This window comes from Coregonus lavaretus (assembly GCF_964263955.1).
Source record: "Coregonus lavaretus genome assembly, chromosome: 3".
Classification (NCBI taxonomy): Eukaryota; Metazoa; Chordata; class Actinopteri; order Salmoniformes; family Salmonidae; genus Coregonus; species Coregonus lavaretus.
In genome coordinates this window covers 53,388,090-53,460,178 of record NC_139990.1, presented here as the reverse complement: position 1 = coordinate 53,460,178, position 72,089 = coordinate 53,388,090, and the positions used below count along the sequence as shown (strand labels likewise).

The 72,089-nt window shown below is 41.0% G+C and overlaps 4 protein-coding genes and 1 long non-coding RNA gene across 6 annotated transcripts; 2 read left to right on the top strand and 3 right to left on the bottom strand.

The window, feature by feature from the left end:
* Positions 1–11,593: 11,593 nt before the first annotated feature.
* LOC311122101 (C-X-C chemokine receptor type 3-like) lies at positions 11,594–20,133 on the top strand. The gene is made up of 3 exons (XM_084158032.1): positions 11,594–11,663; positions 18,045–18,449; positions 18,630–20,133. Exons 1-3 carry the CDS (start codon positions 11,661–11,663, stop codon positions 19,350–19,352), a joined length of 1,131 nt encoding a protein of 376 aa, XP_084014158.1. The 5' UTR covers positions 11,594–11,660; the 3' UTR covers positions 19,353–20,133.
* A 3,553-nt stretch (positions 20,134–23,686) lies between these two features.
* Positions 23,687–27,241, bottom strand: LOC311122081 (C-X-C chemokine receptor type 3-like). The gene is made up of 3 exons (XM_084158030.1): positions 27,153–27,241; positions 26,080–26,439; positions 23,687–25,503 (listed from the first exon to the last, which is right to left on the bottom strand). The coding sequence occupies exons 2-3, from the start codon at positions 26,431–26,433 to the stop codon at positions 24,727–24,729; spliced, it is 1,131 nt and encodes a 376-aa protein (XP_084014156.1). The 5' UTR covers positions 26,434–26,439; positions 27,153–27,241; the 3' UTR covers positions 23,687–24,726.
* Positions 27,242–28,216: 975 nt separating this feature from the next.
* Positions 28,217–34,539, top strand: LOC311122024 (uncharacterized protein). Of its 2 annotated transcripts, XM_084158024.1 has the most exons (12): positions 28,217–28,475; positions 28,581–28,702; positions 28,817–29,123; positions 29,211–29,290; positions 29,565–29,617; positions 30,696–30,732; positions 30,811–30,878; positions 31,000–31,089; positions 31,189–31,502; positions 32,057–32,229; positions 33,383–33,598; positions 33,674–34,539. In XM_084158024.1, the coding sequence occupies exons 1-10, from the start codon at positions 28,307–28,309 to the stop codon at positions 32,059–32,061; spliced, it is 1,245 nt and encodes a 414-aa protein (XP_084014150.1). In that variant the 5' UTR covers positions 28,217–28,306; the 3' UTR covers positions 32,062–32,229; positions 33,383–33,598; positions 33,674–34,539. The 2 variants fall into 2 exon arrangements, with proteins under 2 accessions (XP_084014150.1, XP_084014149.1); XM_084158023.1 differs by having other exon boundaries at positions 33,383–34,539.
* On the bottom strand, positions 34,538–36,213 carry LOC311122392. Its single transcript, XR_014612427.1, has 3 exons — positions 35,428–36,213; positions 34,964–35,182; positions 34,538–34,869 (listed from the first exon to the last, which is right to left on the bottom strand). It is a non-coding gene; the product is annotated as an uncharacterized lncRNA (long non-coding RNA).
* Positions 36,214–38,677: 2,464 nt separating this feature from the next.
* Positions 38,678–42,929, bottom strand: LOC311122063 (C-X-C chemokine receptor type 3-2-like). Its single transcript, XM_084158028.1, has 2 exons — positions 42,789–42,929; positions 38,678–41,899 (listed from the first exon to the last, which is right to left on the bottom strand). The coding sequence occupies exons 1-2, from the start codon at positions 42,849–42,851 to the stop codon at positions 40,781–40,783; spliced, it is 1,182 nt and encodes a 393-aa protein (XP_084014154.1). The 5' UTR covers positions 42,852–42,929; the 3' UTR covers positions 38,678–40,780.
* Positions 42,930–72,089: the final 29,160 nt, after the last annotated feature.

Below are 72,089 nucleotides of genomic sequence, written 5' to 3'. Positions count from 1 at the left end.
AGATAGGGGGGAGTGAGGCCTAAGAGGGTTTTATAAATAAGGATCAACCAGTGGGTCTTGCGAGGGGTATACAGAGATGACCAGTTTACAGACGAGTATAGAGTGCAGTGATGTGTCCTATAAGGAGCATTGGTGGCAAATCTGATGGCCGAATGGTAAAGAACATCTAGCCACTCGAGAGCACCCTTACCTGCCGATCTATAAATTACGTCTCCGTAATCTAGCATGGGTAGGATGGTCATCTGAATCAGGGTTAGTTTGGCATCTGGGGTGAAAGAGGAGCGATTACGATAGAGGAAACTAAGTCTAGATTTAACCTTAGCCTGCAGCTTTGATATGTGCTGAAAGAAGGACAGTGTACCGTCTAGCCATACTCCCAAGTACTTGTATGAGGTGACTACCTCAAGCGCTAAACCCTCAGAGGTAGTAGTCACACCTGTGGGGAGAGGGGCATTCTTCTTACCAAACCACATGACCTTTGTTTGGGAGGTGTTCAGAACAAGGTTAAGGGCAGAGAAAGCTTGTTGGACACTAAGAAAGCTTTGTTGTAGCGCTTTTAACACAAAATCCGGGGAGGGGCCAGCTGTGTATAAGACTGTATCATCTGCATATAAATGGATGAGAGCGCTTCCTACTGCCTGAGATATGTTGTAAATTGAGAAGAGCGTGGGGCCTAGGATCGAGCCTTGGAGTACTCCCTTGGTGACAGGCAGTGGCTGAGACAGCAGATGTTCTGACTTTATACATTGCACTCTTTGAGAGAGGTAGTTAGCAAACCAGGCCAAAGACCCCTCAGAGACACCAATACTCCTTAGCCGGCCCACAAGAATGGAATGGTCTACCGTATCAAAAGCTTTGGCAAAGTCAATAAAAATAGCAGCACAATATTGCTTAGAATCAAGGGAAATGGTGACATAATTTAGGACCTTTAAGGTTGCAGTGACACATCCATAACCTGAGCGGAAACCAGATTGCATAGCAGAGAGAATACTATAGACATCAAGAAAGTCAGTCAGTTTTTCCAACACTTTTGATAAACAGAGCAAAATAGAAATGGACCTAATAACAGTTTGGATCAGCTTGATCTCCCCCTTTAAATAAAGGACGCAACGTGGCTGCCTTCCAAGCAATGGGAACCTCCCCAGAGAGGAGAGACAGGTTAAAAAGGTCAGAGATAGGCTTGGCGATGATAGGGACTGCAACCTTAAAGAAGAAAGGGTCTAAACCATCTGACCCAGATGTTTTTTTGGGGTCAAGTTTAAGGAGCTCCTTTAGCACCTCGGACTCAGTGACCACCTGCCGGGAGAAACTTTGTAGCGGGGGAAAAAGAGGGAGGAGCATCAATGCTAGTCACATTAGAAGGGGTGGGAGATGAGGAAATGTTGGACGGGCAAGGAGGCATGGCTGAGTCAAATAGGAATCCTGACTTAATGAAGTGGTGATTAAAGAGCTCAGCCATGTGCTCCTTGTCAGTAACAACCACATCATCAACATTAAGGTACATGGGCAGCTGTGAGGAGGAGGGTTTATTCTCCAGGTCTTTAACCGTTTTCCAGAACTTCTTGGGGTTAGACCCACAGAGAGAGAACTGCTCCTTAAAGTAACTAACTTTGGCCTTCCGGATAGCCAGAGTGCACTTATTTCTCATTTGCCTGAATGAGAGCCAGTCAGCCTGAGTATACGTGGGCTGAGCCTTTCGCCAAATGGAATTCTTGAGGTGGAGAAACTCTGCCAGATCACAGTCGAACCAGGGGCTGAACCTGTTTTTAATTCTCATTTTCTTTATGGGGGCGTTTGTTAACAATACCGCTGAAAATATTTTAAAAATTAGGTCCAAGCGTCTTCGACAGAGGGGATCAAGCTGATTCTATACCAATTTACAGAGGCCAGGTCATGAAGGAAGGCTTGCTCATTCAAGTTTTTTAGCAAGCGTCAATGACAAATCAGGACAGGTCGTTTCACTGAGCAGCCATTAGAGATAGACGACAGGCAGGCAGGCGGCAGAGGAAAGAAAGGGTGAGGAAGTGGGCAAGTTTAGGGTTTTAAGTGGCACAGTGGTTCAGAGAGAGAGAGGTTCCCTTATGACTCATCTTTGACATTAATATTATTAATAATAATAATAATAATAATAATAATAATAATAATAACAGTACATTTTATTTCAATTGCTTTTCACAACACTCAGTCACATTACATACACAAGAAAATCAGCAGGATAAAAAGCAATACAATCACACATTAAAATAAGTAAGTATATAAAAGTACACTAAACATGAGGACAGACTAACCATGGAGAACACTAAACATGAGGACAGACTAACCATGGAGAACACTAAACATGAGGACAGACTAACCATGGAGAACACTAAACATGAGGACAGACTAACCATGGAGAACACTAAACATGAGGACAGACTAACCATGGAGAACACTAAACATGAGGACAGACTAACCATGGAGAACACTTCCCTAGTTTGTCTGATTAGTGTTCTCCATGGTTAGTATGTCCTCATGTTTAGTGAACTACAGAGGGTAAAAGCTAAGCCTGTATGAAGAGGTGTGTCTTCACACTCAGAACAAAAAAGGTACTATCTAGAACCTAAAAGGGTTATTCGGCTGAGCCAATAGTAGAACCCTTTTTGGTTCAGGTGTGGTGCCTAGTTGGAAAAAAAGCCTACAATACCTGTGGCACTCCAGGAACAGGGTTGCCTACCCCTGCCCTAGACCCTTTGACTGAAAATAGATTTGAGTGTGTCAGAGTACTCATCTCAACATGACAATCGACGGCTGCACCATCCACTCCAACTCCACAGTCAGGAACCTTGGTATTACACAAATTAACTTTTAAGAAGGCACACCTGTTAATTGAAATGCATTCCAGGTGACTACCTCATGAAGCTGGTTGAGAGAATGCCAAGAGTGTGCAAACATGTCATCAAGGCAAAGGCTGGCTATTTGAAGAATCTCAAATATAAAATATGTTTTGATTTGTTTAACACTTTTTTGGTTACTACATGATTCCATATGTGTTATTTCATAGATTTGATAGATTCACTATTATTCTACAATGTAGAAAATAGTAAAAATAAAGAAAAACCCTTGAATGAGTAGGTGTTCTAAAACGTTTTACCGGTAGTGTATATAGACAAAATTAATTACTTTTTAACAATTCAGATTTTTCAGGGGGTGCTGCAGCACCCTCAGCTCCCTTACTTCCCGTGGCTATGAGTGTAGGGGTGCAGGAGGTCAGTAAGGTATGTGGGCGCCAGTCCATTGAGTGCTTTGTAGGTGAGCATGAACAATTTGAAGATGATCCTGTTTTGAACTGGGAGCCAGTGGAGTTTAATAAGGGTGGGGATGATGTGGTCCCCAAGGTCTGGTGTATGTGAGGACTCGTGCAGCTGAGTTTTGAATATGTTGAAATCTGTCCAGTGTTTTGGTGGGGAGTCTGTAGAGAATGGCGTTGCAGTAGTCCAGGCGTGATAAAACAAAGGCGTGAATGAGGGTTTCAGCAGTGGGGTCAATGAGAGAGGGTCTGAGTCGTGAGATGTTTTTGAGGTGGAAGAAGTTGACTTGGTGATGTTCCGGGTGTGGGGTTCAAATGAAAGACTTGGGTCAAATGTAACACCAAGGTTCCTGACTGTGGAGTTGGAGTGGATGGTGCAGCCGTCGATTGTGATGTTGAGATGAGTACTCTGACACACTCAAATCTCTTTTCAGTCAAAGGGTCTAGGGCAGGGGTAGGCAACCCTGTTCCTGGAGTGCCATAGGTATTGCAGGCTTTTGTTCCAACTAGGCACCACACCTGACCAACTGAGCTAATTGATCAGTTCAGTGATTGCCTGAATTCAACACACCTGGTTTTCCAGGTTGGTTAAATCAAAAACATGAAGTGCCTGCGGCACTCTGGGACCAGGGTTACCTACCCCTGGTCTAGGGTCACAGCTATCTATCGCTCATCCTCTTACACTCACTGAGACACAGGAAGTCAGATCCTAGTGAACCAAGTTTTGTTCAAGTCTTTTGTTAGAGTCCTGGGTGGCCTTGTTTGTTGTAACAATAAAAGACAGAGATTCTGAACAATAGTGTTGAGTGAGCCGCACAAGAAATGTGAGGTTTTGGTACCGCTTAGTTTTTCACTGTCTGCATGTAGGTGTTTTGTCTGGAGTCTGTATCATGTATTCTACTTTAGGTGGTCTCCTGTTTGTCATGTCCTTGAAACTGTCTCTTATAGCTAGTGTTAGGGGCCTACGATAATGTCCTGCCATTGCAATGCTTTATCTCTTGATAATATATTGTTGGATGATACAGTATCTTAATGAATGCGGGATACAGTGGGGGAAAAAAGTATTTAGTCAGCCACCAATTGTGCAAGTTCTCCCACTTAAAAAGATGAGAGAGGCCTGTAATTTTCATCATAGGTACACGTCAACTATGACAGACAAATTGAGAAGAAAAAAATCCAGAAAATCACATTGTAGGATTTGTAATGAATTTATTTGCAAATTATGGTGGAAAATAAGTATTTGGTCACCTACAAACAAGCAAGATTTCTGGCTCTCACAGACCTGTAACTTCTTCTTTAAGAGGCTCCTCTGTTCTCCACTCGTTACCTGTATTAATGGCACCTGTTTGAACTTGTTATCAGTATAAAAGACACCTGTCCACAACCTCAAACAGTCACACTCCAAACTCCACTATGGCCAAGACCAAAGAGCTGTCAAAGGACACCAGAAACAAAATTGTAGACCTGCACCAGGCTGGGAAGACTGAATCTGCAATAGGTAAGCAGCTTGGTTTGAAGAAATCAACTGTGGGAGCAATTATTAGGAAATGGAAGACATATAAGACCACTGATAATCTCCCTCGATCTGGGGCTCCACGCAAGATCTCACCCTGTGGGGTCAAAATGATCACAAGAACGGTGAGCAAAAATCCCAGAACCACACGGGGGGACCTAGTGAATGACCTGCAGAGAGCTGGGACCAAAGTAACAAAGCCTACCATCAGTAACACACTACGCCGCCAGGGACTCAAATCCTGCAGTGCCAGACGTGTCCCCCTGCTTAAGCCAGTACATGTCCAGGCCCGTCTGAAGTTTGCTAGAGTGCATTTGGATGATCCAGAAGAGGATTGGGAGAATGTCATATGGTCAGATGAAACCAAATTAGAACTTTTTGGTAAAAACTCAACTCGTCGTGTTTGGAGGACAAAGAATGCTGAGTTGCATCCAAAGAACACCATACCTACTGTGAAGCATGGGGGTGGAAACATCATGCTTTGGGGCTGTTTTTCTGCAAAGGGACCAGGACGACTGATCCGTGTAAAGGAAAGAATGAATGGGGCCATGTATCGTGAGATTTTGAGTGAAAACCTCCTTCCATCAGCAAGGGCATTGAAGATGAAACGTGGCTGGGTCTTTCAGCATGACAATGATCCCAAACACACCGCCCGGGCAACGAAGGAAGCATTTCAAGGTCCTGGAGTGGCCTAGCCAGTCTCCAGATCTCAACCCCATAGAAAATCTTTGGAGGGAGTTGAAAGTCCGTGTTGCCCAGCGACAGCCCCAAAACATCACTGCTCTAGAGGAGATCTGCATGGAGGAATGGGCCAAAATACCAGCAACAGTGTGTGAAAACCTTGTGAAGACTTACAGAAAACGTCTGACCTGTGTCATTGCCAACAAAGGGTATATAACAAAGTATTGAGAAACTTTTGTTATTGACCAAATACTTATTTTCCACCATAATTTGCAAATAAATTCATTAAAAATCCTACAATGTGATGTTCTGGATTTTTTTTCCTCATTTTGTCTGTCATAGTTGACGTGTACCTATGATGAAAATTACAGGCCTCTCATCTTTTTAAGTGGGAGAACTTGCACAATTGGTGGCTGACTAAATACTTTTTCTCCCCACTGTATGTCGATGTTCTGAAGGTCTTGTAAAATATCCCGTAAATATTTAAATATTGACTGTCTTCCTCTTTTCCTCTTCATCCCTCTCAGATGTATCTCTTCTGGTGGATCACCCACATCTTTCTATCCCTCCCTTCTCTCCCCTCTCTGGTCCAATCCCTCACGTGCAACAAGGAGACACAGTATGCTTGGTCACTGTTAGTAAGCTAATGGTGCTGCAGCAAATGTCCACCAGGTAAGCCATTCGAATAAGACTTTTGTGTGTGTGTGTGTGTGTGTGTGTGAAATGTACTGTGTTGTCCTATGTTGTTCTAGTCTCCCCGGTTACGACCTGTTTTGCCTGTCTTGACCCTGATCCTGCCTGCCGTCTACGTCTGCCAACTATTACCAGGATTACGAACCCCTGCCTGTCCTCGACCTGCCTTTTGCCTGCCCCTGTATATTCAATACATCTCTGAGACTTGAACCATCTGCCTCACGTGTCTGCATCTGGGTCTCATCCTGAGTCATGATAGAATGATAGAAAACTGTAGCAGACACGTATGCAAATAATACATTTGTAGGTATTGCTATAGTTTCATATCTAGATAGAGCTTGTCATCCCCTTTGATTCCAACTGTGTCTGACTGTGTCAGGTTAGCGGCTAGCTATGTAGTGTGCTGTGGTGACCCCCCCAGATTTCTTCCACCAAAGAGCAAAATCGAGAGGTGAGGGAGGAAAGAGTGGTTTTACAAGATACCTATCTTCAGTGCAAATGGTCAAACTCAGGTAGTAAAAAAAAATTAAGCAAAATACAACATTTTGTGATAATAATAAGTTACCCACTGGGCACAGACGTCAGTTCAACGTGTAGTTTTGATTTACATTTGGTTGAGCTGTCAACTAACGTGAAATCAACCAAAAATGTCACCCTGTCATTGGATTTAGGTTCAAAGTTCGGTGAAAAAAACAACAGAATTCCCTTATGGTGATGTCTTTTTGTAACTCCAATCAGTTTTCCACGTTGATTCAACATCATACAATTTAGTCATTTAGCAGACGCTCTTATCCAGAGCGACTTACAGTTAGTGAGTGCATACATTTTTTTGTATTTTTTTTGTATTTTTTATACTGGCCCCCCATGGGAAACGATCCCACAACCTTGGCGTTGCAAATGCCATGCTCTACCAACTGAGCCAAATCCCTGCCGGCCATTCCCTCCCCTACCCTGGGCCAATTGTGCGCCGCCCCATGGGTCTCCCGGTCGCGGCCGGCTACGACAGAGCCTGGATTCGAACCAGGATCTCTAGTGGCACAGCTAGCACTGCGATGCAGTGCCTTAGACCACTGCGCCACAGAATTTGTTGTTTGAAATTATGTGGAAACAACGTTGATTCAACCAGTTTTTGCCCAGTGGGTAGTGTGTACACCAATTAGAAAACACTAAGAATATATTAAATAACCTTTTCAACTCTGTCAAAATCAGTCCTAATATTTGTGTGGTCGTAGATGCGGTTTGTTTGCCGCACAAGCTTAGCGTCACCATAGTGAACTAAAATCACAGACCATGTTGTTGTTCCAGGAACTGGTCCCACAAAACACAGCTGTAAAAGAGTTCCCTTTTTACTATTAGCACATTTCAGTTCCCATACCACATGGAAGTAGTGCTCTCAGTCAAACTTCCCAGCTAGCACAGTGGATCTGGGTCGATTCTGGCTGAGAGTCGGGGCACTCGGCTGAGAGTCAGACTCGGCCGACGTTATGTGAAAAGCCATATCTCAGACTGGCCAATAAAAAGAAAAGATTAAGATGGGCAGTCTGAGATATGGCTTTTTCTTTGCAACTCTGCCTAGGTCAGCATCCCGGAGTCGCCTCTTCACTGTTGACGCTGAGACTGGTGTTTTGCGGGTACTATTTAATGAAGCTGCCAGTTGAGGACCTGTGAGGCGCCTGTTTCTCAAACTAGACACTCAAATGTATTTATCCTCTTGCTCAGTTGTGCACCGGGGCCTCCCACTCCTCTTTCTATTCTGGTTAGAGCCAGTTTGCCCTGTTCTGTGAAGGGAGTAGTACACAGCGTTGTACGAGATCTTCAGTTTCTTGGCAATTTCTCGCATGGAATAGCCTTCATTTCTCAGAAGAAGAATAGACTGACGAGTTTCAGAAGAAAGTTATTTGTTTCTGGCCATTTTGAGCCTGTAATCAAACCCTCAATTGCTGTGCTCCAGATACTGAACTAGTCTCAAGAAGGCCAGTTTTATTGCTTCTTTAATCAGCACAACAGTTTTCAGCTGTGCTAACAATTGAAAAAGGGTTTTCTAATGATACATTAGCCTTTTAAAATGATAAACTTGGATTAGCAAACACAACGTGCCATTGGAACACAGGACTAATGGTTGCTGATAATGTAGATATTCCATTAAAAATCAGCCGTTTCCAGCTACAATAGCCATTTACAACATTAACAATGTCTACACTGTATTTCTGATCAATTTGATTGTTATTTTAATGGACAAAAAAATTGCTTTTCTTTCGAAAACAAGGAAATTCCTAAGTGACCCCAACCTTTTGAATGGTAGTGTGTATATATAACCCGTTTTAGCATGAACATTGCCATTAAGGGCTTCCAATATGTGCTGCCCATGCTGTCCCAGATGCTATAATGGCACAGATATAAAGATGACATCTATCTCTTTGTGTCCCACATGCAGCTTGTTCTATCGAGAGCTCACATACCGCAACTGCACCGGACGCTGCAAAGGTGTGAAAAAGAACACTGCAACTACACCATGTGCACAGACCAGAAACAAGCTGTGTGTGTGTGTGTGCGAGCGAGAGGTGATATGGTTTGATGGCTTCAGTGGGGTTCACAACATGAAAGAAGGGAGTAGAAACAGGATGTAAAGAGAGGTTAGAAAGTAAGATAAGATTTAATACGTTGAAATCAAGATAAAGAACATTTGGTTCATTCATAATGAAAACCTTAGAGATCACAATGTCATAATACTAGTTCCGCATTTAAGATGCCGTATGTCTGTGGCAGAGTTATCCTGGCCATGTGACCTGTTATAGCCTAAAACTGTTCCAGATTTAGAAATCAGGTATTGCCTGCACACAATCAGACAACAACAAACATACCACAGACACACCACCATGCAGATAGGTATATGTTAGTATCAGAGACAAACACACACAGGAAGGGTGTCTTCTCACCTTTGTATCCCATCTCGCTGAAACTAGAGAACGAGACAGGGGATAAAAGCGAAAGAAAGAGAAGCGGTAGGGCAGAGTGTGAATTATACCTATTTTTTCATGGGCCTAATGGGAAAGACGTTATTTAACGGTAAAAATGTATTACCTTTTAATGTGGCATGAACACAACCAGTCATGATGTTTTCATCTGATTGTCAAACAAATTACTTAAAAAAGCTACCTGCGCAAGTTCGTCAACTCCAAAATCATTCCAGCATCCAAACAGTGTACTGTGTGCACCTGCCATTTGATGAATGGAAAGACACAACTGTTACAAAACGCAAAAAAAGTCACATTCGGTGATTGTCATTAGGTCCACACTTTTGTAGCCTGAATTAATTGATGCATCTTGCTGATAAATTGACCTTTTTTGTAAAAAGAAAACTCAAGACACCTGAAAAGGGGCTGAAATACGGGACTGTCCCGGGATGACAAGTGCAGCTACATGGGGAAAACAATGTTTAAACTATGACAGAGAGGTGGAGGTGTTCGTTTAATTTGCAATAAGATTATATTTCATATTTACCACTGTAGCAGTACAAAATTGCATTTTAAACAAATAGGAGAATGGTTAAATTAGCATTACTTAGAGACCCCCCAAAGTTTGACTTTTGTTGCATTTAGGGGTGCTCATCACTCATTCAGGGGTGTTTAGCCCCCCGTTATTCACACTCTGGGGTAGATGGAGAGAGAGTTGAAAGTGTCATGTTGTGCAGTTATATGTCATCTGTTCAGTATGACTATGTGGTTAACTGTGCCAACCTCAGCACAGAGTATTATCATCCTTCACTTTTGTGTTAGAATGTGCAAGCTAACAATGTTGGCTTTTTCAACTCTCACCTCTCTTCCTTTTGTTATGGTGTTCAGCAATGTGTTTATTAATTAATAACACATTTATTACAAAGGACAGAAAAACAAGGTATATGGAATATAAAGAATACAAATGACGTGGAGTTCCAGGTCTCCGGCAGCCTCTGGAACTGCCGTTCTGCGGCCAACAAGGCAGAGTTCATCTCAGCCTATGCTACCCTCCAGTCCCTCGACTTCTTGGCGCTGACGGAAACATGGATTACCACTGAAAACACTGCTACTCCTACTGCTCTCTCCTCATCTGACCATGTGTTCTCGCATTCCCCGAGAGCATCTGGTCAGCGGGATGGTGGCACAGGAATCCTCATCTCTCCCAAGTGGACATTCTCTCTTTTTCCCCTGACCCATCTGTCTATCAGCTCATTTGAATTCCATGCTGTCACAGTCACTAGCCCATTCAAGCTTAACGTCCTTGTCATTTATCGCCCTCCAGGTTCCCATGGAGAGTTCATCAATGAGCTTGACGCCTTGATAAGTTCCTTTCCTGAGGATGGCTCACCCCTCACAGTTCTGGGTGACTTTAACCTCCCTACGTCTACCTTTGACTCATTTCTCTCTGCCTCCTTCTTTCCACTCCTCTCCTCTTTTGACCTCACCCTCTCACCGTCCCCCCCTACTCACAAGGCAGGCAATACGCTTGACCTCATCTTTACTAGATGCTGTTCTTCTACTAATCTCACTGCAACTCCCCTCCATGTCTCCGACCACTACTTTGTATCCTTTTCTCTCTCGCTCTCCTCCAACACTACTCACTCTGCCCCTACTCAGATGGTAATGCGCCGTCGCAACCTTCGCTCTCTCTCTCCCACTACTCTCTCCTCTTCCATCCTATCATCTCTTCCCTCTGCTCAATCCTTCTCCCTCCAATCTCCTGATTCTGCCTCCTCAACCCTCCTCTCCTCCCTTTCTGCATCCTTTGACTCTCTATGTCCCCTATCCTCCCGGCCGGCTCGGTCCTCCCCTCCTGCTCCGTGGCTTGATGACTCATTGCGAGCTCACAGAACAGGGCTCCGGGCAGCCGAGCGGAAATGGAGGAAAACTAGACTCCCTGCGGACCTGGCATCTTTTCACTCCCTCCTCTCTACAGTTTCTGCTGCTAAAGCCACTTTCTACCACTCTAAATTCCAAGCATCTGCCTCTAACCCTAGGAAGCTCTTTGCCACCTTCTCCACCCCAATGGTGGAACAAGCTCCCTCACGACGCCAGGACAGCGGAGTCACTCACCACCTTCCGGAGACACTTGAAACCCCACCTCTTTAAGGAATACCTGGGATAGGATAAAGTAATCCTTCTACCCCCCCTTACCCCACCCCAAAGAAAGAAAAAAAAACATATTGTAAAGTGGTTATCCCACTGGCTATAAGGTGAATGCACCAATTTGTAAGTCGCTCTGCATAAGAGCGTCTGCTAAATGACGTAAATGTAAAATGAATGCTCATTCATAAAATAAATCTGATAAAAATCTGTGATCAACATTGGGCCTGTAGAAGTATTAAATATGAATGCCTTTGAACTTCCTCTCTATTGGTTCCTCCCTATTCACTGAAAATAGCAGTTCTGTTTGACATCATGCTCACAACAGCGTCAGCCCATCATCTCTGTGGAAACTGATTGACAGACTGCATCAATACCATTCAAAGGCATGGTAAGTGTCCTTATATACACATATTTCAAATGCATATACAGAATAATCACTATCATATTGAATAACAACATTGATTTTGTACAAATGGGTACACTTTTATTTTATTGGTCTATTTATTTAAAGAAAAATAACAGTATTAATGGTATTATAAGCAATTTTACATTACTTTTCACAATGCAAATTGTTAATAATAATAATAATAATAATAATAATAATAATAATAATAGGCATTTAATTTGATACATGCACTGCAAAAATGTCCTACATTTGAGTCAGACCTAAGAAAAGCACCTTTACATTAAGTGTAGGTGTGAACATTCCTTGAATGAGTCAAATAAAATTATCTGAAATGACAGAATCTCGAAAGATGATCTTCTGATAGGGAAACACCTACGTTATTGACATTCGAAACCTTTTGAGAGGAACTAAAACTCTGATAAGGCTTTAGGTAGTGTGCCCACATTGCATCTAGCATATTTCACAGGTGCAGTGCAGGGTATATAAAATATGTGTGAAAAGAAAGACAGTACCCACACATTTTGTAAAGATGTTCAGATGTTCCCCAATAACGCACAAATATATTTTGACTCACAGTTGCATTATTGGGGTGCATCTGCAAATATTGTGACTTCTCCTTCCTTCTCATAGTATGTTTTGGACATCTAACCCCTTTTAAACATTGTGTGAGCTACAGACTTCTGGGTTGGACCATTGGATTTGTCTATAGATACCAACCATTTGTTTGTGTGATTAACGAGGGTGGATCCTGAAGGGGCCCGGGGCCGGGTCTTTTTACAAAAATGTATGTAGTGTCCGACTGGCTACAAACTATTAAAAGCTATCTATGAAAAGCTGAGACTCTCACGAACATGTAACATGTTTAGCTCTATGATGCTCACAAGCTACACAAGAGTAGTTAGAAGGTAAGGGGTTCTTCTACATACAGTTGAAGTCGGAAGTTTACATACACATTTACATTTTAGTCATTTAGCAGACGCTCTTATCCAGAGCGACTTACAGTTAGTGAATGCATACATTTTCATACTGGCCCCCCGTGGGAAACGAACCCACAACCCTGCCGTTGCAAACGCCATGCTCTACCAACTGAGCTACGGAGGGCCTGTACACCTTAGCCAAATACATTTAAACTCAGTTTTGTTTTAATCCTAGTAAAAATTCCCTGTCTTATGTCAGTTAGGATCACCACTTTATTTTAAGAATGTGAAATGTCAGAATAATAGTAGAGAGAATTGTGGAGGTCTACAATTTTTTTTCTGAAGTCTTGGCTGATTTATTTAGATTTTCCCATGATGTCAAGCAAAGAGGCACTGAGTTTGAAGGTAGGCCTTGAAATACATCCACAGGTACACCTCCAATTGACTCAAATGATGTCAATTAGCCTGTCAGAAGCTTCTAAAGCCATGACATCATTTTCTGAAAATGTCCAAGCTGTTTAAAGTCACAGTCAACTTAGTGTATGTAAACTTCTGACCCACTGGAATTGTGATACAGTGAATTATAAGTGAAATAATCTGTCTGTAAACAATTGTTGGAAAAATTACTTGTGTCATGCACAAAGTAGATGTCCTAACCGACTTGCCAAAACTATAGTTTGTTAACAAGAAATTAGTGGAGTGGTTGAAAAATGAGTTTTAATGACTCGAAGTGTATGTAAACGTCCGACTTCAACTATAGAAGATCATATGAAATCCCAGGACATAGTGTCTATAATACTGTAATAAGCTCACATAGTTGCTGTCACAAACTCCAAACTCCACACAAATCAAATCAATTTTTATTGGCCACATGCGCCGAATACAACAGGTGCAGACATTACGGTGAAATGCTTACTTACAGCCCTTAACCAACAGTGCATTTATTTTAAATAAAAAAGTAAAATAAAACAACAACAAAAAAGTGTTGAGAAAAAAGAGCAGAAGTAAAATAAAATAACAGTAGGGAGGCTATATATACAGGGGGGTACCGGTGCAGAGTCAATGTGTGGGGGCACCGGCTAGTTGAGGTAGTTGAAGTAATATGTACATGTGGGTAGAGTTAAAGTGACTATGCATAAATAATTAACAGAGTAGCAGCAGCGTAAAAAGATGGGGTGGGGGGGCAGTGCAAATAGTCCGGGTAGCCATGATTAGCTGTTCAGGAGTCTTATGGCTTGGGGGTAGAAGCTGTTGAGAAGTCTTTTGGACCTAGACTTGGCACTCCGGTACCGCTTGCTGTGCGGTAGCAGAGAGAACAGTCTATGACTAGGGTGGCTGGAGTCATTGACAATTTTGAGGGCCTTCCTCTGACACCGCCTGGTATAGAGGTCCTGGATGGCAGGAAGCTTGTCCCCAGTGATGTACTGGGCCGTACGCACTACCCTCTGTAGTGCCTTGCGGTCGGAGGCCAAGCAGTTGCCATACCAGGTGGTGATGCAACCAGTCAGGATGCTCTTGATGGTGCAGCTGTAGAATTTTTTGAGGATCTGAGGACCCATGCCAAATCTTTTCAGTCTCCTGAGGGGGAATAGGCTTTGTCGTGCCCTCTTCACGACTGTCTTGGTGTGTTTGGACCATGATAGTTCGTTGGTGATGTGGACACCAAGGAACTTGAAGCTCTCAACCTGTTCCACTACAGCCCCGTCGATGAGAATGGGGGCGTGCTCAGTCCTCTTTTTTTTCCTGTAGTCCACAATCATCTCCTTTGTCTTGGTCACGTTGAGGGAGAGGTTGTTATCCTGGCACCACACGACCAGGTCTCTGACCTCCTCCCTATAGGCTGTCTCATCGTTGTCAGTGATCAGGCCTACCACTGTTGTGTCGTCGGCAAACTTAATGATGGTGTTGGAGTCGTGCCTGGCCATGCAGTCATGGGTGAACATAGAAGTGGAACAAGCGAGCATAGAAGTGGTTTAGCTCGTCTGGTAGGCTTGTGTCACTGGGAAGCTCGTGGCTGTGCTTCCCTTTGTAGTCTGTAATAGTTTTCAAGCCCTGCCACATCCGACGAGCGTCAGAGCCGGTGTAGTACGATTCAATCTTAGTCCTGTATTGACTATTTGCCTGTTTGTAGCGGGATTTCTTATAAGCGTCCGGGTTAGAGTCCCGCTCCTTGAAAGCGGCAGCTCTACCCTTTAGCTCAGTGCGGATGTTTCCTGTAATCCATGGCTTCTGGTTGGGGTATGTACGTACGGTCACTGTGGGGACGACATCATCGATTGCACTTATTGACAGTTGTCACTGACTAGTTGGATATTAATTTCCCAGTGAGCAAACATTTCTGTACTTACAGCTTATTTTTGTATTGAAATTTGTCTGTAAAACTCATGAATGCAACTGGTTATGTCCAATTGTTTTGTGTTGCACTTGTAGCCCTTGTTGTCCTGAAAATAAAATGCTAAAACACTTAATTGTGAGGCAAAATACAAGGGCTGTAGATAAATGAAAAGCTGTTTTTTGCTGGGGTCTCTGGACTGATGGGGTTAATATGTCACAGTACAACATACAGTACACATGGGTCGTGGTTTCACATGCTTTTGCATTGCAGAAAAGGTGTTAGTTTGTCCAGGAATCTGCCTATTGTAGCTTTTACTGTCTAACAGTGCCTCTTAACTGAATACGATGTGGGCAATGAAACTACAGAAAGCCATTCATATCCAATGGAAGAATAGCAAAGTGGGCAGCATTCCCCAATTCTGGTCCCGCCCTGTTCACCCTCCCTCACCCATGCTCGCCCAACGGTCCCCCCGCCCACTTAACTTCCCTTCATTGAAAATGAATGGGGCTCCGTTGTTTCACTGCCCCCATCGTGTTATGTGGAAATGCACTGTAACAGCTATTGATACCTAGCACTACCTAGCCTGCTTGCTAGCACCAGCATGAGGGCGAAGCTAGCATGGCTATCCAAATTATCGTGTTATGTGTAAATTCACTGTAAGGGCTAGATTCAATTAGATCAAGTGTTAACCAGCCATAACCAACACCCACATAACTGGTGTTTTGGCGGTGTCGGAGTTGTAATTGCATTAGAGTTGTCGAATTGGTGAGCAGTTGCTCATGTGGTCATTGTCACGAGGCCACACCCATCCCACTTGCATTAATGCAGCGTTCACATGCTGCTAGTCGGAACTAGGAAACTCAGAAATGTCTGACTTGCTAACTGTAGTTAATCACGTGCCACGTTTCAAATTAGCAAGTCGGGAAAATTTCAGAGCTTCCTAGTTCTGACTATCATGTGAACACGGCACTACCCTTACAGAAAAAACGTGTTTTCATGTGATCATGTGATCTTATGTGAAGTTAATGTGATAACATGTGATAACATGTAAAGCAACATGTGATGACCTGAAACTACACATGTGAATGTGATCACGTGAAGTGTTCCAAAAACACATGATTTCACATGTGAAATTTCATGTGAAATCATGTGATTTTCCACATGTGAAATCATGTGGTTTTTCTGTAAGGGAAGCTTGCTACACACAATGCCAACGGAGCGACATTCACACTCAAATTGAGAATTAATCAACAAAATAATGAGGACTTCTATCAGCCTAATGGAGGTGTAGATTACATCTCACATGCCAGTGTTTGAACTTGTAAACAAGGCTGCATGCGATTTCTCTTCATGCGACTCCATGCAGCCAATGGCAATGTCCGCTTTAGGTAGCCTATAATTACGCTTGTGGTAGCCTATAATTCCCGCTATGAGGGTTTCGGCTAGTGCGGATCTGATAGAATCTAGCCTTAATTTCCATTTTGCGGTTTTTAACTAGAAATTATACAGCAAGACACACCAACTTTACCCATCAAGTACAGCTGTTGCCGACCGTTTCATTTCCCATGTCTTTCATGTGTCTCACTGCCAACATCCTCTATTCTAGTTGCATTGAGTATAGTCAAAGATTATCTATTATATTGACAAGATTGTTGAGTGACCGCTCTAACAATGGAAATACATGTCCTCAAAGGCAGGCGAGAGGAGGCGAGATCAGGTGGGACCATTCTAGCCAATGAGACGGCAGATACGCGTGTGAACAACAGGCACAACTCTGATATAAAGTAGTTATTTTCCAAAGTTGCCAAAATGCCACGTGTCCACTCATGTCAGTGCATTCGTAACAACCTAACCAATATGACATTTCTGTTCAATCAAATAGGCCTCACATAGCAAATTGGCAATTACATTTTTTGTTGACCAATTTTGACACTTTCTCATTGACCAAACAAAAATTCCTCACTTCGGCGCTTCCATAGTCATGGCATCTTTCTGTGAGCACTAACTCCGCCATGGCGAGTTGGCCAAAGCATATGGAGAAATCTATTTCTTCTGGGGGGGTTTGGATAAATGCCAAAAATAAGATCTGTGGTAAACACAAGCTTATGAGATCTTATCGTTTTGTTCTATGCGATCATCTTCATCAGCTAATGTCATTTTTTGTGAATTTTGAAGCATTTATTTAATCAAAACAAGCACATAAAGGCTTCATAATTCATGAAGGTCATGTTAACTGACTGATATTATCTCATAAAACAAAACATATTAGATCTCCTAAGCCTGTGTTAACCTCAGACCTTATTTTCAGCGTTTATCCCTAAACCCCATTTTTCTCCATTCATTTCCCCCATAGAGCCCCACAGTGGAGGTGTCATAATACCCATGAAACCTAGCAGTCAAACAGGGAAATTGTTCCAATAGTTTTTCCATTTTAGAAACCCTTAAAATAAAGACTGTGTTTCGTGTAGGCTTACCATGATGTAAAAGTCACCTTGTCCTAGAGAGATTTATACGGTTCTCAAAACCTCATGCCAGGGTAAGCCTACATGAAACACAGCCCTTATTTTAAGTGTTTCTAAAATCCCCTATGGGAAAAATGAATGGTGAAATAATGATTGGAACTATTTCCTTGTTTGACCGCTAGTTTCTCTGCGTATTATTACTCATACTGTGGTACTCTATAGGAATGGCTGAACGAAACCAGAGGTAACTCCTTTCAGGTCTTTACGACTTCATGCTGGCGAGCTCTATTACCTCTGTATCAGTGAGTAGACAGCGCCCCCTTTGCTGCACAATGGAGCGGTGTGTATGATGAATTGGCATAAAGATGCTGCACAATGGAGCAGTGTGTATGATCAATTGGCATAAAGATATAATCATCTGAATTACAGTCCCAGTCATTTGAAAATCAACCCCCCAAAATGTAAAATAGCCACATATATCTATGTCACACTAACGCCACGGAAATCATACAGGTGAAAGACTCAGGAAAACACTACTTTTGGCACTTTTTCTGCCATTGCATTTTACTCACACACTGTGATGCCTTATTATGCTTAAATCAAACTGAATGTAAAAGACAATTAGTAATTAGTTCTATTTCACTTACAGGATTCCCTCATGGCCAGTGGTGAAAAGGTAACAATGACCGGACCTGACCTCTTGTCTGGTGGTGATTATGATGGTTCCGCTTACTGGGATTATAATGAGACCAACAGTGACACATGCTGTTCTACTGGGGAGGTGTGCAGCATGGAGGAGGGCATGCGTTTTGACGCAGTGTTCCTACCCGTGTTCTACTCCCTGACACTGGTTCTGGGGCTGCTGGGCAACGGGCTGGTATTTCTGGTTCTGGTCAAGAGGAGGCGGAGCTGGAGCGTGACAGACACCTTCATCCTGCACCTGGGTGTGGCCGACACCCTGCTGCTGCTCACGTTGCCCCTCTGGGCTGCTCAGGCTGCTGGGGGATGGCGCTTTGGGACACCCCTCTGCAAGATCACTGGAGCCATGTTCACAGTAAGAACTATACACATTAAATAAATAAACTGTTGGGTTTAGTTTACATTTCTGAGGAAAGAGCGAGTGGAATACAATTGTCGTCAATATGTTTTACCCAATTACAAACGTACTCTTTATCTGAACTTTGTAACAGTTTTATAACAGTCCTTTTTTCTCTTTCTCTCCCCCTCTCCTCAGATCAACTTTTACTGTGGTATCTTCCTGCTGGCCTGCATCAGTCTGGACCGCTACCTGTCCGTGGTCCACGCGGTCCAGATGTACTCTCGCAGGAAGCCCTGGATGGTGCAGGCCAGCTGCCTGTCCGTGTGGCTCCTCTCCCTCCTCCTTTCCATCCCCGACTGGCACTTCCTGGAATCTGTGAGGGACTCCAGACGAGACAAAGTGGAGTGTGTCCACAACTACATGTCCTTCTCCCAGTCTGGCTTTGACTGGCGCCTGGCCTCCCGCCTGCTCTACCACACGGTGGGCTTCCTCCTCCCCTCTGCCGTGCTACTCTTCTGCTACTCCTGCATCCTGCTGCGGCTGCAGCGCGGCTCCCAGGGCCTCCAGAAGCAGAGGGCCGTCCGGGTCATCCTGGTCCTGGTGCTGGTCTTCTTCCTCTGCTGGACGCCCTACAACATTACCCTCATGGTGGACACCCTCTACTCCAACAACACCTGCGAAAACCATAAGGCCCTGGACATATCCCTGACGGCCACCTCCTCTCTGGGCTACATGCACTGCAGCCTCAACCCCGTGCTCTATGCCTTTGTGGGGGTGAAGTTCCGGCGCCACCTGCTGGACATGCTGAGGTCCCTGGGCTGCAAGCTGAAGAGTGGAGTCAGGTTGCAGACTGCCAGCCGGAGGAGCTCCATGTGGTCTGAGTCTGGAGACACCTCCCACACCACTGCCATCTATTAAGGACTTATCTCAAGATTTCCCAAACTAGGACCCCAAGGGGTGCACATTTTGTTTTTTGCCCTAGCACTACACAGCTGCCACAAATAATCAGCTAATCATCAAGCTTTGATAATTTGAATCAGCTGTGTAGTGTTAGGGCAAAAACCAAAACGTGCACCCCTTGGTGTCCCGAGGACTGAGTTAGGGAAGCGCTGCTCTATCCTGTTGCTCTTGAGTTGTTGTTGTTGACTCAATAAGTAGAATATCAATGTGACCTTTTGCGCACTCCAGCTTCCCCTCCAGTAGATCTGGGCTGGAGGAAAGGTTGTTAGAGCCGCCGTGTTTCACCATCATCTTTTCCCAATAGAGCGTGCTAAGAAAACAAATTATTTTGTTGAATTATTGCCTATTAAAGAAAGTCTTTGTAAAGAATGGAGCCTATAATGAAGTTACACATAAGTAAATAAATCAGTTGTACATACTAAAAATAAAAATACATGTTTTCTATGTTTTTGTAATGATTACAAAATTATATTTCCACTATATATAAAAAAAGAAATCTGAGTATGAACAATATCTTATGAGTTTTAAGCTTGTCATTTATCATTTTACTTACCTGTTCTATGTTTTGTTAAATGATAACTGGCATATGTGCTCTGTTATAGTTAATGCATTTCTTATTACTGACATATGCAATCATTTGAGATATATATTTTCATAACAAAAATGCACAGTATCCTATGACAGGTTAACATTTCAAGGAACCATAGTGAAATACTGAATAAAGTTGTGTTTTTAATACTATCGTTCAGAATCTCTGTCTTTTAATGGTTGGTTAATAGATGTCTATAAAAAAATGATTCAACATCACAGAACAATCATAGACATGTATTGACATGTATGACTGTCTGGCATGTAGAATGGGGAATTGTGTCAGCTCTAAAGATTACATTTCTATCTGCAAACATTCGGAACATTCCACCTCACTGAACACAACATGGTAGGGCTGCAGGTAACCTAGCGGTTAAGAGTGTTGCACCGGTAACTGGAAGGTCACTGGTTTGAATCCCTGTGCAGACTAGGTAAAACAACTGCCGATGTGCCCTTGAGCAAGGCACGTATCCCTAATTGCTCTGGATAAATGCGTCTGCAAAAAGATAACATAATTACCTAAGTTCTCTGTGGCAGGAAGCCAAGTAAAGCTTACCAACATGGGGTGACAAAGCTTTGCACCAAAAAAATAACACAGGAGTGAAGAGTGATATGAGAAGTCACCACCCAAGATGACGACGAGACAGTCTGCCTCTCTTCCTGTCCCTTATCTCTGCTTTACTACAGCATCTGTGCACCTAAAGGTTTATTCTAGAAGGACATACAGTAGCAACAAAAAACTTTCTCTCATCTTTCTCTATTCACTTGTTCCATTCAAGAGCTTCATAAGCACTTCAGCCTTTAGTTAGCTTTACTTAATCACCAATAATATTGAGTGACAATACTTAATGGACAGCATCACTCTGTCCAACTGAACAGCTTGCCTCTACCACCTTTTAGCAGGAAGAGAAAAGTATAATCGACTTTAGCTGAAACAGGAAAAAACACCTGGTGTTGCAATGTAGGACTGTAAGAGAAACAGGGAGCAGGTCATATATTGAGTTTGGTGTGTTGCTGCTACCGCCACATGATTTCTCTGTCATCCATAATCGCATAGAAAACAAGAAGTGAAATATCACAAAGTGAAACAAAACCAAAACATGTATGGACATGAGTGAAAACAGGAAGGAGGAAAGTGGTTAAAATTGTGTTTTGTGGTAAAAAATTGGAAAACATTCAGCTTAACCAAAATACAAATAGGATCAAGTTCTGTCATGAATATTCCAGGTCAGTTCTTCTATTCCATTCCATGTCACATTTATTCCGAATCACACACACACATATATATAGTGGGGGAAAAAAGTATTTAATCAGCCACCAATTGTGCAAGTTCTCCCACTTAAAAAGATGAGAGAGGCCTGTAATTTTCATCATAGGTACATGTCAACTATGACAGACAAAATGAGAAAAGAAATTCCAGAAAATCACATTGTAGGATTTTTTATGAATTTATTTGCAAATTATGGTGGAAAATAAGTATTTGGTCACCTACAAACAAGCAAGATTTCTGGCTCTCACAGACCTGTAACTTCTTCTTTAAGAGGCTCCTCTGTCCTCCACTCATTACCTGTATTAATGGCACCTGTTTGAACTTGTTATCAGTATAAAAGACACCTGTCCACAACTTCAAACAGTCACACTCCAAACTCCACTATGGCCAAGACCAAAGAGCTGTCAAAGGACACCAGAAACAAAATTGTAGACCTGCACCAGGCTGGGAAGACTGAATCTGCAATAGGTAAGCAGCTTGGTTTGAAGAAATCAACTGTGGGAGCAATTATTAGGAAATGGAAGACATACAAGACCACTGATAATCTCCCTCGATCTGGGGCTCCACGCAAGATCTCACCCTGTGGGGTCAAAATGATCACAATAACGGTGAGCAAAAATCCCAGAACCACACGGGGGGACCTAGTGAATGACCTGCAGAGAGCTGGGACCAAAGTAACAAAGCCTACCATCAGTAACACACTACGCCGCCAGGGACTCAAATCCTGCAGTGCAAGATGTGTCCCCCTGCTTAAGCCAGTACATGTCCAGGCCCGTCTGAAGTTTGCTAGAGTGCATTTGGATGATCCAGAAGAGGATTGGGAGAATGTCATATGGTCAGATGAAACCAAAATAGAACTTTTTGGTAAAAACTCAACTCGTCGTGTTTGGAGGACAAAGAATGCTGAGTTGCATCCAAAGAACACCATACCTACTGTGAAGCATGGGGGTGGAAACATCATGCTTTGGGGCTGTTTTTCTGCAAAGGGACCAGGACGACTGATCCGTGTAAAGGAAAGAATGAATGGGGCCATGTATCGTGAGATTTTGAGTGAAAACCTCCTTCCATCAGCAAGGGCATTGAAGATGAAACGTGGCTGGGTCTTTCAGCATGACAATGATCCCAAACACACCGCCCGGGCAACAAAGGAGTGGCTTCGTAAGAAGCATTTCAAGGTCCTGGAGTGGCCTAGCCAGTCTCCAGATCTCAACACCATAGAAAATCTTTGGAGGGAGTTGAAAGTCTGTGTTGCCCAGCGACAGCCCCAAAACATCACTGCTCTAGAGGAGATCTGCATGGAGGAATGGGCCAAAATACCAGCAACAGTGTGTGAAAACCTTGTGAAGACTTACAGAAAACGTTTGACCTGTGTCATTGCCAACAAAGCGTATATAACAAAGTATTGAGAAACTTTTGTTATTGACCAAATACTTATTTTCCACCATAATTTGCAAATAAATTCATTAAAAATCCTACAATGTGATTTTCTGGAATTTTTTTCCTCAATTTGTCTGTCATATTTGACGTGTACCTATGATGAAAATTACAGGCCTCTCTCATCTTTTTAAGTGGGAGAACTCGCACAATTGGTGGCTGACTAAATACTTTTTTTCCCCACTGTATATATACAGTATATATATATATATTTTTACAACATCACACAATCTGGTCAAAAATAGCCCATTGTATTCACAAGACATGTATTGACTTGTATGTCAATGTTTAAAACAAAGGATTAGTGCGTCACACACCGTGCAGCCCTAAAATCATCTCTCTTTCTCTATATATCTCTCCCCACCCTCTCTCTCCACCTCCTTCTTTTCTGTTTACTCTTATCTTGCCTTCTCCCACAGCGTGACCTGGTTGACAATGCCCGCTACAGTCCTCTCTTAGTAAAACAAACAGTGGAGTATTCAGACGGATATCGAGGAAACAGAGCTGTGAAAAGTGCACAGGACACACAGAGAAATATTATTGTCTCCCTCTCCCACCACATCTGACCAATGATGTCATTAACCATGGCTGTGTGTGTCAGCCTGTTGCAACAAAGAAATTAACTCAAGCCTGGGACATCTGGGACAGAGTGGGAAACCCTATCTCATGCAGCTGTCAGACAGGGTAAAACCAGCCTGTAGACAGGGTAAAAACAACACTGGGCTTCCCCAGAGTGGGTCAATTTACAGGATATTGTGATACCGACTTGATGAAATCAAAAGTGAAACAATTGTTGTAAAAAGAGAAACATACTCTTATTCATTAATTATATACAGTAATGTAATAATAAAATAACAGTATATCATTGTAAAATATAACATTAAAATTACAAAATAGTACAGTAACATGCACAAGTCTTACTAAAACTTTAATATTCTGTGAGTTGGGGATTTCTTCATACAGATAATCATGAATGAATTGTGAATAATATTGAGTGAGAAAATTACAGATATATAAATATCATACTCCTAAGAAAATCCTAAACTCCCCTGTTATTGGTAATGGTGAGAGGTTAGCATGTAACTTTCTAACTCATCATTAATCACGATTTATTCAGGATTATCCGTAATCATGGTAGCCACTTTAATATAGAAGAAAACATATTATATTCTTATTTATAATAAAAGTGACTCCAAAATGACAAAATACATTATTTACCATTCATTTCTATTGGGCACAACATAATCCGAAACACAACCAAAACAAACAGCAAATGCATCCAACAAGTTAGTAGAGTCACAAGCTTGATGTAATCATTGTGTGCTAGAATTATGGGACCAAATACTAAACTTTTGACTACTGTAATACACTATAAGTGAATTTGTCCAAATACTTATGACACCTTCAAATGGGGGGGGGGGACTAGATACTTAAAGTGCATTCATTTCTAAACGGTAAAACAGATATGTATGAAAACACCCTAAAATAAAAGGTGACATTCTGTACTGTCGCCGAATATAAAGCATTTCATCTCAAATCCAAAATGCCGGAGTATAGAGCCAAATAAAACGTTTTAGCTTCACTTTCCAAATAAATATGTAGGGGAGTGTAATAATCTAAATGTATGATGTATGTGTCTGCTGAGAACCAGGTTTCCTCTTAAATCCATTACATTCAGTGAAGTGCTCTGTACAAATAGTAATACAATAGATGTAGGTTTGAATAATTAATGCATGATTCATTCCAACAGATTCTACAGAGCCTGACGACATCGATAGGTAAAACAAAACGTGACGATCAGACAACCAGCTGACTTTATAAAAATATAGAAATATACATTTAGCCTGAGTGCTTTCCATTAAAGTGCAATTCAAAGAAAGCAGTCCTCATAAGGGGCTTTCTACTACGCTTGTCTTTCTCTCATGACACAGGTTACGGTCATCCACCAATCCCCAGACCCAAACCCATGACCCATACATCAACTTCCCCTCAAGGCAGGATGACATACTGTATTAGTCATTAGGATCCTCTTCCTACCCATCAGCTCTGGGTGGACTGTACCTGTCCCATGGGGGTCATTGGGTTCAATGTCCCCTTCTCTTCTGCTTGGTCAGGTGAGTCTTCAACCACACCTGAGTCCCACAGTGAGAGATTCGGATCGTCCTGCACCCTCTCAACACACCTCACCATATCCAGCACGCGTCGCCGGAAGTTTCTACACAGGCCGAGATGGAGCACTGGGTTGAGGCAAGCGTGCAGGCAGGCTAGAGCGAACGTGACCACCAGAATGTTCTCCAGAGCTTTCCTCCCGTTTTCACATGACTCAGAATCAGACTCCCCAGGCCTCCCCTGAAAGGTGTCCACCATGAGGGTGATGTTGTAGGGCGTCCAACAGAGGAAGAAGACCAGCACCAGGGCCAGGATGACCCGGACGGCCCTCTGCTTCTGGAGGCCCTGGGAGCCGCGCTGCAGCCGCAGCAGGATGCAGGAGTTGCAGAAGAGTAGCACGGCAGAGGGGAGGAGGAAGCCCACCGTGTGGTAGAGCAGGCGGGAGGCCAGGCGCCAGTCAAAGCCAGACTGGGAGAGGGACGGGTAGTTGTGGACACACTCCACTTTGTCTCGTCCGGTGTCCCTCACAGACTCCAGGAAGTGCCAGTCGGGGATGGAAAGGAGGAGGGAGAGGAGCCACACGGACAGGCAGCTGGCCTGCACCATCCAGGGCTTCCTGCGAGAGTACATCTGGACCGCGTGGACCACGGACAGGTACCGGTCCAGACTGATGCAGGCCAGCAGGAAGATACCACAGTAAAAGTTGATCTGAGGAGAGAGAGAGAGAGAGAGAGAGAGAGAGAGAGAGAGAGAGAGAGAGAGAGAGAGAGAGAGAGAGAGAGAGAGAGAGAGAGAGAGAGAGAGAGAGAGAGAGAGAGAGAGAGAGAGAGAGAGAGAGAGAGAGAGAGAGAGAGAGAGAGAGAGAGAGAGAGAGAGAGAGAGAGATATAAACTCGAGAAAGCTCTTGGCTGGAATGAACATTAAGATGACACAGCTGTGTTCCTCCTCTGCACTTCCTCTTTTCCCAGAAATGTTGAGAGTTTATTAATGGACTCAGAGGAAGAGCCCATTAAGAGTACATTAACTGTGATCTGGATTGAATGATGTATTGAAAGTGTATCCGATGACTTAGTAGAATATTAGGATCTAAAAACCCTTCCTCCCCTTCCTATCCCACACTACCTAGCCCTCGGATTTCACAGCACTAGAACCCCCATCATATACCACACTACTCCACACTAGTCCATTACCCCCTCTCCCTCTCCCCATCCCCAACCCCCCAGTTTATGTGTTCATACAGATATATACACTTGCTTGACCAGTCCCGTCCCCCCCAGTCCTTACTGTGAACATGGCTCCAGTGATCTTGCAGAGGGGTGTCCCAAAGCGCCATCCCCCAGCAGCCTGAGCAGCCAAGAGGGGCAACGTGAGCAGCAGCAGGGTGTCGGCCACACCCAGGTGCAGGATGAAGGTGTCTGTCACGCTCCAGCTCCGCCTCTTCTGGACCAGAATCACAAGGACCAGCCCGTTACCCAGCAGCCCCAGGACTAGCATCAGGGAGTAGAGCATCGGGAGGAACACCGCGCCAAAACGTACCCCAACGCCATCTTCAGAGGAGCAGTCTTCTTTATAAACATAGTCCTCATCATAGTTATAGGTGCTATTCTCTTGGAATATCCCTCGCAGGTCCAAAGCCATGTCTGTCTGTGGAGAAGTCGAGAATCAGTTGATCGTTTGGGTAATACAGACCAATCTATTGGGTTTAAGACTAAAACAATGCGAGCAGAATGTGTGTTGGAGAGGACAACAATTTGCTCTTTCACCAACTTATACCTAGAGAGATCTGTCTTTAGTCTCCAGTCCTCTGTTCTAACACTGACAAGTTGTGTGGGTATGTGTGAGAAAGGGAGATATTCCTTGAAGTGTCTCATCTGACAATGTCCAGATCAGATTATATTCACGCTGCTCACATGGTTCCGATGTCACCAGATGAGGCAACACCACACACAGCATAGTAAGAGTGGAAAGTACAGTTCCCCTTACGGGGGCTGTCCACTGCACTGCAGATCATCTGACTGGTGGCATTGACACACTATGGGAGATTGTCTAGCTGTGCTCTAACCATGCTCTCTAACCTCTCTGTAGGTATTCTATACATATCTGATTTTCTGTTAAACCAGAAAGAAAGAGAAAGCGCAAGAGAGAGCGCAAGAGAGAGAGAGAAGACATGTCCTGGGAAATATGGACGTATGGATGCACGGACATATGCACACAAACACACACACACACAGGAATTCAAATAGCATGAAAGACATGAGCGGAGAAAGTTGAACTTGTGTAGGACAAAGACCACAGATGAGGAGAAAATAGAAAACACTTAGACAGTAGAAGGGGTTTGAAATGATAAATGTACTTACCACAGCCACGTTCTATAGCCGATCATTCAGTAGTCCCAGTAGTATTGGAGAGACTGGAGACAAAACTGCTCTGTTTGCTTACACTATAAATAAGCCAGGAGAGAACAGGCAGTTTGTTTGAATGGCTGCATTCCCTGAGCACTTAAAGAAGCAGAACAGAAAAGAGCATAGCAGAAGAGAGGAAAGAGAGAGAACATCTTACATTTACATTTTAGTCATTTAGCAGACGCTCTTATCCAGAGCGACTTACAGGAGCAATTAGGGTTAAGTGCCTTGCTTAAGGGCACATCGACAGATTTTTCACCTAGTCGGCTCGGGGATTAGAACCAGCGACCTTTCGGTTACTGGCACAACGCTCTTACCCACTAAGCTACCTGCCGCCCCCCTGAACTAACAGTTCACACAAAACAAAAGTGAAAGAGGTCAAGGGGATGATGCAGGACTCTTAGAAGAGCAGAAGTATAGTCATTTCAGTCCTCTACTCTCACGGTGAGCAGAGTTGTACAGTACACACCCAGAGAACCAGCGCCAGTATTTTGGTAGCTTTGCAGAAGAGCGGTAACGCTTACCGCAGCTGCTGGTTGTGGGTCAATAACACGTACTTGGCGGGGCTTGCACTCACAAAAGCAGTGGTGGCGAGATGCCTGGTCTCATACACAATACATAACATAGTAAATGTAAATCCAGATCTAGGACTATAAAATTAGTATGATATGTTACGTTTGGTATGGTTAAATAAGACAGATGGTTACTTAAGGAAAAAACTAAAGTATGGTAGTTGGTCGGGGTCGTACGGTGGCTGGGAAGTGCAAAGCAACATTACAAAGAATGAAACACTTTTACAAAGCTCGAGACAAATTTACATTTTGGAAAACAAATTTACATTTTGGAAAACAAATTTACATTTTATAAAACAAATTAACATTTTATAAAACAAATTTACATTTTAGAAAACAAATTTACATTTTAGAAAACAAATTAACAAGACGCAAAACACTTTTACCAGTCCCGAAACAAATTTACAAATGACAGATTCGTCACGGAAAGGGAATGTACCATATACCGGAAGTGACACGGAAGTGATGAGCGTGGTCTTTTCGTGTTGTTGTTGTGGAGTTTATGGCGTCAAATAAGTTTATGGTGACCGCTCGAACATGGACTGCGGCCGAGGGATGTTTTGCCCGTTTTGTGGCAAACACATGAACAGCTTAACGCGGTTTTGCTTTACGTGTGGTCGGTGTTTGGAGTTTTTAAAGGACGCGGACAAGACGGAAACATTGGAAACACAGGGGACGTCTCGACAGCCGGACAGTGCTATGCAAAGTAAGTTTAGCAAAACCAAAACGCTAGCTATCTAAGGACAGTAACGCTAATGATTTTTTGAGCGGCTTCTAACTTTCTGTTTCGGAACTCTGTCCATTTCTGCAGAACAACCATGCCCATCATACAAACAGTTCATGGAGTACAGAAGCTCGAAATCAAAAGAACGACAGTCTTTTAACTATGGGCCAAAAGGAAGATATAGGCCTAAAGAAAGAAAACACGTCCAGGTAAGGTGTACTGACCGTCCTATACAATTTTGCAATGCTCTATATGTATTTGTGTGTTTGTGTATATTTATTTTACCTATGTATACATTAATTATATCTTTGTTATTTTACTAGATAAACATAGGATTGATGGTGCCAAGTGGAACTGATTTAAAACCTCTAAGAGGGAAAACACTACAGTTATTTACAGACCCAGAGGTAGCAGCACCTGATCTACTGAAACAAGCTGTCCAGAAAATGACAACATTTAACAAGGACATGCACGAAGGACCTTATGTCCTTTTGTATCCAGACTGCTCAGAGGTGGTTCATGTGCCTGGGTCAGAAAGGCCATTCAAATTGGCAGAATATAAAAAGGAAATAGGAAAGGCATATTCCAGGATCACTTTTTTCATTTGCCTAGAAAAACACTATAAAAGAGGTTAGTGGATCTCATGATTCAATATTTTTACATATTTAGATACTCTGCTGGAGGATAGATAATGGTTGTTTGAATTATTTTTTTCAGTGGATGATACCTCAGACTCTGATTCTGAAATTGTCATCACAACAAGGAGCACAGCTGAACTCAATCGTGCTGACACTTTGGTACATCAGTTATTTCTCTTTTTTAAAATGTTTATGTATGTTTGTATTTATTCATTTTCATATAATTTATTAATTAGATGTACATTGGATTTTAAGCATAAAATCAATGTCCTGGTCAATATTTTAGTGGAAAAAGGCTTGTTTTGATTATTTTGCAGTAACTATTATACAGTAACACAGACAACCATTCAGCATTGATATATACTGTATGTGGTAATGGAAAAATAATGGAACCTGTTGAAAGTTGTTGATCATTTTATCCGTTTCCTCTCAGGTTTTTGAACCACAAAATCGAAGTACTCCCAAACACAAGCTGGACGGTGAAAGGTAGGTGTTGCACAGTTGGACACAAAGGAATTTTCACACGTGCAATAATAATTCATATTTTGTTGGGCTACAGTGCTTTCACTACCAGGTAAAGTGCAATTTCACCTTTTTTTAAATTTAACTCACAAAACTGATAAAACTACTAGCAGATATTTCACTACTTATTCACATACACATTATACATACATTTATATTGCTGCACATAAGCTCAACGTTGCTACATGCTATCAGCTGTTTCTGTAACTGACTGCGGTGCCCCCTCGCTCCCTACCTAAAGGACCCACGGCTGCCTGTGTGAGCAGAGCTTTACAGAATAAACCCACTGAAATACAGTTGCTCTTGCAGTTGAATAAACAAAAATTAACCAAACCATTAAAAAAAAACACGTGAGAATGAAGTGGGGGGTATCCACTGTCCATTCATATGTCCCACATCACTGTCGATCCTGCATAGGTACTATAGGCCTTTACTGAAGTGGCACGGTCATCCAGAACCAACTTAAAGAACTCCAACACGTTTCGGCATCTAGCCTTTGTCAGGGAGTCAAATAGATGTAATGAGAGACCCTGGGTTTTTTCTAGTGGTAATCCACCAATAGGAAACATGGGACACATCCATATACATAATGTTTACATGATTTGACTATTGTGGGCCTGAAGGACACCTACTGGTTTTAAGATGTCTACAACACCTACTCTAGCCCAGAACACCTTGGACACTAGAAAAGACCCATTGTCTCTCATTTCATCTGTTTGACTCGCTGACGAAGGCTAGATGCAAAAACGCATTAAAGTTATTTTAAATTGGTTCTGTATGGCTTGGCCACTTGCAATACAAGCATTTTAATAGTTAAAAAATAGTAGTTTGAGCTTTCTTTTATTTTATACCTTATCCATTAAAAAAGAAACTCAAACTAACTCAGATTTGAGTCCAGGAAGCGCTCCTATCCACATGTTCTCAAAATAATCTTTTTTTTTAATACATCTTTCTGTTCCCTCTACTACTACATGCTACTCAAAGCTACATTATAGCCTTTATCATGGAGCTAATCATTTTAATATGTTTTATCATGTTTCAGAGATGCACCAGGACAATCAACAATTCAGCCTGGACAGGTAATAAGGCAGAGTGTGGCAGCATGACATTTCTTGCTTTCAGTGTTGTTGTTTCAGACATTTTAATCTTTTTTTCAGATAGTAATATCTGATGCTGAGGATCTGGATCCACCGGAAGCAAATCCAGAAAAAATGTCTTGCTACAGGTAAGTAAAAAAAAAAGAAAAGATAATGACTGACATAATTTAAATGTATTGAACTGATTACATGGGGAAGACATTTTTGTTTGTAAGATGTTTTAACATGGAAATGGCAATTTCCCAACAGTAAATACACAGACCTGTATTCACCAAATGTTGAGCAGGAGGACGAAGAGCCGGTTGCTGTCAATGTGAAGAATTTCCAACACACAGCAATGTAATATGCTTTTGACTATAGCACTCCAGTTTTTTCACTGTACAATAGTTCTTGTATATCTGGAATATCCACAAATGAATTAACTTTTTGTCATTACAGGGAGGAGACGGACATTGCATTACCTGACATCGTAGCAAACCTGTCTCTTCCTATTGATCATAAAAAAGTCAGCCGGTTTAACATCTCAAGGGATAATGTTTGGGATGGGGCAGTCAGAGGTTTCAAGCGTACAACATATTCTGAAACCTGTGACATGCTGGTGAAATGTACTGATGATACTGGTGTTCTGGAAGAGGGAATTGACACTGGTGGTCCAAGACGAGAGTTTTTAACTCTACTGATGAAACACCTAAAAGACCGGCCCATTTTTGATGGACCAGAAGGACATCGGTTCTTGGTCTACAATGCAAAGGGTATGCATATTGGTTGGATGTGTACTATAGGCTACTAATGGTTGGTTAATGCTCATTGACCATATATATCACATGACATATGCTTGCATATTACAGTATATACAGTAATGCATTGTTTTAATTTTGCAATATGAATTCATTCACAGCTGTTAGGGAGGATGAATACTACTTGGTAGGAAAGATTATTGCTGTGTCAGTTGTGCATGGAGGTCCAGGACCCCATTTCCTGTCAGAAGATCTTGTACATTATCTTGCAGGCCAGCCTTCATTCAAAGCAACAAATAATTTAATAACTGATGAAGAAATAGGGAAAGCTTTGCAAGAGGTGAGAATAGCATAAGGGTATGGTAGGGCAGAGTTTTTCATACTTACTGCAGTGTTTTTGAGACAATGTTTACTTCCTATATCACGTGCGGAATATATTTAATTAATTTATTAGTTTTTGATAGTGTAAGATTACACCTTGCTATGTACGTTATTAAAAAAATAGGCAAGGAGATACAGTGCATACAGTTATTGACTGGGGTGTTTTTGCCCATTTTCATGTCTTTCAGATTGAGAATGCTGCTTCATTGGATGCTCTGCAAGAATGTATGATGAGACACAGCACAATGTTACAGACAGCAGGTTGTCTGAGACATGTGGCTACTGTGGAAGAAAAGAAAGAAATCGTGTCAGACTACCTCCAATGGTATATCATTGACCGCAACTCATCTGTAATTGACAGGTAAGATGATATTTGTAGTGATGAGATTTTTATTTATTTATGTATGAATTTTTTGTTTGAAATGCCTCATGGTCCCCATCTTTGGTTTATGCAAGTATGTATATCTGTTATCAATTTGTCCTTAATCAGAATTTGTACCTTAGTGTATTTCAACAGATATGTGATGTCACTTCATTCTGTGTCAAACTACAGTGCCTTCATTAAGTCTGCTCACCTTTATAGATTCAATTTAAAATATATTTAAATCCTTTTCCTCATCAATCTACACACAATACATCATAATGACAAAGCAAAAACAGAAATTAGATCTTAGGTTTCTCCTCCTGACTAACTCTTCCATAGAGGAAAATCAGTCCAGTTACCCCTTAATGTGATCCATCCACCTCTGCTGCACATCTGGCAGCAGAGTGATGGTTTGAGGCTCACTTTACCCATCAAACCCTTGATGACTTGCTGCTGTTTATCCAACCACCTGCTCCATACTGTAGCAGTGTCATTTACATATGGATCTATTTCTGCCCTCAGTTCTCATAGAGATCCTGACATGCAGAGAGGTTTTAGTATCTCTTGTAAATGTCCCTGAAAATCAGATATAAAGAGTGTGGTGATGTTGTGTGTAAAGCCTGTAGCTTCATACACGAGGAATCCAGGCTGGAATTACTTCCAAAGGTGCTTCAACAGTGTACTGAGAAAATGGTTAATTAACTTGTGCGAATGTGATATTCCAGTTTTTAATTTTTATTAAATTTGCTACAATTTCTAAAAACGTGTTTTTGCTTTGTCATTATGATGTATTGTGTGTAGGCTGATGAGGAAAAAGATTAATATTACTATTTTAAATTGAATCTATAACGAAACAAAGTTGTGAAAAAGTGCAATGGGTGTGTAGACTTTCTGAAGGCATCGTGTGAGTGCTCAAGCCACCCATCCGTCTGTGTCATTCCAGTCTTTTGTTTCTGTGTGTTATACTTACAGTTTGTAACAATTAACGTTTAATGTGCAATGCAAAAATAGGGTTTTTGAAATCAATTTTCAACAATGTTAAGGTGGATAGTAATTGTAGAGAAGAGAATATTTAATAGTTTTCTTTAGATAATTTTAAATTAAATTGGCACTACACAGCAGTGAAACAATGTTTGTGTTCACTCTGTAGATTCAGAGATGGTCTTTCAACCCTGGAGTTTTTGACTGCACTACAGCAACACCCTACTTTGCTGGCCCCTGTCATGTGCCACTCTGAAAGGCGACTCACTGCTTTTGAACTTGAGAGACTCTTCAAACCTGACCTCAGTCCTTCGGGGAGTAATCGAAAGACTTAAAGAAAGTCAAACCATGGCCTACTGGGCAGACTATCTCCTTGATTGTGAAGGTTTGTTAGTTTGTTTTTTATAACTAGTTAAGAAAACACATGGCAGTGATGTATCTGAATTGTTTTTCTTTGCAGAAGGCCAGGCTGCTGTGTCTGTGGAAGATGTTTTGATGTTTGCTACTGGGCTGTCTTCACTTCCCCCATCTGGCTTGGAACCACTGCCTCAAATAGAGTTCCTGGAGGACTCTGCGTTCCCAATGGCAAATACATGTTCAAACTCCTTGAGATTACCACTCCTAGACTCATACACTTTGTTTAAGTCACAAATGGACTTTGGAATTCAAAATAGTCCAGGATTCGGCTGTTTCTAAGCTATATGATGGATGACCCCTAGAGTTAAGACTCTGAAAAAGTTGTTGTTGTTAAAGGTTAGGGTTGGGCATCATTTAGATTTTAACGATTCTGATTCCAATTCCGATTCTTCCTTTTGATTCCGGTTCTTATCGATTCTCGATTCCGATTCTTTGAGTGGTGGAGTTGAAACGGGTCACATGCTTATTTCACAAATAAGAGGAAAGTTTTATTTTGATTCAAAGGTGGGTTGCAGTTTGACGGGGCTTTTTCAATGTAAAATAAAGCCACACTAGAGCACCGCTTACTGTGCTCCATGGCTGCAACACAACAAGCACCTGGCCGCTACAGACCAAAACTTGCGCATGTTACATTTGGAACCCATGATCAGATTTGAAACCCAATCCTCCAAAACGATTCCAATAAAGAAACAATTCCGATGGAATCGTAATTTTTTAAAACTATTCCAAGTAGGAATTGGTTCTTGATGCCCAACCCTATTAAAGGTGCACTTTTAAAGTGCAGTTGCCAAAGTTGTTTTTATAATGTTACTGTATGTGAGCATGTTCTTTTCTCACAGTAAACATTTTGAAAATGTTTTAGATCCATTACTCTCAATACTACAAAAGTGTAATAAATACTGATTACTATTTTTGATTAATTTACTTCACACTTAAAAACAATTAAGCTTTGGGTGACAGATTCATAAATATTGTGTTCAGACAGACAGCAGTATTCCACCACTACAAAAAACCCTCCCTTTTTGATCATTTCATAGCTGAGCCATTTCTTTTAGTTTCATGTACAGTTCGGATGCAGACTCCCAGTTGTCTGGCTTCTGTAACTGATTGTGTTCCATGGCAAAGTCCAAGTACTCCTGCATGTTTGGGTCCCCACAAGGAGTCATTGACAGGCTAGCCTCAGGAAGGGCATCCAGTTCAGCTTGTTCACTTTGAAATCCACAGTCTCTGGAGCCAAACCTATGTTAAATAGAATACATAATTGCATTTATTTTCATTTAAGCTAAAACGTTACATTAATGCTTTTATCTGTTTATTATCACCAATGTATCACCTGTGTGGTAAGTAGTAGAGTTCATTGGGCACTCCTCCTGGACATGCTGCTGTTCTGGAAGGGCGAATCCTGTGGCTGTTCCACAGTCTCACACACTCATCCAAGTCCTTCTGAATAACATCACCAAAGCAATATCTCAATAGGCATTGATGCTCATGACTCCCGTTGAAGTATCCGGCATCTCTAAGGTCGGCAAATAACTCCATCCAGAACTGAGACCTATAGAAATGGATACAAATGTTTAGTTATACTATAAATAATAAAGGTTAGTTATAATGAAATGTATGGTCTGTGCATCTTTTGGTCATTCGATTTTCTTTTCAGGAACAGCTACTTTTCCTGACGGGCAGGATTTGCTTTACAAATTTGTATTGATAATTATTGTGCTCGTTTTTCATTAATCGTTCCTGAGAAGAAAATCGAATGACCAAAAGATGCAATGACCCTTTATGAAGACAACTCACCTTCCCTTTCTAAATATAGACCACCAGGACTCAATACGCTGGTTATTTATAGATGAGCCGTACATGTGGCTGGACGCTCCAGAGTAGTAGTCACTGTGATGGTGGCGTAGGGTACATTGAATTGCAGCCATTATGCCGTTCTCAGTGCCGCAATCAGTCCTCAGTCTCATGGGGATGACACCGAGGTTTCGCACACATGACATGAAATAGTGAGCAATCACTGTTGGGTTATTATTTGTTGGTCCACATTGAAGCCACAATACTTTACGTGAAAATCCATCTATGCATCCCGAAATGGCCAAACCGAACGGCTTAAGTTTGTCATAACCATCTGCGTGCCACATATAGTTAGGTCCCATTGAGTAGTTGTCCAGGTCCACGAAGTTCAAATCTGATGGCGTTACTCACGGCGTTTGGCGAGGAATAATCCTTTCTGGGGTACAACCCGGCTTCGTTCAGTTTACTTTTAAGAGTCCTCAAGCTGATGTTTACACCGTGTAGACTTGACATCATGTCCACGATTACAGCGTACGAGTGACCCTCGTTAAAATATTGAACGCAATGATGCAGTATGTCTGGTGTTTCCGTCTGGTCCGCGTCCTTTAAAAACTCCAAACACCGACCACACGTAAAGCAAAACCGCGTTAAGCTGTTCATGTGTTTGCCACAAAACGGGCAAAACATCCCTCGGCCGCAGTCCATGTTCGGGCGGTCACCATAAACTTCTTTGACGCCATAAACTCCACAACAACAACACGAAAAGACCACGCTCATCACTTCCGTGTCACTTCCGGTATATGGTACGTTCCCTTTCCGTGACGAATCTGTCATTTGTAAATTTGTTTCGGGACTGGTAAATGTGTTTTGCGTCTTGTTAATTTGTTTTATAAAATGTTAATTTGTTTTATAAAATGTAAATTAGTTTTATAAAATGTAAATTTGTTTTCCAAAATGTAAATTTGTTTTCCAAAATGTAAATTTGTCTCGAGCTTTGTAAAAGTGTTTCATTCTTTGTAATGTTGCTTTGCACTTCCCGGCCACCGTAGTGTCGGCATATAACGCGAACGTCTAGCAACCCAAAGGATCTGAATTCAAATTTCTTCATGCACAAATTTAGCATTTTAGTTAATTAGCAACTTTTCAACTACTTGCTACTTTTGAGCTACTTTTCAACTACTTAGCATCTTAGCTAACCCTTCCCCTAACCCTAACCTTAGCCATTTTAGCTAACCCTTCCCCTAACCTTAACCCTTTAATCTAACTCCTGAACGTAATCCTAACCCCTAACCCTAACCCGTAGCCTAGTTTAACTCTTTAATCTAACTCCTGAACGTAACCCTAACCCCTAACCCTAACCCGTAGCCTAGCTAACATTAGCCAGCTAGCTAATGTTAGCCACATAGCTAATGTTAGCCACCTAGCTACCTAGCTAGAATTCGTAACATATAATACATTTGCAAAGTCATAACATATTGTACATTTTGCAAATGCGTAACATATAATAGGATTTGTAATTTGTAACATATCATACAAAATTAGTGATGGACATCCACAAATTAATACGATACCATACGAAACATAAAATACAGTATCATACTAAATGGAACACATTGGTACATACAGAATAGTACGAAATGCTCTGAGACCGGGTTGGCAGATATACTGCTGGTATCAGCAGCTGCGGTTACCTTGAGGGAAACTTTCATCCACATCTGTATTAGTAGGCGCAGCTGCTATACATATGAGCTCCAAAGTCCAAACATGAGGTGTTGGAGACAGTTCTAATTTGCATGCATATTCTAGGCTTCAACTGCAGTAGTTGTGCTACACCAGCCCGGACAGAATAGTGCATCAGTCATATTAAATTTGTGGTGCATGTCCATCTCAATAGTTTAGACTAAAAACGCCTCCTGCCCTAATCTCATCTCCTCTCCTCCTTCACTGATCTGAAGACACAAGATTAGCCTACCAAAAGCAACCAGGTTATGCATACATACAGTACATATCCTATGGCACAATCTGGTCTCAGAGCATTTCGTATTATTCTATAAGTAAATCCGAGATACTTAATTTAATATGATATGTTACATTTAGTATGGTATGTATTAATTTGTGGATGTCCATCGTTCATTTCATATGATATGTTACAAATTACAATTCCTATTATATGTTAAGAATTTTCAAATGTAAAATATGTTACGAATTTGCAAAACGTGTTATATGTTACGAATTTGCAAAACGTACAATATATTATGAATTTGCAAAATGTAAGATATGTTACAAATTCTAACTAGGTGGCTGGGTGTCAAACGTTAGCTAGCTCGCTAACGTTAGCTAGGCTAGGGGTTAGTGTTTGGGTTAAGGTTAGGGTTAAGTTTAGGAGTTAGGTTAAAGTTAGGGTTAGGGGAAGGGTTAGCTAGCATGCTAAGTAGTTGCAAAGTTGCTAAAAAGTAATAAATAGTCAAAAAGTTGCTAATTAGCTAAATTGCTAAAGTTGTCCGTGATGAGATTTGAACTCTCAACCTTTGGGTTGCTAGACGTTCGCGTTATAAATAGCTAATTAGCTAAAATGCTAAAGTTGGCCGTGATGAGATACGAACTCGCAACCTTCGGTTGCTAGACATTCACGTTATACATAGTTGCAAAGTAGCTAAGGAGTAGTAAGTAGTTGAAAAATGGCTAATTAGCTAAAATGCTAAAGTTGTCTGTGATGAGACTCGATCTCGCCCACCCATCCCCCCGACCAACCACCCTAAAGTAACCATCTGTCTTATGTATCCATACCAAACATAACATATCATACTAAATGGAGTGTCTTAGATTTACATACAGAATAATACGAATTGCTCTGAGACCAGGTTGAATGGCCTGGGAATTTGTTTTCACCTGCCAGGTTCTTTCGAAGTAGAACTAAAGTATCCGACAGCTGTAGCTCAGCTGGTAGCGCACGGCGCTTGTAACGCCAAGGTAGTGGGTTCGATCCCCGGGACCACCCATACACAAAAATGTATGCACGCACGACTGTAATTCGCTTTGGATAAAAGCGTCTGCTAAATGGCATATTATTAAGAGAATAAGGAAAGGAATAAAGCATAAATTGTTTTATACAGTGTCCACCAGATGGCGAGATTGTCCTGTTTTTGTAAGTACTACTTGAATGTTTCCTGATACTACTGGCTACATTAATGCACGTAAGTTAACCTTAAAATATTCTATAGCCAAAAATATCCAGAGATGTAACAAGGTATTTGCATATCATTTATTTATTGATATATCAAAAGTACATTTCCCCCAATGTTTGATTCTACTGCCTCAAATTTCTTCAACATAGAAATAAATGTATACAATCCTATGTACATATCTGTTGTGCTGACTGATTCATAATAATATCATCTAAAAAAGTACATTAGAAATTAGAATGTTGAATGTTTGCCATAGGTAAAGCTGGATGAGTCTGTCATGACTTACTGTAACTTGGACACCTTTGGTTCCCCTCTTCAACAAGTGACAAAATGAAGCAATCAACCAAAGAAAATATTATTGCTGAGAGAATTTGAAATATAGAAGTATTTGCAGCCTTCAAAACCACAAGGCAACATATGAGTAACACATATAGTGATGACCTGGCTCTTTTGAGGGAGTGGGTTTCATTTTTTTTTCTTCAAGTCTTTTGCAAGAGATGATGCAGTTCGCAGAAATGATAGTCCTCAACTTATCAGAAAACCAAACAGCTTGAGAAACGGTTTACTGGTCACCTTCATATTATGCAGTCATTGCTGCTCACACCAGAGGCAGATGGGGTTTTAACATGGAAGGCTACGCGATTGGATGGACAGTAGAATCCCATTAACAAAAATGACCCCAAAATTCTATGTGTTTACAAGAAGAGAGCGAAAATAGACTACTATATGAAAAATACCCCGTCCTGAGAACGTGTTGTCTTTAAAAGCACCATAATTTTGAGCTACTAGGAGTAAGGCCACTATCAGGAAGCACCAGAGGAACGAATCACAACAATATAACGTTCACGTTTTCCTCACTTGACACAATGTGCACATCTGTATTTCTTCCCCTTTTTGTCATTTTCACAATCATTCAACAATTCACATTTCTGTTCCCTCTTTTGAGCTCCCACTAGTTCACGACTCCCTGTCCCCTTTTGTCTTGTATTCTCTCTTCCGCTCTCTTTTCCTGTCAGTCTCCACATCCCCCCTCCCTCTCTCTCGCACCAGGGCCATGACGCACAGACCTTTCAGGGTCGTCACTAGTTACCACATCCACAAAGTCATAATTATGGCTAAACCCCGCCTATTTCTACAATTTCTCTTCTTCGTATCTGATTTTAAACCTAACCTTAATCCTAACCACACTGCTAACCTTATGCCAAACCCTAACCTTAAATGAAAACCAAAAAGCTCATTTTTGTTTTTATGAATTTTTACAATAGACCATTTTGACTTTGTGGCTGTGGTAACTAGTGACAACCACCTTTAAAAAATAATAACGTCTCTAAATTCATAACACACTAACTGCCTCTGTAGGGATAAAAAACAAACATGTTTTAGCATAGGCCTATTTATTTTTCCAACAACACACTCACTCATCAAAAATTGTAAGCAAGCTAGTTGCAGTGCCTCCTCAACACATGATTGACATTGGGAAAGGTTATCAACTGATCATTGTGTTGATGATTGATGTAAATCTGATAGTTAACTAGCATTTTTTTTGATTGGGATTTCTCTTAAATAATAACTTCATACTATACTATAATATTCATACTCTCCTAACTCATGCTATATGGCTGGCTGGCTAGTGGCTTGTGTGGATATTTTAGTATACTGTGGTTAGCTAAAGTCTAGACTACATGTGTTGCTGCTGCCCTGACACACATGTGCAACACCCGACTGATGAAGGAATGGAGTTGGGTCAGAGGGTCATAGAGCGTAGATGCAGCTGCTCCTCTCTATGTCTTCTGCCTTTCTGCTGTGCGTAGGCTTTGTAGGCCAGACCAAATATTGATGATGATGTAAATCAAATGTTATGCTGCTGTGGCAATACTGTTGATATTTAAACTAGGTAGCTTGCTACACAGACTCGACCGGTGACTGCATCTCAAGCCATGCATGTTTGGATACCGGACGCACTTAAGCTCTATACAGGGCAGACCAATGGACGGGATGGGGGGGTGGAGAACTTCACAACTTTACGATGACTTGTGGGTTCAGAACAACAACAAAAAGTGTATACAAAAAAAGTATAATTATACCACCACCCAAAAGGGCACTTTGCAAGTGAGAGGGCAAGGGGCAGGTGCTTGGGCACAGGTAGATCCCTAACTGTGCACGTGCCTGGCTCATGCCATGACAGAGAAGTAGGAGGTGTTCTCGCTCTCTGCTGAGCTGAAGGATCCGGTGGGCTTCCGTGTTCTCCTCTGTCCTCCCCATCCCTCCATCCCTGGATAGAACCTCTGGCCCAGCAGCCCCTTCCACATTCTGGTCAGCTCCCTCCTAAACTTCACCCCCACAAAGCCGTACAGCAGCGGGTTCAGGGCGCAGTGTGACAGCCCCATGCTCTCAGACACCAGGATCCCGATGTCCACCGTGCGGCCAAACTGGCAGCCACCACTAATCACGCCCAGCTTCTGCAGGCTTTCGGCCAATTGGAAGGAGTTGTAGGGCGCCCAGCAGAGCACAAACATTGACACCAGGGATACGATGAGGTGGAGGGACTTCCTCTTCTGGCGGCGCGAGGCGTTGCAAAGGGAGCGGAAGATACGGATGTAGCAGTAGAGCATGACCAGCAGGGGCAGCCCAAAGCCCAGCACCAAGTTTACTAGCGGCATCCCCACCTGCCACTGGACTGAGCTGTAGGTGAACACCGTCTGGCACACCAGCAGGCCCTGATGATCCCCTGAGCGCCCCACTTCCACCTTCACCACCTGTCTGAAGGCGATGTCCACCCCACTCAGGCCCAAGCACACTGTCCAGATGAGGGCGCAGGCGATCTGGGCATGGCAGGTGTTGCGTTTCCAGCCGGTGCTGACGGCGTGGACGATGGCCAGGTAGCGGTCGAAGCTGATGCAGGCCAGGAACAGGATGCCGCTGTAACGGTTCAGAGAGAACAGGGCTCCGGAAATCTTGCAGGCGGCCACGCCGAACACCCACTGGCGGGCCCACTGGACGGCGAAGAGGGGCAGCGTGAGGGCCAGCAGGAGGTCGGACACGGCCAGGTGGAGCAGGAAGGTGTCGGTGAGGGAGAAGGAGCAGGCCCCGCCTGTCTGAGAGGTGCGGTAGCGCCTCACCACACACAGCACCAGGATGTTACCCACCAACGCCAACACAAACACCAGGCTGTAGACCACAGGGGAGTAGCTCCGGGTGAAGTCCATGATGCCATCCTGGTTGCAGGGCACGCCACTGGATTGGCTGCTGCCTGTTTCAGGTGAATAGCTGTAGTAGCTGTTGTCATCAATCTGGAGACATAGGAGAGGAAAAGAGAGGGAGAGGAAGGAAGATTAGCTAACTACAACAATGTTCTGCGTCCATACGCATAAAGCATCTCAGAGTAGGAGTGATGATCTAGGATCAGGTTCCCCCTGCCCATATACTGTAATCTTGTTATGATCTAAAAAGTAAAACCAATCCTAGATTAGCACTCATACTCTGAGACGCTTTATGAATACAGGCCCTGGATTCTCCTCATAGGACAGAAGCATTTGTATCTCTGACTAAACTCAAGAGAATGCAGTGCTAAATTCATCTAGATGTGTGTAACTGTTACAGATGTAAGAGCTTAATTTGACCTATATTGTCACAGCAAAATAATCCTGAAGCAACAGGATATGAACGTTTAGTTCATAATATTGCTTGATCGGTGGTTAGGCTATTAGCTGGACAAAAGTAGGCTACATGAAAAGTGCAATAATGTTAATATAACCATGTGTTAGTGTAGGTTTTCAGTGAATTTATGTAAATCACAAAGTTTATCTGCATTTCCTGTGGTGCAGGAAAATTCTCAGCAACAAAAGCGTAATCAAATTAAGATCCTAAACTTGTTTTTATTTTTTTATTTTTTTATTTCACCTTTATTTAACCAGGTAGCTTCTATGATATTGAACAATATTTTAAATGGCCTCAGACTCTCTAAACATAGTGTTTTAAAATAAAATTATTCATGTACAGATTGTTAAACATTGTCATATTTTTTTTGATTCTGTAAATTTCTTGACTAACCATGTTGTTGTAAAATATAATTGTTTTTTAAAGTCTCATACTCCCAATGATTTATTGCAGCATCTATTGCTCTTGTGGTCATAAAGAACTACATTCATCAGTATGTGGGATAACAAGACCGTTACTCACATAGTAATTATCTGTGGTTGCCTTGACATGATCCATTGTTACCAACGAAACAGCGGAACACATGAAACACCTTCACAGACTCAGGACATTCTTCTCGTAGTCTCACCCACGTTCCTCTCTTCTCTTACCACTCTGAACCAACTAAAAAGGAGAAGTTAGCAATTCAGGAACCGAATCCTCTCATATTTTAGGCCAAGCAGACCTATTCAAAGACAGCTGTTAGGAACCGGTGACTGTGTCCAAAGGGGATTGTGACATATCAAAAGGTAAAAAACTGAATGTACACGACCGGTCAAAAGTTTTTGAATACCTACTCATTCAAGGGTTTTTCTTTATTTTTACTATTTTCTACATTGTAGAATAATAGTGAAGACATCAAAACTATGAAATAACACATATGGAATCATATAGTAACCAAAGAAGTGTTAAACAAATCAAAATATATTTTATATTTGAGATTCTTCAAATGGCCACCCTTTGCCTTGATGACAGCTGTAAGGTTCTGTAGTTATTTTCTTAGTTCACCTTGTGTTCTTGAACGCAGCCCTGTTTCTTTGTGTTCGTGAACGTAGCCCTGTCTTTCATTTTTGTTAATTGATTTCACCTGTGTTAGTTACTCACCTGGTCTCATCAGCTCCTTATTTAGTTCAGTTCTTTCTGTTTGTGCCTTGTGAGGTATTGTTCGTTTTGACTCTACTAAGTCTTTTCCTAGCTCGTTTGTGAGAACCAGTTATAGTCTTCAGTCCTAGTTTTGTTTCATCTGCCTGTTTGCCTACCTGTGTATGACCATTGCCTGCCTGTGACCACGATTCCTGCCTTCTGCGAAGGCATAATAAACACCTGCCGCGCTCTGCGCGTGAATCTACACCTTTTTCTCCCTGAGTATTCATCACATCGCCTTTGCACACTCTTGGCATTCTCTCAACCAGCTTCATGAGGTAGTCACCTGGAATGCATTTCAATTAACAGCTGTGCCTTCTTAAAAGTTAATTTGTGGAATTTCTTTACTTCTTAATGCGTTTGAGCCAATCAGTTGTGTTGTGACAAGGTAGGGGTGAAATACAGAAGATATCCCTATTTGGTAAAAGACCAAGTCCATATTATGGCAAGAACATCTCAAATAAGCAAAGAGAAATGACAGTCCATTACTTTAAGACATGAAGGTCAGTCAATACGGAATATTTCTAGAACTTTGAAAGTTTCTTCAAGTGCAGTCGCAAAAACCATCAAGCACTATGATGAAACTGGCTTTAATGAGGACCGCCACAGGAAAGGAAGACCCAGAGATACCTCTGCTGCAGAGGATAAGTTCATTAGAGTTACCAGCCTCAGAAATTGCAGCCCAAATAAATGCTTCACAGAGTTCAAGTAACAGACACATCTCAACATCAACTGTTCAGAGGAGACTGTGTGAATCAGGCATTCATGGTCGAATTGCTGCAAAGAAACCACTACTAAAGGACACCAATAATAAGAGATTTGCTTAGGCCAAGAAACACGAGCAATGGACATTAGACCGGTGGAGATTTGTCCTTTGGTGTGATGAGTCCAAATTAGAGATTTCCAACCGCCGTGTCTTTGTGAGACGCGGTGTGGGTGAACGGATGATCTCCGCATGTGTAGTTCCCACCGTAAAGCATGGAGGAGGAGATGTTATGGTGTGGGGGTGCTTTGCTGTTGACACTGTCTGTGATTTATTTAGAATTCAAGGCACACTTAACCAGCATGGCTACCACTTAGTGGGACCATCATTTGTTTTTCAACAGGACAAAGACCCAACACACCTCCAGGCTGTGTAAGGGCTATTTTACTAAGTGATGGAGTGCTGCATCAGATGACCTGGCCTCCACAATCCCCCGACCTCAACCAAATTGAGATGGTTTGGGATGAGTCGGACCGCAGAGTGAAGGAAAAGCAGCCAACAAGTGCTCAGAATATGTGGGAACTCCTTCAAGACTATTGGAAAAGCATTCCAGGTGAAGCTGGTTGAGAGAATGCCAAGAGTGTGCAAAGCTGTCATCAAGGCAATGGGTGGCTATTTGAAGAATCTCAAATATAAAATATATATTTGATTTGTTTAACACTTCTTTGGTTACTACATGATTCCATATGTGTTATTTCATAGTTTTGATGTCTTCACTATTATCCTACGATGTAGAAAATAGTAAAAATAAAGAAAAACCCTTGAATGAGTCAATGTTCTAAAACTTTTGACTGGTGGTGTATGTGGCTAACACAACAGAGACATGTAGTGCATAACTAGAAAAACATTTCTCTGTCTATCTCTAGGTCTTATTCCTGGCTTACATTGGCGGTATGTAGTACATTGCACATGTACAGTACATATGTTTTATATGCAGTGCAGTAGCCTACTTTCTAAGAAAAAACACACACAAAACATTGAGAAAAGCCCCCGAAATAAAGTGTATTCAAATGTCTATGAGCGTAATAGATGCAGAGACAGATATACAAATCCCTGACTGCTTGCCAGTCTAATTGAGTATATAACATTGGGAAATGTTTTGAACTTGCCCCATCTGGGGAAGTGAAAACTGTGTTTTGCAGGAGTTGCATTTTTACTGTCTGTACTGTGGTATTATTCCGTTTCGACGCGGTCTATTGTGGTTAAAACCCAGACAAACCTTTGCTTTGTTTGTGGATATGAATCTGTTGGATACAATCAGACATGCTTTGATTTCTGTAAGCATTTCTCTGAGCTCACTTTGATATCCAGTTATTTCTAAACCTTGTGGCCATGCGATACAGTCTCCAACACAGTCTCCAAGAGCATGAAAATCATTCTAAAGATATTCCCCACGGTGGAACTATTGCAAAAACAGGATAGTGAAAAAGACAGATAGTGTCTAGCATAGAACAATCTGTTAAAGTCTTTACACATAACTAAAGGCAAATATGTTGCATTATATCATTACTGATGTAAAAGCCTCTCACCTGCTCTCTGTCGGAGTGTTGACGTGTTGAGGACCTGGACCCCTGAGGAGATTGAGCAGGTTTGATATCGCTTGCAGTTAGGTTATGAAGAAAATGTACCTCTGTTTCAGGTCACAGCGTTGCCTCTGAGGTGCTTTCACACTGTCACCCATGCAACGCCCCAAGGAACTGGAAGAGATCAGCTATTTATACGAGTTACTGGTTTACTCACTCTTTCCCTTAAACATACAGTGCCTTGCAAAAGTATTCATCCCCCTTGGCGTTTTTCCTATTTTGTTGCATTTTGTTGCATTACAACCTGTAATTTTTATTTTTATTTGGATTTCATGTAATGGACATACACAAAATAGTCCAAATTGGTGAAGTGAAATCCAAAAAATAACTTTTTTCAAACAATTCAAAATAATTAATAACGGAAAAGTGGTGCGTAAATAAGATCTGGTGCAACCAATTACCTTCAGAAGTCACTTAATTAGTTAAATAATTAGGTGAATAGTTATGCACGCTCAAGTTTTCTGTTTTTTTTGTCTTATTTCTTGTTTGTTTCACACCCCAAAACATTTTGCATCTTCAAAGTGGTAGGCATGTTGTGTAAATCAAATGATATAAACCCCCCAAAAATATATTTTAATTCCAGGTTGTAAGGCAACAAAATAGGAAAAATGCCAAGGGGGGTGAATACTTTCGCAAGCCACTGTAGATACTGCATGTATATCTGTTATCTAGAATCTGGCCTTATTCAGATGGTGTGCTCGTAAATAGTCATAGAGCAACTATTATACAGGGGCAAGGAAATTGTCTTTTTTTTCTGTCCACAACCACACCGGGAAGTGAGCATCAGTGTGAAGAAAATGTCACACCTTATTTATTAATTAATTTATTTTACCACCGCTGGGGTATCAGAAGAGCATGTCACCATGTGTAATGCAATACACTGTACAGCTCATTGTTCTCATGTTGGTTGGAACGCCCAACAGCCTCTAACTGAGGGTAATGATCTCAATCCACATAGTTTTTGTGCAATTCGTTTATTCAGATGTGGATGGATGTCATAGGTGTTCAGATAAATTACGTTAGGTGGTGGAGCTGTCAGGTTTTCTCTATTCAATTCCCTAAAGAATTAAGACGCTGTGAGGTTTTTACTCTGGGTTGTAAATTCAATATTACAAAGGGGGTGGGGTTAGAGGCACTAAACAGGAGCATAAATGGGAGAAGCAATAATCTGAAAATACCTGCAATACCTTTGCTCTTAATCTTAGTAGAAACTCTTTACATAGCATATACAAAATGAAAACATCTTATTTTTAAAGCAGTGCAGAGTCAAGGCTGAATTTGAGAGGGACATTATAGCATGCTGAGGTTGTTACTGTTTGGAGTGGTGGCTTATATTATTATTGTGCAACTTCCTAGCTGCTGTTTCCTTCCTCTAAACACTGTGACTCACAGGGCCGTATGAGAGGTGTGACGTTAGTCAAAGGAAAAAAAGCAACAGATTGTTGGGCATTGAGAGTAAGATAATGGACAAAGTATGTTTTGGTAAACTATTCAAGGTATGTGGGGAAATCACTTTTTTATTAAATTAATGGGTAATTAGTTGATGTTATTAGTCATAAGTAAGGTTGAAAAGTGATTATGTAAATTTTGGTTAAAATATTATCTTTAAAGCTCTCAGACTGGGCGTTTCTTTTCTATCCAATTGAGGGAAACCTTTTCGCTTGATCTAATAGTGTATCAACATACAGCACCAGTCAAAAGTTTGGACACACCTACTCATTCCAGGGTTTTTCTTTATTTGTACTATTTTCTACATTGTAGAATAATAGTGAAGACATCAAAACTATGAAATAACACATATCGAATCATGTAGTAACCAAACAAGTGTTAAACAAATCAAAAAATATTTTATATTTCAGATTCTTCAAAGTAGCCACCCATTGCCTTGTTGACAGCTTTGCACACTCTTGGCATTTTCTCAACCAGCTTCACCTGAAATGCTTTTCCAACAGTCTTGAAGGAGTTCCCACATATGCTGAGCAATGGCTGCTTTTTCTTCACTCTGCGGTCCAACTCATTCCAAACCATCTCAATTGGGTTGAGGTCGGGTGATTGTGGAGGCCAGGTCATCTGATGCAGACCTCCATCACACTCCTTCTTGGTCAAATAGTCATTGTCCTGTTGAAAAACAAATGATAGTCCCACTAAGCGCAAACGAGATGAGATGGTGTATTGCTGCAGAATGCTGTGGTAGCCATGCTGGTTAAGTGTGCCTTGAATTCTAAATACATCACAGACAGTGTCACCAGCAAAGCACCCCCACACCATCACACCTCCTCCTCCATGCTTCACGGTGGGGACCACACATGCAGGGATCATCTGTTCACCTACTCTGGGTCTCACAAAGACACAGCAGTTGGAACCAAAAATCTCTAATTTGGACTCATCACACCAAAGGACAGATTTCCACCGGTCTAATGTCCATTGATCGTGTTTCTTGGCCCAAGCAAGTATCTTCTTCTTATTGGTGTCCTTTAGTACTGGTTTCTTTGCAGCAATTTTACCATGAAGGCCTGATTCACACAGTCTCCCCTGAACAATTTATATTGAGATGTGTCTGTTACTTGAACTCTGAAGCATCTATTTGGGCTGCAATTTCTGAGGCTGGTAACTCTAATGAACGTATCCTCTGCAGCAGAGGTAACTCTGGGTCTTCCTATCCTGTGGTGGTCCTCATGAGAGCAAGTTTCATCATAGCGCTTGATGGTTTTTGCGACTGCACTTGAAGAAACTTTCAAAGTTCTTGAAATTTTCCGGATTGACTGATCTTCATGTCTTAAAGTAATGATGGACTGTCGTTTCTCTTTGCTTATTTGAGCTGTTCTTGCTATAATATGGACTTGATCTTTTACCAAATAGGGCTATCTTCTGTATATCACCCCTACCTTGTCACAACACAACTGATTGGCTGAAACGCATTAAGAAGTAAAGAAATTCCACAAATTAACTTTTGACAAGGCACACCTGTTAATTGAAATGTATTCCAGGTGACTACCTCATGAAGCTGGTTGAGAGAATGCCAAGAGTGTGCAAAGCTGTCATCAAGGCAAAGGGTGGCTACTTTGAAGAATTTGTTTAACACTTATTTGGTTACTACATGATTCCATATGTGTGATTTTATAGTTTTGATGTCTTCACTATTATTCTACAATGTAGAAAATAGGAAAAAGGCCCAGTGCACTAATTTGGTGTGATTTTATAAAATGTTATTGATATATATATTTTTTAATTCTGATTAATCAGGCTATGGTAACAGTGCCTCCTAAAGACATGATTGACATCGGGCAAAGAGGGTAGGCTATAAGCTGGTAATTGATGTTGATGATTGATGTGAATCTGCTCATTAGCTAACTCAGTATTTTTTTTACTGATTGTGATTATCTTCAATGCTCACTAACGTCATAATATAGCCTAAAATTTATAAAATTCTAACTCATGGTACAGTGGGGAAAAAAGTATTTAGTCAGCCACCAATTGTGCAAGTTCTCCCACTTAAAAAGATGAGAGAGGCCTGTCATTTTCATCATAGGTACACGTCAACTATGACAGACAAATTGAGAAAAAAATTCCAGAAAATCACATTGTAGGATTTTTTATGAATTTATTTGCAAATTATGGTGGAAAATAAGTATTTGGTCACCTACAAACAAGCAAGATTTCTGGCTCTCACAGACCTGTAACTTCTTCTTTAAGAGGCTCCTCTGTCCTCCACTCGTTACCTGTATTAATGGCACCTGTTTGAACTTGTTATCAGTATAAAAGACACCTGTCCACAACCTCAAACAGTCACACTCCAAACTCCACTATGGCCAAGACCAAAGAGCTGTCAAAGGACACCAGAAACAAAATTGTAGACCTGCACCAGGCTGGGAAGACTGAATCTGCAATAGGTAAGCAGCTTGGTTTGAAGAAATCAACTGTGGGAGCAATTATTAGGAAATGGAAGACATACAAGACCACTGATAATCTCCCTCGATCTGGGGCTCCACGCAAGATCTCACCCCGTGGGGTCAAAATGATCACAAGAACGGTGAGCAAAAATCCCAGAACCACACGGGGGGACCTAGTGAATGACCTGCAGAGAGCTGGGACCAAAGTAACAAAGCCTAGCATCAGTAACACACTACGCCGCCAGGGACTCAAATCCTGCAGTGCCAGACGTGTCCCCCTGCTTAAGCCAGTACATGTCCAGGCCCGTCTGAAGTTTGCTAGAGTGCATTTGGATGATCCAGAAGAGGATTGGGAGAATGTCATATGATCAGATGAAACCAAAATAGAACTTTTTGGTAAAAACTCAACTCGTCGTGTTTGGAGGACAAAGAATGCTGAGTTGCATCCAAAGAACACCATACCTACTGTGAAGCATGGGGGTGGAAACATCATGCTTTGGGGCTGTTTTTCTGCAAAGGGACCAGGACGACTGATCCGTGTAAAAGAAAGAATGAATGGGGCCATGTATCGTGAGATTTTGAGTGAAAACCTCCTTCCATCAGCAAGGGCATTGAAGATGAAACGTGGCTGGGTCTTCCAGCATGACAATGATCCCAAACACACCGCCCGGGCAACGAAGGAGTGGCTTCGTAAGAAGCATTTCAAGGTCCTGGAGTGGCCTAGCCAGTCTCCAGATCTCAACCCCATAGAAAATCTTTGGAGGGAGTTGAAAGTCCGTGTTGCCCAGCGGCAGCCCCAAAACATCACTGATCTAGAGGAGATCTGCATGGAGGAATGGGCCAAAATACCAGCAACAGTGTGTGAAAACCTTGTGAAGACTTACAGAAAACGTTTGACCTGTGTCATTGCCAACAAAGGGTATATAACAAAGTATTGAGAAACTTTTGTTATTGACCAAATACTTATTTTCCACCATAATTTGCAAATAAATTCATTAAAAATCCTACAATGTGATTTTCTGGAATTCTTTTTCTCATTTTGTCTGTCATAGTTGACATGTACCTATGATGAAAATTACAGGCCTCTCTCATCTTTTTAAGTGAGAGAACTTGCACAATTGGTGGCTGACTAAATACTTTTTTCCCCCACTGTATATGGTTGGCTGGCTAGTGGCCTGTGTGGATATTTTAGTAAATGGTGGTTAGCTAGAGTCTAGACTACCTTGTTCAGTGCTTAATATTTGAACCGGGAGGTGCCGGAACAAAAAAGTGAGGCAAGAGGGGGGTGACCTGGGGAGCTTTGAGGTACATTTATAATAAAACATTACATGCATGTCATCGCATTTGCGTGGTGGCATGGAGAACTAGAGTAGAGGCGCTTACAGAAGTTGCACAATTGGGGACAATTTTTAGTAGCTTAGGGTCCAGGAAAAATTGCCTCATATAAACGCATTTCATGCAATTCTATTTTACATGACTGGAAATGTTTTCATACCACACAAATTATTGAAATGACAGGTTACTTTGACACTGACAAATCGGAGCTCAATAAAAACGATCTCACCTTGAATCCATCAATAGCCAGGGTGGGGTAGGTTACTTTCTAAATGTAATCCGTTACAGTTGCTATGTACCTGTCCAAAATTTGAATCAGTACCGTAACTTTTGACCTACCCAAACTCAGTAATGTAATCTGATTATTAATCTAGTTACTTTTAGATCACTTTCCACTTAAAGGGTCAAGATATGTAACTTTCAAAATACAGAAATCATCCACATATGATGTATTTTGCATTCATATGAAGCAAAACCCGGCATCATATGATGCTAAATGCATCATGCGGGGATGATTTCTGTATTTGGAAGTAACATATCTTAAAAACTTGATTGCTGAAAAGCAAAACACTTTGAGAATATGTCAACAATGGATTAATGAAACGAATACCAAAATATAGTTTTTGGGTGGAGGTAACTTTAAGAGACATCAGAAGAAGACAAAAATGAATATTACCAATTGAACAACATCCATTGAATGATAAATCAATGTTAGAGTTTACATAGCTGGCCATAAATGGATGTTGCATTTTACTTCTTCTAACCCATTGGTAATAATATGATTAGGCTATATCTTTACATTAAAAACCAGTCTGTCAGATTTCCAGTCATTCCAATTAATTTACCCCTTGATTTTCAAGAATAGTACTTGGAAATATGGAAATATAGATTAGCCACATTGTTTTACCTGAGCATAACCCCACAACTATGGACTTATTAGCCTACTCTGTTGTTTATGACTTTGTTGTCATGGAGGACTAATTGGGTTTATATTGCTTAGAGCAGGGGTGTCAAACTCATTTTAGCTCAGGGGCCACATGGAGGAAAATCTATTCCCAAGTGGGCCGGACCGGAAAAATCATGGTATATATAACTTAAAAACAACAACTTCAGATTGTTTTCTTTGTTTTAATACGATCAACATACAACATAAAGCTGGAGCCTGAGGACAGTGTGTCCAAAATAGTACAAGCACAACATCACTATTAATCATAAAACACGTCAAGTTTATTTGAAAATTCTAAAGAAAAAGAACACACAAACACACAATGCCTCAGTGATTAACAGAACTGTTTCACAGATCACAGAACTATATCAGGGTGTCATTTCTCAGGCAGAAATGTAGATAAAAATAATGAATTCCTGTTCCCCAAACAAGTGCAAGAACCAGAGTCAAGAATAGGTTAAATATACAAATAAAATAAAATCAATTAAAAACAATAGCACATCAACATAAAAACATATAAACATAAAGCTGGAGCCTGAGGACAGTGTCCAAAAGCACAACATCACTATTAATCATAAAACACCTCAAGTTATTTGAAAGTTCTGAGGACAAAGAACACACAAACACACAATGCCTCAGTGATTGACAGAAGTATATCACAGATCACAGAACTATATCAGGGTGTCATTTCTCAGGCAGAAATGTAGATAAAAATAATGAAATCCTGTTCCCCAAACAAGTGCAAGAACATAAAAACATATAAACATAAATCTGAAAGCGTTGCTCAAACTCCCGTAACAGTCCAGTTATTTTATCTTTGAACCGCTTCATGTCTGCCACATGTTGGGTCGCGCACACATTTTTCAGACAGGGGAAGTGAGCTGCATCACCACCGGCAAGTTGCGTCTCCCACAATGACAGCTTCAACTTGAAAGAACGTATGCTGTCATAATACTGCGTGACAACTTTGTTGCGCCCTTGCAGCTGTTTGTTCAAGTAGTTCAGGTGCTCTGTAACATCCACCATAAATGCAAGGTCCGGCATCCATTCTGCGGAATGAAATTCTAACACTGGTTTGCCCTTTTCTTCCATGAACTGTTCAATTTCTTCTCGTAAATCAAAGAAACGCCTCAGCACAGCACCTCGGCTTAACCATCTTACCTCAGTGTGGTATGGCAAGCTATAGATGTGGTCTTTCTCTCTGAGAAGGCTGTCAAACTGACGGTGATTCAGGCTTCTGGATCGGATGAAATTAACAGTTTGGATGACCACCTTCATGACGTTATCCATCTTTAATGACTTGCAACACAAAGCCTCCTGGTGCAAAATACAGTGAAAAGTCAAAAAATCACGTCCTCCATTTGCAGATTGCACTTTCTCTCTGAACTTTGTCACAACGCCTGCTTTTTTCCCGATCATTGAGGGCGCACCATCTGTAGCCAGGCTGACAGCGCGGGACCAGTCCACTCCGACCCTGTCCAGCGCGCCGACGAGTGCGGTAAAAATATCAGCTGCTGTCGTTGTATCTGTCATCGGCACCAACTCCACGAACTCCTCGTGACGGTCAATGTGTCATCAACTCCGCGGATGAAAAAATGGCCAGTTGTGCAACATCTGTAATGTCCGTGCTTTCATCAATTGCAACCGAAAACGCAATAAATGACTTTACTTTTTGCTTCAACTGGCTGTCCAAATCCACTGAAAGATCGGAAATCCTGTCTGCAACTGTGTTTCTTGTCAGGCTGATATTTGCAAAAGCCTACCGCTTTTCAGGGCACACAATCTCCGCTGCCTTCATCATGCATGTTTTTACAAATTCACCCTCACTAAATGGTTTTGAAGCCACTGCGATTTCATTAGCAATGAGGTAGCTAGCTTTCACTGCAGCGTCACTGATGTCTCGGCTGTGAGTAAACACAGACTGCTGTTTCTTCAGACCCGCCAACAGTTCATTCACCTTCTCTCATATCCGCTGTCCTTGAAAGTTGTCATATTTGTCGGCATGAAGACTCACATAGTGGCGACGAAGGTTATATTCTTTCAGCACTGCAACATGCTCTGAACACACCAAACATACAGCTTTCCCATTCAATTCCGTGATTAAATAGGATGACCATTTTTCTTGGAACACTCTGCACTCTGCGTCCACTTTTCTCTTTTTTGACAGAGACATATTGGGGCAATGAGGGTGCCAAAGCACATAATGTTAAAAGTAGAAGCCGTAATAAATATCACGGGCAAAACAAAGTAGCTCATTGGCTGCACGTGCTTGACCTACTTGCTCTGCCCTACTGTATAAACAGTTTGCTTGCTTAACACAATTGCTATTGCGCCATCCAGTGGACGCAATTGGAACAGCAGTTTATTTTATTGAAAAATTGCAGCGCATTTTTATACTTAAAATTATTATTATTATTATTATTATTATTATTTTTTTCAAAATCATCTCGCGGGCCGGATTAAACCCGTTTGCAGGCCTGATCCGGCCCGCGGGCCGTACGTTTGACACCCCTGGCTTAGAGGAATTCTGATCTCATAGAATGGCATGCTTTGAGCACTACCGAAAGGTGCTATTTGCATGTGAAAAATCTATGCTGCATTTACTATAGGCCTACTGTTGACATTTTTGTTGGTGACATTTTGATGTCTTGATAATTTGCAGTTGTTTAATTCTATCAAAAGTGTGCGAGTTTGAGCATGTGTTCATTAAACTGTTCGAATTAAGCACTTTGAAACACCGAAACTAGTGGTAACTGAGCTGGTCTCCTGAGTGGCGCAGTGGTCTAAGGCACTGCATCGCAGTGCTAACTGTGCCACTAGAGATCCTGGTTCAAATCCAGGCTCTGTCGCAGCCGGCCGCGACCGGGAGACTCATGGGCGGCGCACAATTGGCCCAGCATCGTCCAGGGTAGGGGAGGGAATGGCCGGCAGGGATGTAGCTCAATTGATAGAGCATGGCGTTTGCAACGCCAGGATTGTGGGTTCAATTCCCACGGGGGGCCAGTATAAAAAAAATGTATTCACTAACTGTAAGTCGCTCTGGATAAGAGCGTCTGCTAAATGACTAAAATGTAAATGTATAAAGAAGTCGAAACCTTAACTATGCTGGTTTTGGGACAGATTTAAGGTGCACTGAAACGTTCCTCCTGAGATGTTCTGAAACATGACATGGTTTGTTGTAACACCACTATATCAAGAGTTTTGCAACACCTTGCCAGAGACTGGACTTTTCTCTTTTGGTGTAATTTCCTCTCTCTAAAGTTCCTGAACACTTTTTTGGTGTTTCGAGTTCTGTTTAGGTCAAAATATATTTTTACCCAACCCTCACTGAACGCTTAAAAAACAAAACAAGCGACACTCCCCTAAACCCAAAATAATAATTAAAACGTAAAGTGGATAGCAGAGAACATGCCTACTGTTTACTCCCACTCCTAGGACAGACCACAGCCTTAGATATGCAGTTTTAGAAACTTTGTTTTGTAAGTAATACATGGAAAAGTAGCCAGAAGGTTGTGGATTCGCAGACCACCGTTGACAAGGGTAGGGGTGAAAAGATATCCATTACAATAAAAACACTGCATGAATCTATCATCTTATTCGTTGCAATTCTACATCATTTTACATGACTGGAGACAAGAATCTGTTTTAATACCACAACAGAGCATGCCAACGAATGAGCGCATTCTGCAGCACCGGAGATGTTTTGATTTCTATAAAGGCTAATGTTAAAAAAGAGGATAGTCTAAGTTTGGAACAGTGCTAAAGTTTTCTATCAACTATAAAAATGTAGTGCAACAGAACCAGTAACAACTGAAGTACCTGAACATCAATGAATTTGAGAAAAATCCATTCATTGTTTAACACAGCAGCCACATTTCATCAGGTTGGTCTATATGCACATTTGGGAAACTGTCATTTTCTACTTTATAAAATGTTATTCCATGATATTATTGTTACAAAATAGATTTGTGTTGACTGTGGGAATTAGGGCATGGGAATATAAGAACATCTGCTAGGCTAAATTAACAAACTAGGCATGCATAGCTCACCGCATGATCCTCATACCAAATATTTGCCAAACTCGTGTTCCTAAAAGTTAATTCAAAGGCACTGTATATCCTGATAAGGCCTTTTTCATTTCATTATTATTGAATTCTAAGTAATAACTGTTTATTTATTTAATTTATACAGCCTAAATGCAACATTTATAGGCATGTTGTTGAAGTGCTGTTGTTGTTGTGTTGTTGAAATGCTGAGCGCTCCTGCCAGCCTGTAGCGTGTCACAAATGCTTCAGAATTGATTTCTTAAATGGCAGGCTATAGCCTTGAAATAATAATAAAATAGCCTAAACAATTCATTTTTGTTCCTTCTTAGGCTACCTGGCTTGCTCCTGACTGATTTAGATGTAGTATGTTGTTTAATATTCTGTTGAAATGTTGAATGTCAATTGAAAGTGACAGAATCACACATTACTTCCCAAGCGAAGTACATTTTTTCTCTCCTCGGCTATAGGTTGTAGCGCAGCCTCTGAATGTCATAGAGACAAACCAAAGATATTGTCGTGTATTAGGATTATGCCTTTGTTAAATGTTTTTCATGAAGAAATGGAATGTTGTTTATGTTAGTTCAAATGTAGCCGTTTGGAGGGTGACGCCCCAGGGGAGACTGGTGATTGGCCAGAAGAGGGAGCAACCCATCTGTTTGCATTGTTTATAAGTATGAGCAAGACAAAGAGGGAGTCAGAGCGGCCATTGCAATCTGAGGCGTCGCTCTCCGGGTGGGCATGTCACCTGTAACTTATGCTGAAAGCTTGTGATACGAATAAACCTTATGATCAAAGTTCAGTATGAGCGGACTCCTTTGTTTATCAGCAATAATTGCCAGCACTTACGCGATACGACAAATGGCGCCCAACGTGGGGCTGGTCTGCATCTCTCCTCTGTTTCATTCAGCCGCCAAGCTAACTCGGTCTGAAGTCATGGCCAGAAAAGGGTGAGTTTTTTCCTCACAAGCTTTGGAGGTTGTTAGTTTGGATACTGCTTGTGTACACGGGAGGGATGTACCATTACGACCGAAATGTGCCTCGTGTGGCGTTATTGCGGTCGACTAGGAGTCTGTAATAAATATTCTAAAATTTGGTTGATTGGTAAACGGCGTAAATAATAGGAAGTCTAGAACAATTGATTGGTAGTGAATAAAGGCAGGAATATGTATACATTAAGGCATTGTGAATCTGTGGAAGACCTCGAAATGGGGCGACTCCTTAGGAGTGGGCCATAAATCCGGGTAACGCGCTAGGTGTTGTCAGGTTAGTTCTAGGAACTATGAGGTGGACGGTTATATTGTAAGTTATTCTCATCTTGTAGTCGACGGGGTATTTGCATGGGGTAGCCGCTCATATAATATCCATAACTTACGGCAGCATAAAGTTAGACGGGGATAAATGGACAATGATTTAGGCACAATGCAAGGTTACTTAGGGCGTGGTAGGCCACAGTTAGCTAAAGGCTAAGGCTAATTTTAATGCTAAATGCTGGATTGGGTTTCATGCTACATTGTACATAGAGGCTAATGCTAAGGCTAAATGCTAATTGTGTTGCGTGCTACATGCTAACGTGTCCTTAGAGGTCTCATTGCGATGGGATAAGCCTCTTAAAATATGTCGGTGTGTGTGGAATTCAGAGTTCTATGTTTTGTGAGCGCTGTTAAATGTTGTTGACTATGAGGGGAAAACGGAGGTACAGCAGGACTGTTAAACTCCCTTCCACGGTGAAAAAGTATTTTTGAATGTATCGCGCATGCGTGGGATTTTACTAAACAACACATCTGTTACACTGCAAGGGGAGACAGAGAAACACAGACGAGGGAACAAAGAGGAAAGATTTGAAAATGAATGAGATCTTATAGTTTAAACGGCTGTTGTTTGAAAATGAAACTATTTGTTGAGATGTAGTGAATTTATAAATTAGATATATGTTGACGAATTATAATGAATTAAATTAAATGACGGATTAAAATAAAATAAAAATGTTTTTGAGCGATCTATTTAGTCCTGAGTTAAGTCTTAAAGCGAATGTGAGTGGGGGAATATTGAATATGGTTGAAATAACTCAGTGATTGCATTAACTACAAAAATCTTTTTTGTGTCTCTGTTCTTTTGTCATATGAGAGGAACAATGGAGAGAGAAAGAGAGGGGGTGCTGACGTATACATCACGTCACGTGACGCGACAGATGATCGAGTCAAAAAGGTTTTGGTACTGGTCTGGTTACAAAATCTTCCCCTACAGGATATCTGATGTTATGACAATTTCACATAGGCTTGGCAAATACTATTTCATTAAAAATTGCATTTTGGAGGCTATGTGCATCACTTGGGTTGATTTAAGTTGTGTTGGGAATCGAGGACTGACATTATTCTGTAAAATTAAGATAATTAGGTGCTTATAGAGCAAGGGGGTTTATGGGAATTGTAGTGTTGTAAGGTTAGAAGGCTTTGTTTTTAGGATTGTAGTCTGAAGTTGATTACTTGCATTTTCTTTCCGGATGGGTTGTGGTAAGATAGCCACTAATTGATAAATGGGTAAGATAAGATATAGAAATAAAAATTGGTTTTAATTATTCATAATTTTTAATTGATTTTTTAATTGATTTTTTATTTTAATTAGAAATTGTTTTTTAATAAAAAAATTAATTGAATTTTTTCATATTCATATTTTGGTTGATTGGTTTAAAAAAAAACATATTTTGGTTGATTGGTTGGTTGGTTTATATTAATAATTAAAGGGGGGAAGCCATAGGCTATATAGTCTAAAATAAAATAATTCACGATAAAGGAATATAAAAGGGTTGTTACAATGGGGAGAAAGGACAGCAAGGCTATGAAGGTGATTACACCGGTTGGTATAGTACAAAATAGTAACCCTTTAACTAAAGTATTGCTAGGTTATCCGGCAAATGAAACAAAAGTTGCCCTTCATTCTCAAACAAAAACTGATAAAAGATTCCAGCGATAAGATAAACAACGGTATAGAGAAGGTGACAGAAAAACTAATGGCAGAAGTTAGTACACCTTTCTCACACACGGATTCAGAAAAAAACCCCACCTTATGAGAAGGAAGTAGAGCTTAGGGATGTTTATCCTCAGCTTCCAGTGATCATCCAGCAGGGTGATTGTTGCATCGGAGAGGAAGATGAACGAATAATAGATAGAGGACAAGCAGAAACGACCAGAAAGATGAATCCAAAACTCCAGAAGGAAGAAAATGAGATGTCTGGAAGAGAAGAGTGAGGTTAAGGAAGATGGAACTTGAAGAAGATTATGAAGATGAAGATCAGAGTGATTGAGAAGAGATCATGGGTGGATATGACTCTGTGATCAGAAGGAAGTTGGCAAGAGAGGAAAGAAGGATACTAGAGATTTGATCTCTGATGGAAGTTGAAGGAAGAAGGATACAAGAGATTCGAGTTCAGATGAAGACAGCGATAAAGAGGAGACTAAAGGTGCTGTGTATTCAAAAGGAGTTTGTCCTACAAGGACTGGCACAGAATAAATAGAAGAAGATATAGACCGATGCTTATCATGCCTGGATAAAGCGAATAGTTTAGAAGAAGTAACACAACTGGATGAACAACTCAAGAAGAGAAGCTACAGAAGGAGAAAACCTGCTGAGAAAATAATCCCAAGAATTGGAGGAGAAGAATACATTAAGGCCAATAGTAAGAAGATGATGGAAGATGATATTTCGAGGACAGAACTTAGAATATAAGCTTTTGAAGAATCCTGATATGTCAACAGCAAGAAAGAACAGGATCAAGAAACTCTCAGAGAACTCAAGCATACAACTGGTGGAGAAGGAGAAGAGAAGCTTTGGTTATGAAGAATCAGAGTGAACCAAATCAACAATCACTGTTACAGCTTCAACTGAACAATATCAAATGCAATTGTACCAGCCACCAAGGGGGGTACCAGGTGTTCCATATCCACAGCCAGTTTCTGGACAGACACAGAATTGGAGAGGAAGAGGACGAGAAGGCTTAGAAGGAGGAGGAAGATTTCAGCTACACTTCCAGCAATCTCCAGAAGACTGTTATAAGTATGGACAGGGTGGTCACTTTACCTGTAAGTGCAATGCGCCAGGAGGAAACAACAGAGAACATTTCTAAGGAAGATAAAGGAGCAAGTGAAGTTCACCTGTTCTCCAGGTGAACCCCAAGGATTCTAGAGCCTAGAAGATACGAAGGGGGGTGTCAGCTGATAGCACCGATTAGAGAAGAAGAGAAAATATCTAACAATTGAAGTAAAAACAGAGGACTATGAGAAATAATGGTGAATAGGGGAAAAACTTATCTGTGTTCAGCCTAAAGAGGTTAAACATCTCACTAGGTAAAATTAACTAATTAGGATAGGGATTTGAGGTAGTAAAACAGTTAATTACTCTTAGGGAACCAATTGAGCTCTGCTATAGAACTCAAAGAGAAATTAAAATAGACATACTAATATTAGAACATATACCTATTGCATTGTTGGGAAGAGATGCATTGTTTAAATTGAATTGTACAATAAGATGTACACTAAACGGCTGTCTGGTAGAAGATTTTAAAAAGTAGGGTTTTTGGGAATCATATTTGCTTAAAAAGATAATATCATAGGAATAATGATAATCTATTAGACTGCCTATTAGACAATCTGTCTGAAAAATAAAGTTAAAAGAGGTGACTGTTATTCTGGGTTACATTCTTACACCAAGAGATTTCAGGCTAGGCTAAAAGGTGTTTAGTCGTTTGCCAAGTCTGTGTGTAAAGAAGTCATCACATCTCCTAAAAATTTGGTGGTAAAGAGATTTTGTGAATAAATCAGTGGAAAAGGTTTTTAAAGGTTAGGAGAAAAGATTAGATTAAAAAGTTAGGAGAACTAGGGTTGAAGGAATTCTAAGACAGTAAGCTAAGTTTCAAAGTTAGTAGTAAGAGAGAGAACAGTGGTGAAGGACATTTTAGAGTAGGAAGATCAAGGTAATTGTAGGTGTATTTTTTATAATCAAAAGTTTGAAAGTCAGGGATTAGAGGTAGGACTGAGAGTGGGAAAAGTGACACTAGTGGTTATAGATGGAAGTACAAGCAAAGAGTTCAAAGCTTTGGGGAAAATGGATGAAGTAACTAAGGACATTAACACTTCAGTCTATTAAAACAACAGTGAGAAGCAATTTAACTCTTTCAACATTGATAGTTATTAAAGCCATAAATATATCGCATTTGATTATAAGAGAACCAATGGCTCCAGCACCAATTTTAGAGGAAAATACTGTTATTAGGGTTAGGATGGGGACGTTCCTCCCACATGGAGAGATAATTATGGAGAATAATTATTGTTATCAGGACCAGGAGTAGAAGCTGTTGCACCTAGTCAAAGGAGGTATAGTTTGTACAACAATATGAAGTGGAAGAGGGTTATGAGTGATTGTTCATTTATTTTGCGTAATGTTACAGAGAAAGATCATGGAGAATATATGTGTACTTATCTAGTGCAAGCATTAAAATTTGTTCCGGTTAAGAATTATTGGTTAAAAGACTATGTAATTCATAAAGTGACGCTTATAATGGAAGATTTGAAGTCTGTCGAAGCTTCCGCAGTCACCAAAGGAGGTCAGGAAGAATATGTTACAGTAGTCACTCCAACAGTGAATAATGCACATAGGATATCGGTAACTTTCCCACTAGAAATAATTAAGGTTAATACATCAACTAAATCAACTACTTTAATGGTAACTTTGGAAGGGATTAATGATACGATGGCAATAGCAAATGTAGGAAGTATGACATCGACAACAACTTTCCTGAAATTAAAGGAGGTAGCAAGAGAGACTCAGGGGTTTATGATACGGATAGAGAGTCAATACAGATTCATCTGAAATAGTGAAGGATACTATCATGGAGGTACAGGATGAGGTCTTTGATTTTAATGACAGACAAGGAGAGGTATCTGATCAGTACCGCTCGTTAGGGAAGAGAGAAACGATATGCATGTGGTTTGATTCTTCTGTTGTGAAAATTAGAGATAGATGGGCAGGTAGGAATCTTTGGTTCCAGCAGCTCATTCTGTAAGATCAGTGAGGAATCTTGAGGGTCCATGTCTGTTGAGAATTACAGCACCAAACATTTTAGAGACGGTCGCTCGACCTCTATCAAGTATGTGTCAATCTTAGGCTTTGTCATAGCTGTTGTATCAGCAACAACAATCAGTAACAGATAAAATAATGTCGTTGTCAAAACATTTGTTTAAGCCTAGGTTTAGGTGTTCTTGGTTAAATGAATTACCCTATGGGAATTTGTTAGATGGGAAGTAAAATCAGGTAACAGCGAACCCTGAAGCATTGGAGGTGAAAGCAGTGAGGGCTAAAAGTTGTTTTTGTTCTAATAAAACATATGATGTAAGGGGTATGTTTATGGGAATATCAGATTGTGATGATTATATGATAACTTTGGGTAAGCATGACCTTAAGGGTAGTAATGACAAATATAATGTTACTTTTTATGTTCCAGTTAGTAAGACGAGCAGGACTTTGAGGGTTAAAAGATTAGCTTTTGCCTGACAATGTGACTATTGGGAATTTTAGAGATATTTTGAGGGTTTGTGGTGATAAAGCATATATATTCTTACCCTATGGATGGACAGGATGTTGTTACATGTCAACGTTGAAGCTTCCATATGAGGTTTTACCATTAAAAGAGGGGTAGCACCGAACACAGATCAATCTGAAGCTAGGTTTGGAAATAGGGTGAAAAGAGACATGGTGGCATGTCATAGTCTTCAAGCCTATCATTGAAGTATAAATCTAAGAGAGAAGGGGGGACTTTTTCCATGGTATGGTGTAACATTTGGGAAGATCATATTGATAATGTTAGTTATACTTTGAGTCCAGATAGTTCAGATATTATCACTAGGGTTATATATGCATTGAAGAATATAAGGGATGCATTTGGTAGATCTGAAGGAGCGGGATGGTCAGCGAAGACTTGGTTGCAAGATCAGGTAGGCCCAGTAGGGGCAGTGATGGTTCAGATTTTAGTTGCAGCTTTGATAGCACTGTGTGTGAGGTTTGTAATTTGTTACTGACCTTTGAGAAAGCTTTGATATTGAGATAGGTTGGAGAGTGATGCCTGGAGACAACACTCAGATGCCGTTGTTGACTGTTCCTGATCTGGATGAAGATGGACAAGGGGGTCTGGATGGAGTATTAATGGATAAAGATCCTTTTTGATTATTTGATAATTTTTCAAAAAATTGTTTTTCGTTATTAGGGTGATTTTAGTATGATTTTATGAATCAAAGGGGGGAAGTGTATGAATGAATAATTATCCTAGTTCATTATTCTATCATTTATATTGATTCATACATCATTTATATATAATTTTTATATTCTTAGTTGATATTGATGTTTAATTTGAAAGGGTTGTTTTGCAAAAGATACTGTTTGGTCTTTTCTTTTCTTCCAGAAGCATTTGGGGGAATATGTGGAAATTGAAATACTCAAACAAGGACAATATGAAAGGACAATGACTGGAGGAGATGAAACAAAGAGGGTGTGGAAAGATTCCGATTCCATCATCAACAATCCATTGGAAGTCGAGACTACGGGGAGATGAAGTGTAGTGGACTACATTCCAGTGTCTGCAATGAAATATAGACATATTTGCATGTATAATAGATAATTGTGTCATATTCTTAGGTATTAATTTTTGTAGAATGATGTTTGATGTTATTGGATACATGTGGGGATCTTAGATGTTTTTGTTTATTTCGTTGATGCTTAGGGACAGGGAGTCTAGGCAGGGAGAGGTCCACTGTAGGGTCCAATGGGTTGACCAGCCTGAGAGTGGACATTTTTTGGATAGGATTTTGTTTGCAGGGGCTTACATGTGTATTTAATTGCATCATAGTTTCAAATGCATTTACATTGTTTATGAGTTTATCGGGAGTACCTAGGTGGTTGCCTGGGGCAGAGGGACCGTGAGAGAATTTTACTGTCTTGATTGATGGATGGATTTGGAACGAAGGTTGCCGGACAGTTTTTCGCTCTCACACTCCATAAAGATTTGTTCATATTTCATAGTAATGTATTCACACTTCATAAACAGTTATTCATATTTCATAGAAAGGTATATACACTCTAGAGAATAATGTTTTTTTGGTTTAAGGTTAAAGATACTCAATAAGATAAATTGTTACTGGTCATAATCCTATTCTGTTTGTTTCCGAGACTTTTAGTTAGTCTCGAAGGGGGGAAATGTCGTGTATTAGGATTATGCCTTTGTTAAATGTTTTTCATGAAGAAATGGAATGTTGTTTATGTTAGTTCAAATGTAGCCGTTTGGAGGGTGACGCCCCAGGGGAGACTGGTGATTGGCCAGAAGAGGGAGCAACCCATCTGTTTGCATTGTTTATAAGTATGAGCAAGACAAAGAGGGAGTCAGAGCGGCCATTGCAATCGGAGGCGTCGCTCTCCGGGTGGGCATGTCACCTGTAACTTATGCTGAAAGCTTGTGATACGAATAAACCTTATGATCAAAGTTCAGTATGAGCGGACTCCTTTGTTTATCAGCAATAATTGCCAGCACTTACGCGATACGACAATATCCTATATGCATCGGAGTTACGTCTTACAGCTTGTTTCCAGCATAAAGCATTGCAGACTAAAGGGTCATTATAGATCGTTTTATATAATCAGGTCCATTTAATTGTATTCAAAATCTTAAGCTAACAAGGGGTAGGCCTATGCTTTTAGCCATTTTCTTTAACAAAAGCCACAATACCCTCACATACTCCCTCAATTCGAGCTCTGGTTTTTAACTTAACACACCAAGCTCTTCACTGACACCGAGATATTTAAAGAGTGCATGTTGATTGAAGGAATTTGCTGACAAAATTTATGAATAGTATACTATAATTTCATCTGTCAGGTAGGCCTACCTCTTATTTATTGAATAGGAAGAAATAGGCTCCAACACAAAGGCCTCTTGTTGTTAGTAGCTAAAGTCAAATTAAAATGAAGAATGTTTCAATGAATTAGGCCTTCTCAAATTAGCCTACTTTCAGCACCCATGCACTGTCCATCTCTGCGGCTGCCAATTCATTTAACATTTACATTTAACATTTAAGTCATTTAGCAGACGCTCTTATCCAGAGCGACTTACAGTTAGTGCATACATTATTTTATTTTTTAAATATTTATATATTTTTTATACCCCCCGTGGGAATCGAACCCACAACCCTGGCGTTGCAAACGCCATGCTCTACAAACTGAGCTACATCCCCTGCCGGCCATTCCCTCCCCTACCCTAGACGACGCTGGGCCAATTGTGCGCCGCCCCATGGGTCTCCCGGTCGCGGCCGGCTACGACAGAGCCTGGATTCGAACCAGGATCTCTAGTGGCACAGCTAGGACTGCGATGCTGTGCCTTAGACCACTGCGCCACTCGGGAGACGATTCATACTTCATACTAACGTAAGTTATGTAAATTACTCATATATGGCTTATTGTGAGGTCAATATCTCTAATAAATAGCTTCATTATGGGCAACAAAACATAGTTTTTATTTAAATCAATTATAGCAGTAGCAAGCTTAACGCTGGTCCTCCTTCTCATCTCCGCGGTCTCCCTCTCAGTAGACCTAATCCGCGCACACAGATTTATAATGTTTTGGACAAATAAACAAATATTTTCTGAAGAAGCCTTTGACTCGCCACCATACACAGCACAGTCATCGATTAGGCAGCACAAAGGGGTTTACATCAGCAAGAGCAGGGCAAGCCAGGGCTCATGATTGGGAACGCCTATCCATTGCAGTGTAGCCTAGTTTTATATACACCATCCCAGCAGCTGTGATGCGTGATTTGAAGGAGTCAGGCGCAGGAGGGTAAATCACAGAATAACAGGATTTATTCCGGAATACAGAGTTACGCAGTAATGCGTCAAAACAATCCAGTGCGCAAAACAGGCGCACTGGAACAAACAAGGAACACGGGGAAAATAACCCGGCGATACAAAATACAAGGAGCTCAACCGAGCTTCACTATCTTCATAATAAACAATCACACACAAAGACAAGGGGGCAGAGGGAACACTTATACAGGTACTGATGAGGGGATATGAACCAGGTGTGTGTAATAAACAAGACAAAACAAATGGAATGATGAGATGAGGAGCGGCAGTGGCTAGAAGGCCGGTGACGACGAACAACAAAGCCTGCCCGAACCAGGAGAGGAGGCAGCTTCGGAGGAAGTCGTGACAGCGCAAACTCTGGAAGGAAGTACATTTTCTTTGAAATATAACTTTGCCCTGTGCTTCTCCGAGCATCCTTATCGTATAGTCTAGGCCTATAATATAGGCTATGGATAATTTTATTGAGACCACACTAGGCACACTTGATATTGCTCGCCCAGCAGAGAATCAGGGATGAGGGGAATCATCGAGCACACATCAAGATACTATAATAAGCAACTAATTCTCAAACCCTGAGCAATATGACATTTAGATTGATTACAAATTACATTACCCTCCCCTGGACTAAATAAAAAAAATACTAAACCCTCACCCTGACTGAAATGTAAAAAGCATGACCCTCCCCAATTTTTCTCCGGCTAGAAATTGTGTACATTTAGACTGCTCCCTTAGTGCGGAAGTGCCCCTCTAATGCTCCTGAACACTATTTTGGTGTTACAAGTTCTGTTTACTGCAGAATTGGCACCCTTTATTTTGGTGCCGTTTCCTCTCTAAAACCCCTGAACACTATCAGAGTTCGAAGAGTTAGACAATTTTGTTAAAGTGTCACTCCACAATGATACATCAATTGACAATACAAAATACAGAAGAAAACACATACATTGCGGACCGCTCAGAGTTCTGAGACACTAAAAACAATCAGAGTCAAACATGGAACAGTATTTCCTTTGGCATTATCTATAATACATTATATCGTCTTTACATTATTGGTACATTACATAATCTATACATACATTTGCATAAACAAGCAAAAAGTACAGTCCAAACTTCAACATGATAATAGAAACATGCCATACAAAATTAAAGCTAGAATGACAAAAAGTATAATTAAACTCTATTCACAGTATTTCTAAAAATACAGTTCATTCGGAAAGTATTCAGACCTCTTGACTTTTTCCACATTTTGTTATGTTACAGCCTTATTCTAAAATTGATTGAATAAATACAAATTCTCATCAATCTACACGAATACCCCATAATGACAAAGCGAAAACAGGTTTTTAGAATTTTTAGCAAATGTATTACAAATAAAAAACAGATACCTTATTTACACAAGTATTCAGACCCTTTGCTATGAGACTCGAAATTGAGCTCAGGTGCATCCTGTACGGAATTGTCCGTAGAGCTCTGAGACAGGATTGTGTCGAGGCTCAGATCTGGGGAACAGTACCAAAACATTTCTGCAGCATTGACGGGTCCCCAAGAACACAGTGGCCTCCATCATTCTTAAATGGAAGAAGTTTGGAACCACCAAGACTATTCCTAGAGCTGGCCGCCCAGCCAAACTGAGCAATCGGGGGAGAAGGGCCTTGGTCAGGGAGGTGACTAAGAACCTGATGGTCACTCTGACAGAGCTCCAGAGTTCCACTGTGGAGATGGAAGAACCTTCCAGAAGGACAACCATCTCTGCAGCACTCCACCAATCAGGCCTTTATGGGAGAGTAGCCAGACAGAAGCCACTCTTCATTAAAAAGCACATGACAGCCCGCTTGGAGTTTGCCAAAAGGCACCTAAAGACTCTCAGACCATGAGAAACAAGATTCTCTGGTCTGATGAAACCAAGATGAAATTCTTTGGCCTGAATGCCAAGCGTCACGTCTGGAGGAAACCTGACACAATCCCTACGGTGATGCTGTGGGGATGTTTTACAGCGGCAGGGACTGGGAGACTAGTCGGGGTCGAGGGAAAGATGAACGGATCAAAGTACAAAGAGATCCTTGATGAAAACCTGCTCCAGAGTGCTCAGGGCCTCAGACTGGGATGAAGGTTCACCTTCCAACAGGACAACGACTCCAAGCACACAGCCAAGACAATGCAGGAGTGGCTTCGGGACAAGTCTCTGAATGTCCTTGAGTGGCCTAGCCAGAGCCCGGACTTGAACCCGATCAAACATCTCTGGAGAGACCTGAAAATATCTGTGCAGCGACACTCCCCATCCAACCTGACAGAGCTTGAGAGGATCTGCAGAGAAGAATGGGAGAAACTCCCAAAATACAGGTGTGCCAAGCTTGTAGCGTCATACCCATGAAGACTCTTGGCTGTAATCGCTGCCAAAGGTGCTTCAACAAAGTACTGAGTAAAGGGTCTGAATACTTATGTAAATGTCATTTTTCCATTTTTTATATTAAGTAAATGTGCCAAAATGTCTAAAAACCTGTTTTTGCTTTGTCATTATGGGGTATTGTGTGTAGATTGATGAGGGGGAAAAAAAACATTTAATCCGTTTTAGAATAACGCTGTAACGTAACAAAATGTGAAAAAGTCAATGGGTCTGAATATTTTCCGAATGCACTTCAAATGAACTGCCTCCTGCCTGCATAACGTTAATACTCAAAATTATATAACGAAAAAGGTGTTTCACCAGACATGCTTTTGAAAAAAAATTGTTTTAAAAAAGCTGGCCTTTTCAGTATCTGCACCTGTATAAATTTGAAAGTACAGTCACACTTCTTTGGGTACATTAGCCAAAATATGTCATTTGAAAATTATAATGCTGCAATAGAATCCACAAAATCACGCAGAGCAAGTACTGCTTTGTTTTCCACCACTTTATAAACAGTGTACTGTCTTCACCAAGGAGATGGGGAAGCATCAGGAGGCCAGCTTTAGTATGGTGGCGTGTTGCCATCCAACTTGTGTCATTATATCTAAATCCAAGACAATGTTCATACTCTCCACAATGTCTTTGAGGACTGCTCGCTTTGAATTGTTCCTTTGCTGTGGGTTGCACTCCATTCTTTCTATTTAGTCTCTACCCATATCCAATAACTTCACTGGCGGAGTGCCAGCATGTCTGTGAAAGTATCTGAGTGAATGTGTTGAGTTAGTGAGTAGCTCAAAGTCTTGAACAAAAAGGGGTGTTCCTCCAGTATTTCATCTTTATTTTCACGTGTTAAGTAACTCTCTCCTTTGTGTGAATGTTTCCTGAAGAATACTTTTTAGCTTGTTTAAATCCCTCTCTCTTTCTCATTTCTTCTTTCATTAGTGATACTGCATCTGATGGGACCTGGCATGTTGGTGGCTCAAAGTTCACACTGGTTGGTGTATCAGTCCTCCTTTTTGCTTTTGATGTCTGAGATTCTCCCTCACCCACTGCTGCTCTTCTCCTAAAACGTGGGACTATGCCTCTCCATCTGTTCTTTAGTTTGTCCGTAATGCACGTAAGCCACACCATAGTGGGTGAACCCCATTTGGCCTTCAGGTGTGGCCATTTCAAGATTATGGCATTTGCCATTAGACTTTTCAGGATATGTTGTGTACTGCAGTGCTTCGTCAACAACTGCAGACAGCAACATACCCCTCAGGTGATGAAATTGAGGTTTTGTGATATCCACTGAGTTCCGTAAAGCCTTTTTAAGATACAGTGACAAAGTGACCTCACATATAGTGAAATTGTCTGGCCAGCTTTTTTCAGGGGCGTCAGCTCCAGATGTGCCTTCCAGGGGACACACTTCAAGATTCAAGATGAACTCAAACACAAAACGTTGTCAATTTGAATTATTTGAATACCCCCCTCCCCCCAAAGTTGTCTCTATTGTGTGTACTTTAAGTTGCTTTATTCACTCATGGCAGATAAGAATTTATCTCTGAATTACAAAACATTATTTTAACTGATAAAAATAAGACTTTGCTGTATATACCTTGTGAGTCATCTGGAAGTGAGTCAGCTCCTGAGGTGCTGTATATTTGGGGACGCATGAGCCACTGTGACCTTCAGTTTGCCTCGATCTTGGAGCAGTGTCATCCTCGAGGTCAACGTAGTCGTTCCAATCCTCATCCCAATATTTTATATCAGTGATGTTCATTTCAGAATCCAGTTGAAATCACTGTCTTATTATCTGAAAGACAAACCAATATGCACAGTTATTTGTTTTGCCAGTATATATTTTTAAAGAATTATATACCATTACCAAAATATATTATATTTAAGATGATGATTCTGAGAAGAGTTCATCTGAATATTGTGAGTTTATTTGCATATTCCATTGCATGACAAGTAGCAGGACAATTTCAAACTCAATAGCGTGCTTCACACAAAACAGTTAAATAAAATGTTCTCAGTACCTCAATAAAATGAAAACAGTGTGGTAAATTGTAAATGAGAGGATCTGCAGAGAAGAATGGGAGAAACTCATTTTTTGGTACCCTTCCCCAGATCTGTGCCTCGACACAATCCTGTCTAGGAGCTCTACGGACAATTTCTACAACCTCATGGCTTGGTTTTTGCTCTGACATGCACTGTCAACAGTTGGATGTTATATATACAGGTGTGTGCCTTTCCAAATCATGTCCAATCAATTGAATTCACCACAGCTGGACTCCAATCAAGTTGTAGAAACATCTCAAGGATGATCAATGGAAACAGGATGCACCTGAGCTCAATTTCAAGTCTCATAGCAAACGGGCTAAATAATTATGTAAATAAGGTATTATTTGTCATTATGGGGTATTGTGGGTAGATTGATGAGGATTATTATTATAATAATTTTTTTAGAATAAGGCTGTAACATAACAAAATGTGGAAAAAGTCAAGAGGTCTGAATACTTTCCAAATGCACTGTATAAAGTAGATATCCCCTTTTGTCTTAAGCTCCAAGATATGTAGGCACCTTTTTCATATTTGTTCTATATATTTTTTTTTACATACAGCAAATAGTTCATAAACTTATGGGAAAGCATAGAAGTATAGCACATAGAACATATCTGCCACTTGTCATACTTTCAATGAAAATGACAGATCTGCAACCAGGGTTGGGGTGAATTCCGTTTTATTTCCAGTCAATTCAGAAAGTAAACCACATTCCAATTAAAAATGTTCCTTATTGAAATGCATTGAAGAGATTTGGAATTAGAATTCCAGTGTACCTCCTGAATTGACTGAAATGTAAATGGAATTGACCCCAACCCTATCTACAACTCAAATTTAATTGGAAAATATTTTGGGTCGCTACAAACCTAGATAGTGCAGCTTTAAATAAACATGAAATTGAAAAAAATTACACATTTAAATGCAGTTGTAAAGCTCAAACTTGACTCAGGTTATACACCCAAATCAGACTCATCAAACAATAAATTATTCAAAACAATGTTATCCACCTAGCTAGAATTCGTAAGAAATCATATGTTTTGCAAATTCGTAAGATACGAATTGTAATTCGTAACATATCATACGACATGGGTGATGGACATCCACAATTAATACATACCATGTGAAATATAACATATCATATTAAATGGATTATCTCGGATTTACGTATAGAATAATACGAAATGCTCTGAGACAAGGTTGTGTTGCCATACTGGGGTCTTGCTCGAGGGAAGTAGCTAGTTAGCTTAGAAGGATGCTAAGTAGCTCCAGCACAGTAGGTTGCGGTTGCAGTAACACCTTAAACATTTGTTTGCGGGCCACTATAATACCATAGAAGAAGAAGTAGCTAGCTATGACACCGGTCCCGCCAACCGAGTTATCAGAACTGCAAGAACGCAGTGCTCGACAAGCGGGGCGAAGAACACTGTGTACCGTTCTAGCTAGCTACTTTCCTCGTCGTAACGTTGTTATCAAAACTGCAAAGGACATAGTAGGTGCACCCAAAGTCTTGCAGTAGCTACCCATAGCAAATATGGTGGATTTTAAATTAAGGCCGTTTATCATTGAAAAAAATGGTCTGTTCCGGTCTGCTTAACAGGTCTGCTTAGCTCATAGAGAAGGATAGGACGCATCCCTATATATTTCCCATTATGCCGTCTGTGAGTCAAAATTCTTCTATATCTGTTGTTTTGATAAATGTATACAGCTTATTTTGGTGATTTACTGCCACCTGCAATGCTGGAGCCCTGAACCATT

Bases quoted from the DNA above. Each gene is read 5' to 3' on its own strand.
- LOC311122081 (XM_084158030.1), bottom strand. From the start codon at position 26,433: ATGGCTTTGGACCTGCGAGGGATATTCCAAGAGAATAGCACCTATAAC. The intron at 25,504-26,079 runs GTAAGGACTGGG...CTCTCTCCTCAG, and splicing joins TCACTGGAGCCATGTTCACA to ATCAACTTTTACTGTGGTAT.
- LOC311122101 (XM_084158032.1), top strand. The intron at 18,450-18,629 runs GTAAGAACTATA...CCCTCTCCTCAG, and splicing joins TCACTGGAGCCATGTTCACA to ATCAACTTTTACTGTGGTAT.
- LOC311122024 (XM_084158024.1), top strand. From the start codon at position 28,307: ATGGACTGCGGCCGAGGGATGTTTTGCCCGTTTTGTGGCAAACACATG. The intron at 28,476-28,580 runs GTAAGTTTAGCA...CCATTTCTGCAG, and splicing joins GCCGGACAGTGCTATGCAAA to AACAACCATGCCCATCATAC. The intron at 29,291-29,564 runs GTACATCAGTTA...GTTTCCTCTCAG, and splicing joins TCAATCGTGCTGACACTTTG to GTTTTTGAACCACAAAATCG.
- LOC311122063 (XM_084158028.1), bottom strand. From the start codon at position 42,851: ATGTGTTCCGCTGTTTCGTTGGTAACAATGGATCATGTCAAGGCAACC. The intron at 41,900-42,788 runs GTGAGTAACGGT...CTATGTCTCCAG, and splicing joins CAACCACAGATAATTACTAT to ATTGATGACAACAGCTACTA.